Raw genomic sequence first — 70,391 nt, 5'->3', positions numbered from 1 at the left:
TTTTGTGGACTTTGGCAACTCTGTTAGCCTCCGGGCCTCTGTTATATGATCTGCCAGATAGGGTTCTTTGTGCACGTTCCTTCTGGGTACTGGGGTCACGACACCCGCTCCCGGGTGAAGGGAGGAGGACAGTGAGCAAATCAGCAGCGAAGAAGGAGACGTCTCAAGGTAAGTGTGAGTAAAGAATAGAACAGGAGAAAGGGCATAGGGGTTGAGTGACCACTCTTTGTTAGGACGTCATGACATTTGTGCTGACAGCTAAAGCCTGAGAAAGGGCCTTGTGAAGATCTGGGGGAGAACCCATTCCTGGCTGAGGGCCGAGCAAGTGCAAAGGGCCTGAGGCATGAATGACCTTGGAGGTTAATGAGAAGTTCAAATAAATGAGTCAAACCTGGTTATAGGTCAGGCTCTGGGGATGGGTGGGGGCTGGTAGGGGGAGGGATGGACGGATGGACGCTATTCCCCCTGTCCCAGCTTAGCCCACAGGCCCCAGAAGGAGGCCCTATGTGTCAGTTAACAGCCTCTGGTTTCTTTCCCAAATCCAACCTCACGTGGGGAGGCTGATTCCCCAAGAGAGCCAGCTGCTTGGTGTCTGTCTGGATTTGCCATTAGGACAGGAATACTCCTAATTTAATTTCTCCTTTGTGTCTCTCTGAGTGACTAACTCCATGAGTCGTCTCCTAAGAAGAACGTGCCGGAGATGAAAAACAGCAGATTTTAATGAAAATCGAGAGCTGCATACAGACCTTTGGCAGCCTCCAACGCTGGGGCGCTGACCCCTTCTGGCCCAGGGCCGTGCACACAGATGGTGCTCAATGTATGCTCACTAGGCCGTGCGTGACCTCACCGGTCAGGATGCTCTGTTTCTAGTCCCCCTTTGGCTCTCCTGCTGCAAAGGCACACTAGAGGAGGGCGGGCCAGCTGGGGAGGTGGCAGGACAGAGGTCGCTCATCAGAGGGAGTCAGGCCAGGCATCCAGCCAACTCAGTAGTGGCTGTGTGCATTTCCTGGAGCGGCACCTGACATCTGCCACCCCAGCCCGGATTTTCTGGAGCACCTACAATATCCCGGATACTGCGTCTACCCACTCGGCCCACACGGATTGTGGTTGCTGCCTCTACGCGACCCCAGGACACTTCCCACGTCCCTTCCTTAGGATCAGCGGTGACAGGGCTCCTAGGAGACAAGCCCCAACCAGAATGGTCTTGGGGGCACCAATGGTCGATCCGTCCATTCTCCCACTCTTGACCCCTTGGGACTCCCTGGGCCAGAGGAGCAAAGACTGGAAATTTCCTCCCCAGGAGTTCAGCCTGCCTGCTCTTCTCATTCTCCGGTTCTCATCCTCACGGGACCCCAGGAACCCCAGGGCAACCAGGGCTGCAGCCCGCGGCTCCAAAGGGTAGTCAGTTCAGCTGCTGCTTCCTGCTCGGAGATGTTTCCAGTGGCCCGACCAGCCGCCCCCAGCTTTCTTTCATCTTTCATCTGTTTGTTCCAAGAAAAAAATGCATCATAGTGAGTGGGGGTGGGGAGGGTCCCAGCTCTGCGGGGGGGGGGGGGGGGGGGGGGGGGGGAGGGGGGGGTGGTAAGGGTGGGCCAGGCAGGCGGCTGGGTTCCTGTGGCTCTGTCACTCTGCTGTCTCATCCGGTCATGAGTCCTGCAGGGGCCAGGCAGGCTCAGAACTATGGCCCTGGGAGCGCCCCGCCCCCGGTCACACTCTCCTTCTGTTTCCTCCCCTGCTCTGCTCCCCTACAGGCTGCGGAGGGAAGCAGGTTAGGGGTTCCACCTCACCCTCAGGCCTCTTCAAGCAGAACTCTAAGCTACCTCTACAGGGACTTTTGGAATACATTTCTGTGTGATTTGGGATAGTTGGGTAATTTTCCAGAAATATATTAACTGGGTCTGCTGCCTGCCTTTTACATAAATATTGTTTTCCCATTGTAATAATTAAAATAATATTTACCATGTATTCGATATTTTCTGTATTCCAGGCATCGCGACTCTGGGAGGGAGGCGCTGTAATTGTCCTCATTTTCCAAGTGAATAAATAGAAGTTCAAAGGAATACTTTGTGCAAGGTCATTGTAAGTGATGTTGCCAGATCTGCCTGTCTCTGGCAGCCAGAGAGCATCCGGTGCCCAGAGCCATTCCCGACCTGCTTTCTTTCTCTCCCAAAGAGAATGGAAAGCTAAAACACTCATCTCGTCAGACTTCCTTGCAGCTAGAAGTGACCAAGTGACCAGTTTTGGCCACCGACGTGTAAGCGAAAAGAACCAGGAAGAAGCTCTTGGAGCAAATTCAGCCTTTCAAATTTTGCCCTTTAATTCTGTCTGGAGTCCAGGTATGATACCTGGAGGCGTAGCAGCCATCTTGTAACCATGAGGTCAAATCCCCATGCCAAGGATGGCAGAGTAGGAGTGTAGAAATAATCTGGATTTCTGATGACATCCATGGGTAGCCCTCCCCAGGATCCTTGTTTCATGATGCAAAGACATTTCTTACTTATTTCATCCACCATTTATTGGATTTGTAGCTTCTTATGAGCAAATAAAAATAATTGACCCCTGGCCTCCACAGCCCATGGTGTTGCACACTTTTGAGGCTGCTCATCAAGGGGGCATTGGGCTGGGCCCTGGAAAACAGCATTAGAACGAACTTCAATCTGTCAGAAGCCAAGAATTCTGACTTTAAAACACCACCAGAGTGTCCAGAGAGTTTTAGGGGTAGAAATTTCCATTTTTTCAGTGGCTCAACCGCGTCATGACTGGGACAAAGATTTTGAGGTCTCTGCAGAGAAGCTGCTCCCCGCAGGAGAGCTGGGAATCTGGTGTTGATCTCAGTTTATACCCTGCTGGGCCGCTGCCACCACTGCCCCCTCCCCCTCCGAGGAGACTGGAGTCCAGCCCCAGCCAGCTCTGGGGGAAATCCAAGAAGCTCGGGGTCTGCTTTCTGTGTCCCTATCAGTGCTATTCATCTGGAGGGGGCACCCACTGGATGGCTGTGCAGGCCTTGGGCAAGTCACTTCATTCACCTGCGCCTCAGTTTTCTCATCTGTAGAAGGGGGATGAGAGTAGATCACCGTGAGGATTCAATGGGTTCACACACAGCAGCTGGATCACGGTGAGCGCTGCGAGGGGCTGGCTGTGGGGGGCATTACTACTGCCCCCCACCCTCCAACTCTGCTTGCACCTTCCCGCCCTCCTCTGGAACCAGGCATGGATGTGTCATTTGCCTTGGCCAATGAAATGGGAGCAGCAGGGTCATGTGACCTTCCATGTGAAACCCCGTGAAAGCTAGTGTGACTCTCCAGGAACCCTTTTCCCTGGGAAGGTCATGCTGACGGGGAGACTGAAGACCACAGAACTTGTATCCGTCAGGACAACATATAGAGGAAGGTTGTCTGGGGAGTCACCCGGACCAGCCACAGAACTTATGTGAGCAAGAAATTAACATCAACTGGGTTAAAGCCATGAGATTTGGGAGTGTTTATTACTGCCATAGAGCCTCGCTTAACCTGACTAATATGCTCTTCCAGGTAAACTACTCAGTAAACTGGTAACAAGAGCCAGGATCCTTGCTGGGGTGATTGCTACCATTGCAAACGACACTCTGTTCTAGGCTTTTTGTTCCTAGGGTAGAAAATGAATACCATGTTTCCCCAAGAGGGAGCATCAAGGGCATTCTGGAAGGAAGACGTTGGCTTTTATCCACTCATGAGGGCTGTCCCAGGCACACAAAAGGCAGTGGCTCTGGGGCACCTGGGTGGCTCAGTTGGTTAAACATCCAACTCTTGATTTCAGCTCAGGTCATGATCTCACAGTTCGTGAGATTGAGCCCCATGGGGGTTCTGCACTGGAGCCTGCTTGGGAGCCTCTCTCTCTCTCCCCCTGCCCCCTGCCCTCTGCCTCTCTCTCTCTCTCTCTCTCTTAAAAAAATAAAAATAAAAAGGCAGTGGCTGTGTGAGGGCTGATCCTCAAGATGCAAACAGGCTTTGCTAAGGGCTAGCCTGGCTTGGAAGGCACTGCTTGGGGAAGCTGTTTGGGCAGATGTCCGGCTCAGGGCAGAGATGGGGCCCCTGTGCCCAGGGGATGGAGCAGGAAGGATGTTCTGTCTGGACCAAGGAAGTCAGGGAAGGCGGAGGACAGAGGCACGGGCCCGTGGGTAATTTGCTCCCTCAATACAGAAACAGGCAGTGGTTCTGTGCATTTGCTGCACTCTCACCACGCAGAGTGCAGGGGCTAATACCCTGGCAGAGGGTATTAGAGGCAGTGGGCCAAAAAGCCCCTGCAACAAGGGGTCGCATGACAAGAGAACCTTTCATGAGGCAGCTTGGACGAAGCCACTGCGCACTCTGCGTGCGGTGATCCGGATGAGCACGATGGGACAGGAAGGACGAGCGTCATTAATCAGCCATCAGAAGGTGAGGGAACCCAGGTTCGGGGAGACCGTGGCCTCTAAAAGGATCTGGGACTTGTTGGGATGAGCACTGGGTGTTGTATGTAAGTGATGAACCACGGGAATCTACCCCCAAAAAGCAAGAGCACACTTTACACCCTGTATGTTAGCCAATCTGACAATAAATTATATTAAAAAAATAAAATAAGAAAAGGACCTGGGACAATGATTTAAGCACGAGCCCGAGACCCCGGTGCAGACCCCAGAGCTCCGAGCCAAGCTCAGACCCAGGAAGCAGAAAGAAACTCAGAATATGGGATTGAGCAGAGCCAGTCCAGGCTCCTTGGTCCCCTGTCTGCAGGGGACAAATTGGTTCCTGTGGAGGGTCACCCTCCCCCCCACCCCACTCCCCCGCTTGCCTGACACTCCTTCCACAGACTGTCAGCAGAAGGCAGGCGACACTTCCCTTGGTACCTTTGCATTAAAATATTGTCTGCATATGGTGGGGAAATTAATGTCCCTTTTCCTTTTTTGTGTTTTAATGACTTAATATACAACAAAAGGAGAATTTTTCTCCTGGGAGGTTTCAACAGATGTTGCTATTTCAGTACAGGCTGTTCCTCTCTTCCAGCTGCCTATCCCAAATAAGGCATATTATCCAAATAATCTGGAAGCTCGGTGGTGACGCTCCCGTGTCAGAACACAATCAGGATGCGGCCCAGCCAGGCAGTGGGGTCTGTTGGATCCAGTTTGGGCTGTTTCGTGATGGGGGTGGGATTCACGTTGCCGTCAGGTGTGGCTGGTTTTCTCCCAAATTGAAATGATAGTATGAACAACAGCAATGCTGGCTCATAACCAGCCTCTCGGGGACTCTTTGTCTGCCTGAAGAAAGCCCCAAACAGCCTTCCTGGCTCCTGTTCCCCCCCCCCCCACCCCGTTCCCACCTGCAGCCTCCCCCGGCTCATCTCTGTTCAGACATCAGTGTTTGCGGTCACTTCCCCTGAGCTCTCCCCGAGCTGTATTAGCGGGTCTCTGCCGCAGAGAGGAAATCTCACTGTAGACGGGCTAAGAGCATGGGCTCTGAAGCCAGCCCACCTAGGTTTCCGGTCCTGTGTTGGGTGACCTCGGGGGACCATGTGCTGCTGACCCTGGAGAGACTGGCCCATCCCAGGGCTAAGCCAATTCCTGGGGCCTCTCAAGTGCTCACCTTGTGTCTTTTACATGCATACCAACCAGTCTGGAGCTCATACCCTCAGCCTCCTTGTCTATCAGGCTCTCACCTTCTGGGCCACTACCCCCTGCCCTCATTACCCCACAGCCAGGTACCAGACAACTAGCGATAGTCCTACGCCCCGGAGCCTTCTGAACTTATTCAAACTAGCCAGTCCTAAGCCTGCCTTCCTCTGGAAGCCACAATAAAGTCTTTTGCCCATGTTTCTCCCTAACTGCCTCTGCCTTCTGACCAATGATAGTGATTTCCCGTGTAACCTGCATAGTGTGGCATAGGTGTGGCGTGGCCTCTTGGGAACTATGAGAAACAAACTATCTTTCCTTTTTTTAATTTTTTTAACGTTTATTTATTTTTGAGAGAGAGAGAGAGAGAGAACGTGAGCAGGGGAGAAGCAGAAAGGGAGGGAGACACAGAATCCGAAGCAGGCTCCAGGCTCTGAGCTGTCAGCACAGAGCCTGACACGGGGCTCGAACCCACAAACCAGGAGATCGTGACCTGAGCCGAAGTTGGACGCTCAACCGACTGAGCCACCTGGAAGCCCCAACAACCTATCTTTTCAATGGCAATTGTCTCCTGATCTGGTGGCCTCAACACCCCTGAATGCTAATGTACAACCTACATTTTTAAAAAGTTCCTTAACCATCTGGACCTTAATTTCCTCATCTTTATTTTTTTTTAATTTACTTATTTTGTGTGAGAGAGAAAGAGAAAAGTAAGTGCGAGCAGGAGAGGCAGAGAGAGAGAGAGAGAAAATCCCAGCACGGAGCCCGACAGGGGGGCTCAATATCACAAACTGTGAGGTCATGACCTGAGCCAAAATCATAAGTCAGACGCTCAACCTACTGACTTTGACTCAGGTCATGATCTCATGGTTCGTGAGTTCAAGCCTTGGACTGGGCTCGCTGCTTTCAGCACAGAGCCTGCTTCGGACCCTGTGTCCCCCTCTTTCTCTGCCCCTCCCCAGCTCCTTCTTTCTCTCAAAATAAATAAACTAATAAAAAATGTTTAAAAAAAATAAAATGGAGATAAATTTTTTTTTTTTTTTATTGTAGGGTTGTAATTAGTGGAGATAAAAATAGTATTTGCCTCCTAGGGTTGTAATTAGGATCAAATGAGTTAACAACTGTAATTGCTGAACACACGGTCCGGCATCCAGTAAGTGTCCGTTAAATGTTGGTGAGGGTGATTACAACAAACAGCGTGATTACTATGGGATTGCTGTAGAAAGAACATGATTCTGGGGTCCGAACTCTGACACTCCCAAGGGGGATGACTGGGTTATTCGACTTCTGGGGGACTTCAGTTTTCTCACAGAGAAAATGGAGATTTAAAGTATCAATTGCATGGGGTCACCTGAGTGGCTCAGTCAGCTGAGCATGCAAGTCTTGGTTTCAGCTCAGGTCACGATCTCACGGTCGGTAAGGTCCAGCCCTAAGTCGGGCTCTGTGCCGAGTATGGATTCTGCGTGGGATTCTCTCTCTCCCTCTCTCTGCCCCTCCCCTGCTCACACGCTTCCTCTCTCTCTCTCTCAAAATAAAATCTTTTTACAAAATATCAATTGCATGATATTGCTGAGATAAATCACCTAAGGTGTGCTGAATGCTGGCACCTAGATCACTCCTAAAAGAGAGAGCTATCCTGGGAACAGGATATATTTTTGACAAACATGAAAGACTAGGTTTTAAGTCCAAACTATTGATTGAGAGTTTATTTTGATCCCAGCCTACAAGAATAGTCGGTCTCTCTTTAGTCTCCAGTCCTGACTTTGCCACTTGGGGTTTCCTGAGGTGTGTGGTAACCCAACCCTCACAGCACCCGCTGGTTATAAAAAGCTCTCACCTTTGAGAAGAGTGACTCAGGGTTCCTGTGCTGGACGCCCTGGGCCCGGGTTCACGTCCTGCCTCCACCACACTTACTAATGGTGCCACCTGGCCAAAGTGACTTTATCTCAATGTGCCTTGGTTTGCTCATCTGTAAAATGGGCTCTGGTGGTGCCGGGCTGGTCCATCCGTGCAAAGTGCTCAGCATGGTGCCGGGCTGTTGCAACATGGGGCCCCACATTTCTCTGGCCTTCTTGCTCAGACCTACGCTCGGGGAACCCAGGGAGCAAAGGAGATGCTCCAGGTCCTGCTTCGTGCTCGAAAACGGAGGAGCTGGGGGTGTTTAGCCTAGAAGTGGGAAGGCGCAAACATAGACACACAGCTATTGAGCACCTACTGTGTTACTAAGCGCTCTCCTGGATGCTAGGGATTCAGCAGGGAGCGAGATGAACCCAGTTTCCGCTCTGATGGAGATGACATTCTAGCCGGGGAGAAAGACGATAAAGAAAGAAGGAGAACCTACAGAAAAACTTCGCATAAGGACGTGAGCTATGGCGAAGAGAAAACCAGGTTCTGAGAGGAACCCGGAAGGGTCAATCTGGGAGAGTGAGATCGGGGAGGAGGGTGGCCCGTGAGCCGAGGCTGGGACCCCGGACAGCCCACATGAGGGGTCTGCGTTCTGTTCCAAGCTGTCCTGGGATCACTGCAGGATCACGCTGGCCTTCCCTGCCGGGGCCTCCTCCAGCCAGAGGGAGAGGCCAGAAAGCCCCAGGAGAGCAGGAGAAGCCCCTCAGAGCTGTTTTAATTGAAAGATCGCTTCTTCCCTGTGTTCTCTGTAGGCAGTGGGGCTTTGAATTAAACATGAGTGGTGATTTATTTATCAAGTCTTTGAAAAAGTCTCTGTGATTCGGTGCACTCTTCTCCAGTTAACCCTTCCGGCCTCTGACCAGGGCGGCCGAGAGCACCACATGCTAAAGTCTCTGCAGGACATGTGTGCTGGTGGCAGGGAGGGGGGACTATGCAGACTCACGTGGAGAGGGGGTGGGATGAGCCTGCAGAGGGAAGGGGCCTACTCCCCACTCTGTTTGCCCATCCAACTACCCCCACCTCCCTCGGCTTCCAGAACGTGACTCTGAAGACTATCCGCCCCCTTCCCTAGTTGATGGATCACCGCTTCTGATTCCTCACTCCCCAATAACAGAAATACACCCCCACGCCCTTGCCATGGCTTGGTGGCAGGCAGAGTGGTCCTCCCCACCCACTGACCTGGCCAACGGGAAGCCAACGGACGTGAGGAACTCAGGCTAAAATGCACTTGCCTTCCTGTGCTTCTATTCGGCCACGACAAGGACGCACCCTGGGTACCGGCTGGGCCACAGGACGAGATATGAGATAGATGGAGCAGAGCTGCCCCGTTGATCGGAATATCCTTGAATGTGAGAATAAGCGATTGTTGTTTGAAGCCACTGAATGTCACGTTACCAGCATGATAATGACAATAGCTGACCAGTGCACACCCAGGCTCTGTTGGAAGGCATCACCAGATCAGATAGCTGGAGGAAGGATGTCAGGGCATCACTGCCCCATCACCAATGGGCCTGCCACCCCTCTGCTTCCTTGTGGTTCTAGAAGCTACAGTTCCTGCTGAGCAGCCCCAAACACTCCCTGGACTCTGCTACCTCCTCTCCTTGACCTTGCCCATCAGGCCTTGGAGGTGGTAATGACTTTCCACTCTTGGGAGTCTCTGGGTGTATCACCATTTTTTGTTGGTTCTTCCATTTTGCCCCTAACTCTGTCAACAGACCCTCCATTCAAGTCTCTTTAGAAATCCCTGGTGAGTAAACCCGTGTTCATCACATTATCGATAATAGCTAAAATGTAGACGCAAGCCGGGTATCCATCGACAGGTGAATGGATAAACAAAATGCGGTCTATACTTACCATCGAATATTATGCAGCCTTTAAAAAGGAAGAAAATTCTAGGGGTGCCTGGATGGCTCAGTTGGTTGAGTGTCCGACTTTGGCTCAGGTCATGGTCTCACGATTCATGAGTTTGAGCCCTGCATCGGGCTCTCTGCTGTCAGCCCAGAGCCCGCTTTGGATCCTCTGCCCTCCTCTCTCCCTGTCCCTCCCCCACTGGTGCTCCCTATCTCAAAATTAAATAAACATTTTTTTTTTAAAAAAAGGAAGAAAATTCTGACACATGCTACCACATGGATGAACCTTGAAGACATTATGTTATGAAATAAGCCAGGCACAAACATGCATATACTGTATCATTGCACTTATATGAGGGACCTAGGAGAGTCAGATGATAGAATGTTTAGAGGAAGTAGAATGGTAGTTACCAGGGGCTGGAGGAGGGGGCTGGGGAGTTAGCGTTTAATGGGGACAGAGCTTCAGTTTGGGAAGATGACTCTGGCTTCACCCGCCCCCACGGGCAGCCCCTGGACACACTGGCAGCTTTGCCTCTGGTGCCTGGGAAGGAGCCAAGCCCGTGGTCAGAGAAGCCCAGGCAATCCGGGGACTTAACACCCTCAGAATCAGCATCAGCTGTGGAGGAAAGGAACATGGATGAGAAGTAGCTAAATCGTCTCTTGGTGGGACAATCGTGAGTCCCAGTTCCCACGGGAGCCCGCTCATTAACACGCCCCTCACTGATTCCCTGTCCGCCTTGCTCTCCCTGCTCCTTAATCCGTGCCTACCTGGTGCGTCTCCCCAGTCACCACCTGCACCTGAGTCCTTGTTCCGGGTCCGCTCCTGGGGAACCAAAGCTAAGACATATACAGGACAGGGACAGAAGAGCTTTTGAAGCTTCTGGGTGGCCATTTGGCACCTCGGCCCAGACAGTACTCTCTGCAGGGAGAAGGGAGGTGGTGGGAGGGAAATCCTGAGAATCCAGAGCGGCTGGGCTCTGGTGGGCAAGTGAGCCTGCTCTCTGACCCTGGGGTCTGACGTGCCAGCCAAGCAAAGGATAAATTTGCCTGGTGCTGGTGCCCACCAAGACAACGGATCGCTGGCCCCTGTGGATGACGGGGTCGGGCCTGCCAGGGAACTGGGTGGGGGCCATAGCAGTCCTGCAGCTCGGGAAGCCGGTCCTTCTGAAAGTCCTTGCTGCTGTGCTGACTGCCTCACCCAGTCTGGACTATCAGCTCTGGGAGCACAGGAATGTGGTCTGGCCGACTCACCGCCCGGAAGGGTGGTGGGAGCCCACGACACATCGGTGGGAGAGCAGACGCTCTTCGGCCAATGGCAGCCCTTTGCTCCTCTTTCTCCTGCACAGGAAGCTCAAGAGAAAAGGACTATGGGAGTTGGTGGGAGGTCCTGACTGAGCTTGCTGCCCTGCGTGAGGTGATGAACTCCGAGGGCCTCCGGGCTCTGCCAGGGTCTCCCGTCCAGTTACCTGCAGGCATCTCTGTGCTCCTCCTCCACTGAAAAACACCTCCCACTGGGCCCAGCGTTGATCCAGGAGGGCCAGATGGCTCCAAGAAGCAGCAAGGCACGGCTGGACAACTTGATTAGCTTGCCTAATGAACTCTGAATTCACTCTGTCTTTCTCCCACGACACCTGTATTTTCTTCCTAAAATTGTGATTGATTCCTCATATTTGGGGGCGTAGGTGTAACGGGAAAGAGTGTTTTGCCCATGGCGGACGAGGAGCCAAACTGTGGGAGGTGGAGAGAGGCCGAGGTGGGTGAGGGGATGACTCTGTGTTTCTCTAGCCAAGAGGTCGGTGGATGGCCTCTTCACAAGACCTGGCCGTAAATCCTAGTGGAGGGAAGCAAGCTTTAGCAAATGAAAGGTTGCCAGGCTTAGCAAATAAAAACACAAAATACCCCACCATGCTTAATTTCAGATAAATGGCAAATAACTTGGTATCATTAAGTATATCCCATGCAGTATTTGGGATATACTTATACTACCAAATTATTTGCCGTTTATCTGAAGTTCTGATTTTACTGGGCATCCTGTATTTAACTGTTAACCCTAAGAGTACGGCGTATTGTGCCCCCCTGGTGCCAAAAGCTAGACTGTAGCCCAGACATACCCCCGCCCCCAAAGCTGGCCGGGGCAAAGATTCCCCTCTGCAGCAAGACCTACAACAGTCTTCCTGTCATTCCTTCTTTCCATCCACGACATCCTGTGATGCAAGGGGCGGGGCTCATCCTCCCTGGTGAATTCCACAGATCACGTCCCCACCTGGGCACGGTGGGGAGCGGAAGCTGCTATTTCTAAGAGCCTACTCTGTGCCGGGCTCTCCAGGCAGACCTCTGTGGGTGAATTCAGGCCTTCATGATGCTGTTGCTCCCATTTGTCAGGTGAGGACAAAGCAAGGCTAAAAAGTAGCAGAGCAGGACTCGAACCCCGGCCCCCCGGACACAGAGGTCTCATCTAGAGGCTCCCCACAGAGAGTCACTATATGTCTCGGCTGCGGTGTGTCAGGGTAGGAGGAGGACAGAGGGGACAAAGCAGAGTGGGTCAAGGTGCAACCCTCTGGACAACCCTCTGGATGTCCCCTGGGGTGGGCTGGCCACAGAGAGGGATCTGTGTTCGTTTCCTGGGGCAAAGCGCCTCGAAACCGTGCAGCTTCAAACAACAGAAATTTATTCTCTCCCAGTTCTGCAAAATCAGGTATCTGAAGGGTCATGCTCTCTCTGCAGGCTCCAGGAGAGGACCTGTCCTCACCCCTGCCAGCTCACAGGTGGCACTCCTTGGCTAGTAACTGCATCCCTACTTCTGTGACCCCATCACCTCTTCCTCTGTGTCTCTGTGTCTCCCCCTTATGAGGACACCGGTCACTGAACGCAGGGCCCACCCGAATCCAGTATGACTTTATCTTAACTGCGAAGCCCCTATAACTGAGGTCACACTGAGGGGTCACGTGGACATGAATTTGGGGCGGAAGGTATTCAACCCAGCACACTTGGCAGGTGGTCGCCTGTCTCCCTCCTTCCCAAAGCGTGCTGGATGCCACACTGTGCATTCTCGTCCTGTCCCCAGCTGCTCCTACTCAGTTCCTCTGCTCTCCTGCCCTCTTAACCTGGGGTGTTCAGGACCCAGCGCCCCCTCGGGCAGCTGGGTGCTGTATGGCTTCATGTTGATCTCTGCGCCTCAGCTCCCACATTCCCATCCCCAGCCTGACTCTTGGTCTCTGGACTCTGACGCATGTCCCCACTGGATGCCTACAGACCCCTCCAGCTCCAGCGCCCACACCGGCCACGCCACGTCCCCAAATCGACTGCCCCTATTCTCAGGGTCAGCACACAGCACCAGCACACCCCGGGCTCTGCCCCAAACCCTCATCCTCACAGCCAACCTGCAGGGAAACCCTGGCGGCCCTACCTTGGGAGTCAGTCTGGAAGCTAAGCCCTTCTCGCCAACTCCCCTGCCACCACCCTTGGCTCAGCCACCGCCATTTCTGTCTTGAATTGCTAGACAGGCTCCCCATTCTCCTTGCCTTCTCCCTGGGTTCCCACGGCCTGTCCCTGCAGAGCCAGGAGGCTCCATGGTCTCATCTGTGTCTCAAAATATAATGGCTATTCCATTGGGCATGGCAGGGGCTCCCCACCAGAAAGTGGCAGCTTCCTCTCTCCTCCTTCATTCACTTTCCTACAGAAACTTTCATGAGAACCTACCGGGTGCTGGCACGGGGCTGGGCTCGGGGATACAGAACCAGGCGGGGAGACACAGTCCAGCTTCTCCTGGAGCCCTCGGCCCTATGGGAGACGGCAGGTGAACAAGCCATCCTAAATGCAAGGTAATGGGCACAGCACCATCTGTGCCCTGCAGAAGGCAAAGCAGGGTAGGGGTCAGGGAAGGAGAGATGGGGCCCTGGAGACGGGGGCTTCTCTGGGGGCCGTGTCATTTGAGTAGGTTCCTGGGTGATGGGAGGGAGGCGGCATGTGGAGAGAATCTCATTCCAGACTGCATCTTCCAAGCACTTGGGCGATTGTTGAATTCATCTCTGGGCCCCAAGAAGGGTGAATGAGGCTTCGGGAATACAGGTGAGTAGCAAGGTGCTCAGGAGAACGCACGAAAGTGACTGGTGCCTGGAATAGACTCATATCAGAAGAAACCCTAAGAAGCCAAGCAGAGCTGCTCCCAAGACTTCACAGTGCATGTGGACACAGTGTGCGTGGGACAAGCAGCTTTAGAGGGAAGCTCCAGGGACAAGAGTGCCCAGGGTGTCCACGCCACTGCAGCCTGCCTGTCTGCTCCGTGGCGTGTCACCTGGATCTGGCCGTAACTGACGGAGGCTGTCCCGGCCCTCTCTGTGCCTGGTGCCCGCCAGTCTCCCCTTGAGGGATCCCCTCCTGCCCCTCCTGCTGGCGCTGTAAGTCTGGTCACCGAGTCTCTTTGCCTGGCCCAGGGAACGTGTCTCAGCTGACACCTGGAGCCTTAGTTCTCAGCCTGTTATCTTTCCCACATTCCCTTCTCCAACCTAAGTCATTGTAAGTGCTGCATAACAACTGTATCGCCTCCTGTACACCAGGGCACTGGGTGGGCCCTTTCCAGGGGTGGTAGCCTACCTCCAAGATGGCGCCCCGCTATCTCCACCTCCTGAACACAGAGCCTTGAGTAGCCCCACCTGCCCCTGTATCACATCAGGGCTTTTGGAGCCGTGTAGCACACAGCAGAAGTGATGGCACATCCCCCGAGATTAGGTTACGACAGACACCACTGTGGTCAGATCTGCTTCATCGCGAGCAGCCCTTTGGAGAGGCCCACGTGGTGAGGACCTGGGGTCTGCCAACAGCCATCTTGAAGTGGCCCCTGCGGCCCAGTCAAGTCTTCAGAGACCACAGCCCCAGCCAGCGTCTTAATCACAAGCCCTAGATTCTGAGCCAGAACCACCCAGCTAAGCCACTCCTGGATTCCCAGCCCACAGAACTGGCGAGACAATAAAGGTCTGCCTGGCTTCAGACCTTCCGCTTTGGAGTAATTCGTTACACAGTAACAGATAACTGATACACGCATTTTTAGCTCCTTCAGTTCTTGGAACAACCCAGTGCTGTGCATTGTTTCTCTTCCATCACACAGGCAGGAAACTGCAAGTCGGAGACGTGGAGTCCCCGGCCCCAAGTCACCCAGGGGAGAGGCTGTGCAAAGAAACTTGGGCATTTGCATCTATTAGAACCAGACCTCTGGGCCTCCCATCCACTGACAACCACACTTTCCTACTCAGAAAACATGTCCTCCTCTGAAGGCTTCACTCCTCCAAATAAGCCCTGGAGGGCTAATTGCCCTTCTTTTATAGATGAGCAAACTAAGGGCTCAGAGAACCAAGATTTTCCCCAGGCTCACACCTGGGATGGAGGGTGCCCGATCAGAACTCAGGCCCCGGTCCGCAGTCCCCTGGCGTCACTGGAAGCTGGGTCCCCGCTGCCCAGAGGAGGCACCTCTTCAGAGCAGAAACCATGCCCGGGTGTCCGCATAAGGGGGCCTGTGTGGCCTCAAGCTCTTCTTCCCCCACCAGGGGCTGTGGGGCCCTGGTGCCACCCTGGAGCCCCGCCTCCACTGCTCTCAACCCCTCCGCCGGCAAGGGCCTTGCAGTCTGGAGTGATGGGAGCACTGTCACCTGCAGGACTGAGCTTTCAAGAAGCAGCTGTTTACTCTGGGTCTTGAATTTTAAAGAGGTTTAAAGTCCGACTTGGACCCTTAGCTCCTCGGATGCCTGTAACCATGGCAGCACCTCGCTGAGCAATAGCAAATATTTGCTGAAGGAGAGAGAAAGAGCCAGGTAGGAAGGAGAAGAGACCTGAGGATATGGGAATGAGGCTTTGCTGTGGGTGCCCGCAGCTGGCTGGGGGCTGTCCCCAGGTCCCCAGGGGGAGGGGGCACTCAGATGCCTCTAGTAATACCCAGGGGTACATGCCCCACCTCATGCCCCTATTCCCCAAGTCTCTGGGTGAAATATGCCTGCAGGACAGCATGTCCAAGGCCAGATCCTGGGTGGGCATCCTCTGTGTCAGTAAGCCCCTTCTTTTGCTTGGGTCTCATTTTCCTCATCTGTGAAATGGGAACAACCTGCCTGCCTTTTCAGGGATGTCACGTGGCTTAAATGAATTCCAGCCCCCTGGAACATCCCCATGAGGGATTATTGTAAATATCCCCCCAGCTGGGTTCCAGGACAAAGAGATGTCGAGATCTCTGGAACACATTCCAGATAGCCCAGAGAGGGGAAGTGGCTTACTCAAGGCCACACAGCAAGTGCAGCAGAGCCCAGAACCCAGCCACCCGGCCCTCCTGTCATCTCAGGGCACGAGGCCCCCCTGACCAACTGTCACCAGCTGAATGGCTGTGAATGATGGCATCAGTGTGCTGCCCTGTGGATGTGCTCAGGGCTTAGCCACATTCTGGGTCAGGGCTCGGGGTGTGCCAGGCACGTGGACAGTTTCTGCCAGGGAGGGGCTCAGTGTTCCTGCAGAAACCTGAAGAAGGGACCCGGGGCTCTCCCTGCGGGCCGTCCCTGTCACCTCGGGTTGCAGGTTAACGGGTCCAGGTACACACCTTGATTTGTAAGTCAGCCAAAGGCTGCATCTATTTTTAAATTACATCCTAGGGAGTAAAAAAGATTACATCCTATTACCAAGAGAATAATACGTGTAGACCAAGCATGCAGGGTATACTACTAAGAGGCCTGAGATTGAGTCTTGGCTTTTCTGGAAGTCTGGTGCCTCAGTTTCCCCACAGGTAAACAGCCCCTACCCTCGCCCACCTGGGAGTGAGTCTGATTCTTCTCAGAAGACACTGTTCTCAAAGTCTCCTTGCAGCCATCTACACTCTGCCTCCTCTCTCTGCCGGAACACAAATATATGTATTTATTCCTTTTTTCCTATTTCTTGCACCGGAGACTCTTAAAATAGAACAGGAGGTGGGCTGTAAGGAGAGGTCCCAGGCAAAAGTTCCTCTCTGAGGGCCGAGAGGCAGCTGGGTGGGGATACCTGAGCTCAGCCCTCCACCCCCCCTGCCCCCCCCCCCAACACACACACAGCGCAGACAAGGGCCGGGATCAGGACGGTGTGATCCTCCTGGGCACAGACTCTGTCTGCCACACCTGGATTCCTCCGCTCTGCCAGAGGCCCCGCTTCTAATGGGCTGCTTGGGAACCAGTTGAAGTCTTGCCCTGGGTGACAATGAAGACCCAGTCCGCGGTTCTGGTCCTGCAGAACAGCTCCCCTCGGGGAAGGGCATGGGCATGGCCACATCTCCCAGCGACACCGGCCAGCTCACGACAGGCTGGGGCTGCTGGGCCTCATGAGCATGTGCCCAAAAGAAGGTCATTAGAAGGCTCTTCCCAGTCAGGCCTGCCACCCTCCCGGGGCAGACAACTCAGTCATCCCACTGTGTCTGGACAGAGGGGCAGACAACGTCAGAGACGGTAGATAGACCACACTCCTCCCCAGACTACTGAGCATTTGTGGGGCAGGGCTCCTGGAAGCCAGGCCCAGAATTGACAGAGATGTTAAAATAAAGAGACAAGGACATTAAAACAATTATTGTAAGTGTTCATTCAATATGTTTAAATTTTTTTCTGGGGTGCCTGGGTGGCTCAGTGGGTTGAGGGTCAGACTCCTGATTTGGGGTCAGGTCATGAACTCACAGTTTGTGAGTCCCAAGGAGGGCTCTGCACTGAGCGCAGAGCCTGCTTGCAATACTCTCCCTCTCTCTGCCCCTCCCCTGCCCTCACGAGCATACACACACACACACACACACACACACACACACACACACACACACACAAGTATGCACTCTCTCTCTCTCTTTCTCAAAAATAAAAAGTTTTTCTGCTCTGTATGCCCAAAAAGTTATGTGAGGCATTATGAAATAATAAAATATATACACATTGGTTTCTGACCCCAGTTCCTGAAACTGAACTCCTAAATGCTTTGTCAATTTCCTGGGTGATAGAGCATCTTTTATTTTAATGAGGCAATTCTTGGTGGGTTCCTGGATGAAACTGGTCACAGAAAGACCAAGCCATGATTAGATGCTTGGAAATTTCATCGCTCTACCCTGGAGAGGGGAGATGGGCTGGAAATGGAGTTAATAGTCATACCTATGTGATGAAAACTCCATAAAAATCCCCAAAGTGTGAGGTTTGGAGATGAACACATCCGCGTGTCGGGAAGGTCATCGATCCAACTCCATGGGACAGAAATTCCTAAACTTGGGATTCTTCCCCTGTGTGTCTCTCCACCTGGAAGCTTATCTGTTATCCTTTACTATTTCCTTTATAATAAACCAACACATGGAAGTATTTCCCTGCATTCTTGGAGCCATTCTGGCAAATTACCAAACCCAAGGAGCAGGTCATGGGAACCCAATTTACAGCCAGGCGGCCAGAAGTACAGTTGACAACATGGGATTTGTGATTGGTGTGTGTTTTAGGCCTGTCGCCTCGCTTCTGGTAGCTTCAGGTGCTCCCTGGCTTACAGATGGCCTTCTCTCTGTGTCCTCGCGTTGTCTTCCCCCTGTGCTTGTCTGTCTCTGCACCCAAGTTTCCTCTTTTTATAAGGATACCAGTCATATTGGATTGGGGCCCATTCCAATGACCTCACTTCAAGTCCATCTTCTGCAAAGACCCTATTTCCAGATCAGGTCATACTCACAGATCCTGGGGGTTAGGGCTTCGACATATTTTGGTGGGGAGATGCATTTCCAACCATAACATTTGTTTAAATGTGAAGACGTTCCTACCTTTCAGCCCAGCAACTGCACTCCTAGGCATTAGCCCTGGAGAAAATTCTTGCAGGTTGCACCAGTAGATATCTGCCATCCAAGAAAGTTCATCGGCTAAGGAACAAATAGATGAATGAGGTTTGGACATCCAAGAAAGACTACACAGTGGTGAAATTTAATAAATTACAGCTACACACACCATCCTGGAGAAATAGCGAAAGTGTCATATTAAGTTATTTTTTTAAAAAAATCATGTCATAGATGAGTCCATAGTCTGATCATGCAGAAAAGATCTGTGTGGTCAAAACTCCCACCTCCTTCAAATCTTTGCTCAAACACCATCTTCTCAATAAAGCCTACTTAATTGACCTACCTTTTAAAAAATGTTTATTTATTTATGGGGGTGGGGGGGAGAGAAGAGAAGAGAAGAGAAGAGAAGAGAAGAGAAGAGAAGAGAAGAGAAGAGAAGAGAAGAGAAGAGAGAGAATCCCAAGCAGGCTCCATGTTGTCAGCACGGAGCCTGATGCAGGGCTTGAACCCATAAACAGAGAGACCATGACCTGAGCCAAAATCAAGAGTCAGATGCTTAACCGACTGAACCACCCAGGTGCCCCCCATCAACCTACCTTGCTGAGAAATCCCCACAACCACACTCCTATTCACCCCACTCCACTCTACTAGTCCTTTTCCCAGAGCACTCACCAACTCCTAACAAATTCTATAATCTGTTCATGCAAGCATCTAGGAGTTACTGTTGATTTCCTCTCACCAGAATGTTAGATCCACAAGGGCAGGATTTTTTTCTCTTTCATTCATTGGCATCTACCAAGTATCTAGAAGAGTATCCGGCACAAAGCAGACCCTGAACAAATATTCCTTAAACCGAGTGGCTGGTACACTAATGTTCACTTAGGATTATTTTTAAACTGCACACATGTATTACACCTAGACTGTTGTATATAGGATGTCTCTAAATAGTCTTGGAAGAAAATAGACGTGGTATTTCTTGCAAGACCTGAATCTCAAGTGGAGATATAGACCCTTCATGATCTATGCCATTCCCTTGAGCACAGAAAGCCAGGATATGACTGCATTATTCCCTCAGGACGTGCTCTCTGGGGCATGATAATGAGTGACAAAGAAATGTGAGTCTATCCACAAGCTGCAGTCTTCTGTGCTTTATTTCTGCTTGAACAGGGTTTTAAAATGTGCTCGTGGATATTTGCACTGACAACTGCAGAGAGCAGGGCTGCTTTGTAGAGAGAAGTAAAACCACCTGGTAAATTTGCCCGGTGCTTCCCTGAGAAAACAATAGGCCAGCAGCCTGTCAAGGCCAAAGTCCCATAACCAAACACACGTAATCCTGGCCTTGACAAGCTTCCCTATCCTACTGAAATCCCTAGTAACACTCAAGTGGCTTCTGTATGACTGCCCAAAGCCAACCCCAGGCAGAGTCACCTGGCTGCTCTATGAGCCATTGAGGTCAAGGTCAATGGTTGGGTGGGTTCAGCTTGCCGCTGAATATGGAGCAAGGGGTCATTAACAGACAAGTCCCTATGGAAACTGCCCATACCCCAGCATTGGCCATCTATAAGCTTTCAGAGACAATGATTTGCTTACTTGGCTTAATCGGTTTGACTGTGTCTCACAACAGACTGTGAGAGGAGGTCCAACCTTCTAAATACTGTCCCAAATAGGATCCATAAATGCATGTCGAATTAGAGTGGCTTGTACATGAGTACGGCTCCTACCAGGGAGGAGGAGCCTGTCGTCCACTGAAGGATGAGCTCAAATGCTTCTTTACATTTACTCTCAAAAAGTGCAGAGGGTGGGCAATCACCCTGGTAGGAGCCGTGTTTTTAACCCCAATTTTAATCTCCACATCGGACCTCTTGCAAAATCCAATTGCCCACTGGACAGTTCCACCGAAATGAGTTGAAGGCATCTCAAATCTATGTTCAAAACCAGAACTCTTGAGTCTCCTCCCTGTCAAACCTGCTTTTTTGCTCTCCCCCATCTCCCCATCTCAAGAAATGGCATCTACCACCTGTTCAGGTCCAAAACCTCATGTTTTTCTTTTTAAAATTGAGATCTAATTTGCATGCCATAAAATTCACTCATAAAATGTACAATTCAGTAGATATTAAAATATTCAGACGTTTGCAACCATCACCACAATCAATTTGGGAACATTTTAAGTTTATTTATTTTGAGAGAGAGCACCCATGTGAATAAGTGGGGGAGGGGCAGACAGGGAGGGAGTGAGAATCCCAAGCAGGCTCCACACTGTCAGGGCAGAGCCCAATGCGGGGCTCAATCTCATGAAGCATGAGATCATGAGCTGAACCAAAATCTAGAGTCAGATGTTCAACCAATAGAGCCATCCAGGTGCCCCAATTTGGGAACATTTTTATCACCCTGGAAAGAAACTCTATACCCGTTAGCAGTCACTTCCCATTTCCCTCTATCCCCACACCTACACCCAGCCCCCATCAACCACTAATCTACTTTCTGTCTCTATAAATTTGCCTGGTCTGGAAATTTTATATCAATGACATAAGATGTGGTCCTTTGGGACTGGTTTCTTTCACTCACAGCAGCATAGTGTCTTCAAGATTTATCCATATTAGAGTGTATATCACGATATCATTCCTTTGTATTAAAGAATAGTATTCCATCATATGTATGTATCACAATTTTTTAATCCATTCATCAGTAGCTAGGCATTTGGGTTGTTTCTACTTTTTGGCTATTATGAATAACACTGCGGTGAACATTTGTGTACTCATTTTGTGTGGGTATATGTTATCAGTTCTCTTGGGTATATAGTTAGGAGTGGAATTGTTGGGTCATACGGTAACTGTTTAATTTTTTGAGGAACTGACAAAACGCTTTCTCCAAAGGTGTATGCACCATTTTACATTCCCACCAGCAATGTACAAAGGTTCCAGTTTCTCTGCATTTTCTCCAACATGTGTTATTTACTTATTTTTTAATTGCAGCTGTCCCCAGCGGATGTGACATAGTATCTCATTGTGGTTTCAATTTGCCATTTCCCTAATGACTGATGATATTAAGTATTTTTGCATGTGGTATTGGTCATTTGTATATCTTGTTTGGAGCAGGACCTAGTCAAATCTTTTGCTCACTTTTATATGTATTATTTGTCAATTTTTGTTACTGGGTTGTTAAGAGTTTTTTACATATTCTGGATACTAGGCTTTTTAAAATCAGATATATAGCTGCAAATATTTTCTATCATTCTCTGGGTAGCCTTTTCACATTAACAGTGTTCTTTAAAACAAAAAATTTTACTTTTGATGAAATTCAATTTATTAATTTTTCCTTTGGTTGCTTGTTTTTGGTATCACATCTAAGAAATCAGTACCTAATCCAAGGTCACAAATATTTACACCTATGTTTTCTTCTGTGAGCTTATAGTTCTAAATCTTCTCTTTTCACACTTATTTTTGAGAGAGCACAAGTGGGGGAGGGGCAGAGAGCGTATAAGACACAGAATCTGAAGCAGATCCCAGGCTCTGAGCTGTCAGCACAGAGCCCGACGTGGGGCTCTAACTCACAAACCACCAGATCATGACCTGAGCCAAAGGTGTACGCCCAACCGACTGAGCCACCCAGGCACCCCTATAGTTCTAATTCTTAAATGTAGGGTCTTTCATCTATTTTGAATTAATTTTTATATTATGGTGTGAGGCAGAAATCCAGCTTCCTTTTTACCCCCATGTGGATATCTAGCTATCCCAGCAGGATTTGTTGAAAAGACTCTTCTTCCCCCACTGACTGGTCGTGGCATTTCTGTCAAAAATCAACTGACCATAAAAGTATAGGTTTATTTCTGGGCTCTGAAACCCTTCCATTAAACCATACATCTGTCCCTAAGCCAGGACCATACAGTCTTGTTACTATAGCTTTGTAGTCAGTTTTGAAATCAAGTAGGAGTCTTCCAACTTTTGTTCTTTCTTTTCAATATTGTTTTGGCTATTCTGGGTCTCTTGCATTTTTTTTAACGTTTATGTATTTTTGAGAGAGAGAGAGAGAGACAGAGTGTGAGCGGGGACAGAGAGAGAGACAGGGAGAAACAGAGTCAGAAGCAGGCTCCAGGCTCTGAGCTGTCAGCACAGAGCCCGGCTCAGGGCTCAAACTCACGAACCATGAGATCATGACCTGAGTTGAAGTTGGACGCTTAACTGACTGAGACACTTGGGATTGGGATTGGGATTGGGATTGGCCTGCCAATTTCTGGAAAAAGTCAAGTTGGTTTTTAATAGGGATGGTGTTAAATCTGCAGATCCAGTTGGCGGGTACTGTCATTGCAAGGAAATCCTCTGACTCCATTTTTTGATGTCTGCCTTTCCTTCCTTCTTCCTCTCTGCCCCACACCTGGGCAAACTGATGAGAGAGCCCAGGTGCTCTCTCCCTTGGTGCAGGTGAGAAGTTCAAACTATACATGGACACCTCACACCAGTCCCACCCTCTAACCATTGTAAAAACCCCAAGCCAGTGTCCTTTCCCTGTCCTCAAGCCAACTGCACACCAGCTTGGGAATCACTGTTACGGATTTAACTGACTTGCATCAGAAGTTTAGGTAAGTGGCATTTTAGACAGGAACTTGGGGTTGGTTCTCTCCTTAAAGTGGCCCTGGGTCATATGCCTTGGCCCACACTTATCTGTGTGTCGCAGACTGAATCCTGTATCTTGATGCAATTATAGCAGATCATTGTCCTGCTCTCACTGCAAGACCCCTAAACCTCGGTTAAATTCCTAATAACTGTTTGGTAAACTGAAGGCCATCCCATCTTGGGCATTGCCAAAAGATGGCTATTGTCTCTCGGTATCCTCAACATTAAAACAAGCCTAATCTCTTCTAGGACTTTCTTGGGTTCTGGAAGCAGTGCAATCTGCATTTACAGACTTTATTAAGCTCACTTGTGCTGTTACTTGCAAATCGCCCACCTCAAGTGGGGCCCCCACAACAAAAGGCTCTAGAATCTGTCCAAATTGCAATGCAACGAGCATTCCCAACAGTGCCCCCAGAGGGTGCTTCACTACAGAGGCTTCAGCAATCCCCTCTCACGCCTCCCAGAGCCTGTGGACCACTCTAAGTTACTCATGGGCTTCTAATACAAGAGATTCCTTGGCCTCATGCTACATGCCATTAGAGCAGCAATTGCTGGTTGCATACTATGTGATTCTGGAAACAGTCGCTGTCACAGGCCCTGGCCTGAGGCCTCCCATGCCCAGCTGTCCATATGTCTTGGGCCATGAAAGCCAACATCCCAGCAACAAGCTCAGCACAGTCACCAAGGTCTTTTTGCTACATAACAGAGCTAATCTTGGACCCTCTGGCATAGCTCATCTGCAGCAGAGGGTGGCCTTCCTTGTCCTCAGTCCCCTGCCAGATGCCTTGGTGCTGGAGGACGTCACCCTGCTCCCAGACCCCTTGGCCACCTGAGGAGCCCCTTGCCATCAGCTAAGGAAACAGCAAAGGGAGTCCTCACATTTTTCAGATGGTATTACCACCATGACACCTGCTAGTGTTCCTCGGGGAGTTAATGTTTTTTATCCCTCACCCAGGATGTTCCTGAAGGATAGTAGGACCCAAGGGTCAGCACAACTGGCCAAACTTCAGAGAGTAATCTTAGCACTAGCGGCCCTGGCCAACAACTGACCCATCTGTACATCTTTAGATTCTTGAACCAGGTTGCCCCTTTGGGGGTAAAGAACTCTGGGAATGTCCTGTCCCACAGATACCCAAAATATAAATCAAGATCACACGAGTCTCTCTACTTATGAAAGCCACAATGCAAGACCTCACCAAGATACTGGTCTCCTACACAGTTCTACATATTATTGACAGGGGTCGAGATACTCACCGTACCTCTCAAGATACACAATTCTGGGCCCCCAAACAGGCATTCGACAGGACTCTTACCTCCAGAATTCTTACCAGCCTCAAGCTACAGACCTCACAACGACTTACACAAGTTCAAATCTAATTAAATGCAACATGGTGCATTTCAGGCATCGAACATCTGAGGTGCGCTGTAATCACGTGTCTGTCTACACTTTTTGATGCTTGACTGCTGACAGCGCTTAAGCCTCACTTCTCCCTCTTTCCCCACATCTGGACAAGTAACAGGAGAGCCTAAATTCCTCTTCCTTTGACACCAGTGAGGTGTGTGAACTACACGGAAGAATCATCGCTCTGGCCCTACCCACTAGCCACCATAAAAAAACCAAACCAGTTTTTTTCTCTGTTCTCTCAAGCCATTTTCGGACCCATGTGGGTACCACCATGATCTCCCCCATTCGGTTATTAGTCTCATGATCTAATAAACCTTTTCGTGCCCTCTCAGGGGTATGTGAGTGTCATCGGACTTGACATCTGAACCAAATTTTTCCCACCACGTGTCCACAATGGCAATCTTGACAATATTAGTTCTTCTGATCTATAAACACAGATACGTTTTCACGTATTTAGATTCTCTTTGATTTCCCTCTATAATTTTCTTTTTTTTTTTAATTTTTTTTTTTTTTCAACGTTTTTTATTTATTTTTGGGACAGAGAGAGACAAAGCATGAACGGGGCAGGGGCAGAGAGAGAGGGAGACACAGAATCGGAAACAGGCTCCAGGCTCCGAGCCATCAGCCCAGAGCCTGACGCGGGGCTCGAACTCACGGACCGCGAGATCGTGACCTGGCTGAAGTCGGACGCTCAACCGACTGCGCCACCCAGGCGCCCCCCTCTATAATTTTCTATCAAAAAAAAAAAGAAAAAAAATAATCGTGTTCTGTAGTTTTTCAGTGTACAGATGGTCCCTGACTCACAAGTTTTCAACTTCACAATGACATGAAAGCAACACACGTTCAGTAGAAACGGTTTCGAGTTTTGATATTTGATTCTTCCTGGGCGAGCGATAAGCAGTACACGATACTCGTGATGCTGGGTGGCTGGGCGAGCCACGGCTCCCGGTCAACCACGCCATCGCGGGGGTAATCACGGCAGGGGCAGGGCCTCCAGGGTCTCAGGACTGCTTGACTCCCAGCTCTGCCCTTAACCAGCCGTGTGACCCAAGTCACCGTTCAACTGTTCCACGTAGTCACCTACGATCGGGATTCACTTTCAGGGGGTTGTTAGGAGGGGTAAGTGAGACATCTGGTGAGCACACACAGAGTGGGTGGTGAGCAGGGGTCATGCCTGGGACGGGTTGCTCAGGGACCTCTAGGTAAGCTCGATTCCTGGTTGAGAGAACGGGGGGCCGGCTGGAGGCGGGGAGGCAGGGCAGAGCCCGTGGGGCGTCCGCAGTCCGCGCCTGGCACCGAGGAGGGAAGGGGTCAGTGCTGCACCTCGGCGCCCCCAGGTCCGACAGACACACAGGCCCCGGACGTGCCGACCGTGGCAAAGCCCCACCCCCACCCTCAGCCCCAGACCTGGAGCAAACAGACACGGAGGCATCTTCCAGTGCACTTTAATCAGAATTCCATCATCCGAAGAGTTCTCATAGCATACAATGTTGGGATGGGCATGTCAGCTTGGTCCTACAAATGGAATTTCCACAATTCGCACTTGAAACATGTATGAAAAATAAAATATATAATATTTAACTTTATAAATTTCCCCCACTTTACCACTTTGTCTTTAAAATAAATTACTATCCTCTGTCCAATAAATTAAGCAGCCTGGAGTCACTAAGCAACTATCGGCCGAATGACTTCCTTTTCCTGAAGAAGTTCTGGGGGAAATCCTTGAGACAGTCCACAGCTTACAGCAATCAACGTGAATGAAAACTAGCACATTCCTCACAGTGGGGCGAAACATCAAAAATGGGAGCCTGCTAATAATGGCTGTTCTTTTCTGTTAGGAAAAAAAATGAAATCCCCCTGACCACACCGGATGGTTGTAGAAGCTGCAACTGAACGTTTGGCACCAGAGGAGTGAAGAGGCTTTTCAGAGAAGCCATTCCCAGCGATGATCCCATCAAAGCATCGGTCGGTCGGAGGGAGAGGTGACAGAGGGGGATGGAAGGCTGCCGCGGCCCTTCTCCAGAACGCCCTTCTGAGTTCCAGCTCCCAGCCCCCTCTAGAGGCAGTGATGCCCCCTCCACCTTGGAGAAGGCAGGGCATTGTCTGGGCAGCCTGCCTTCCTCAAGCTCAAGGGTTCCTTACAGCGGAAAGAACACCAAGAGAAAGCCCTTCCGTGGGTGGTGGGGGCTGCTTTGCTGCGTGCTCAGCCGACAGCAGGATACACTCGATACATAAGGGACACAGATACTCGGGTGGGATGGCCACACGGCCTCAAAAGGGGACAGACAGAAGGCGCATGTGAGACACCACGGATCCGGGAGGGTGGGCAAGGCTGTGATTCACTAGTAACTGTAGGGGCTCTGAACAGGGCCCCGAAGACCTTGATCCCCCCCACCCCCAGCAGGAAGTCAGGTATCTTCCCACCTGCAACTCAGGGCCTCTTCCCTACTCGACACAACAAAATCTTGGGAAGGAACAAAGAATCCAGTGACAGGTGCTGCCACAGAGCCTCAGTCTTAGAGATTCCCTGGGAACAAGCTTTGGGGGCCCCAGGCCACTGTGGCAGGGGCTCTATACACAGTTTAATTGGGGGAGCAGGTGGCCTTGCACTTCCGACAGGAGACACCAGCCCCAGACCCCTAGACAGAGGAGAAGGTAGCTACAAGTCAAGGAGACGCTCCTCACAGGTCTCCACGGGCCACTTTGAAGCCCCTCCAAACACATCAACGTTGTTGTCCACCCAGGGTATGATGTTGCCTGGCATGTTTGTGGAGCAGTTGGCGATGTTGACAATTTCTTGTGCGCGAAGGACGCGGTCCCATATGTTGAACTGGCTGAGCTCCCCCACAAATGCCTGTGTGGCATCGAACCTGCCCCCAACAGTGTCCTGGGAAGGGGGGGAACAGAACCACATTGGCACAGGTTCAGAAAGCAAACGTGCCCGCTAAATCTCCAGGGATGTAATGGCCTTGGGAAGGGGTGCAGAGTGAGGAGGGAGAGGGGGAGACTGAAGCATTTTCCTGACTCCCCCAACTCTGACCTCACTCACTCCCTGACCTGATTCCTGCACGTTCCAGACCTCTAGGACATGCCAAACTACCCCGAGGCCACAGTGGAAAGACACTGGCCCAAAGTCCCAAAGCTAACACTAGACCCGGGTCTCCAGACTCCCAGCCCTTCCCAGAGGGGAAGTCACAGGGTAGTGAGGCAGGGAGTGGGCCAAGGATGGGCCCAGACTCAAAGCTCTCAAAGGAACTGGTCTCTACTCCCTGGCTTTCAGGAAACCTCAAACACAGACCCAAACGTCAACTCTTATCTGCCCAAGAGCAGACAAGCAACTTAGATTTCCTCTGTCTCAGGGAGTAAGGACAGCCTCTGAGGTCACGTTCCCACCCCTAGCTCCCCCGAGGGGCTGAGCATCACACAGGCATGCCCCACGACACTGAGCCAGCAGCTCCCGGAAGATGCCATATCAGCCCCGGGCACCCTGAATCAGTGCTGTGCCCAGAAGAGGTCAAACGTCTAGAGAGAGAACCCATGGTCACTCCATGGCAGCATGAGCTCAGGGACACTCCTGCCCACCTACGGTGGACTCCATTCTGGAATCTATCTGGACCCACCATACCACAACCGGGTCCCCCCGCCCCCGGCCCCTCAGGCCACAAGACAGAATGGACCCAAGTGGCCATCACACCACAGTGACCAGGTGTGGCAGGCTGACAGCTGGGCAGGCTGCGGGGGTAGGGGGCAGCCTGCAGGCGCGGCCTTGTGACGCGTGGCTGGCCAGCACACCCCATCCTGCATCCCCTGCACCTACCTGTTCTTGCCCAAGGATCAGCACCCCCCCTGGTTTGATAGGGTGCCAGGGGGCCAGGTTCTCCCCCGTGCCGAGTTTCTCTCCATCCTGGAAAGCTTCCCACATGCCATCCCGTGTTGTCCAAGTGATACAGATGTGGTGCCACTTGCCGTCACTGACGAACAGGGGCAGCTGTGCAACCTGTAGGCAGCAACATGCAGGTAAGGGCCCCCCATGGGGTTCCCAGGAGTCTGACGCGCACAGGGACCAGAGATCGTGCTGCTCCCAGCTGGTTACCCCTTCTCTGCTATGTGGGAAACAGGGCCTTGGTCTGTGTGTGTGCGAAACACAGACACTCAAGAGGAAAGAGACAGCCTGGGGACATGCCCCTGCCCCCAGGGTGGCCCTGCTTGCAACTGGACACCCTCAGTCCCGGCTTGGCTGAGAATCTGGGACATTGTGCAGACCAAGCAGATGTGAAGAATCAGCCCCCGCCTGGCCACACTTGGCCCGAATGCCTCGTGCTGAAGAACCTGAAGGAATCTTTGGAAAACAATCAGACTAGGCATCTACACTCGAGGCAGGGTCTCAAATTCTATCACGGCACTCGGGGACTGTGTGTGTCCTCCTGTGCAGAAAACCAAAGGCCTACAATTACGTGGGAGAGGGTGCTGGGGTGGGGGGGGGGGGGAGGTTGCACATTCAGACCCCCATACAGAACCAGGGGAAGGGCATTTCTGACCCACGTGGTCGCCTGTGAGCATCCTGTGAGCACCACAGACCAGCCCAACCAGGAACTGTCCTGTTGTTACTGCTGGTATCCTAGCAACCTGGCGCTTCCTCCTGGGAATTGGCTGTTTACATGCCACCGAACCCAAAAGGAAAACAAGGTTCTGGGCCCTCCTGTGTCCAAGAGCGTTATTTAGAACAATTAATCCCTGGCTCAGGAACATGGTCACCGTGAGACAGAGTCTGGCAGGGAGATTCCACGCCATTTCCCACTTACACAAACCCCACCCAGGGCAGTTCAGTAATAAAAGCAGAGTAAGGGGCCAGGGTAGAGGCAGCAGGGAGCCGGAGAGGCCATTCAAGTGCTCAGCTCCAGCAAGGATGTGAGGACACATTTTTGGCTATGTTGAGTCTGCCTTCAGAATGGAAGTTTAAGTGGGGCTCCTAGAGGTCTCACAGATGCCCAGAGCCAAGTTCTCGAGGAGATCATGCTCTTGAACGATGAGACCAGCCCGTCTATTAAAAAAGGATATTTACTCTACAAAAGGCAATACTATAGGGGCAGAGAACAGATCAATGGTTGCCATGGGCTGGGGTAGGGGCAGAAGCTAACTACGCAGGGGAATGAGGAAATTGTGTGTGTGTGTGGGGGGGGGGGGGGGGGGAGTGATGGAACACTTTCATATTTTACTTGCGGTCACACAACTGCATGCATTTGTCGAAAGTGGTCGAACTGTATGCTAAAAACTCTCGGTCTTACTGTATGTAAATCATATCTCAATAAACCACCCCCAAAAGATATGCTGAGAAGTATCCTCCACAGAGAAAGACACACACACACTTCCCCTCCCCTAATCAGCATGGCCCTGGAGAACAGCCCTCACTGACTGGCCCAAGGGCCAGTGACGATTCAGGCTGGCCCACAGAGACCTCAGCTCTGTTCCTTCGATGACCTCTGGCCTGGACCCTGAGATGCTTCTAGGCCAGACTCCCACCTTGGATCTCCACCAGCCATAGCCGCCCGCCCCTGCTGCCCTAGGCCAGGCTGAGTCTGCGCAGAGCTGTCACCATTTGGAGGAGGACAGCCCTACAGCAGCTGGCTGTCAGACTCTGCAGCACCCTGACCGTTGCCGTGATGGGAGAAGGTGGCGGTCTAAGCAGGCCTCACCTTGTCGTTGATGAGCAGCTCAATGGGGTTGTTACCCCACTCTATCAGCACAATCTCATTGGCCTGCCCAGGCACCGCGTAAGAAAACGGGGTGCCGATGCCCGGCAAGGCGCTAGATCGCAGCCACAGGCAGATGGTGAAGGCATACAGTTCAGGCAGCGTCTTCTTGATCTTGCCGTACAGGTAGTTTGTGCGGAGGGGGAGGGACACTTTGAACGCATCAGGAGACTTGAACGCACTGTTGCCTAGGGGGGTGGAGAAGAGAGGCCGCGGGGCGTTAGCCTGCTCCCCGCTGGTGCAGCTCAGAGCGACTGCTCTCCTGGACCCCCACTTCCCCCAGACTGTTCCCTTGAGCCCCAGAGCACCTGCTACTGGGAAGCCGCTGTTCAAAGTTCTACAACCCAGGAGTAAACAAGAACCTCCCTGCTCCTAAAAGCTGGAGGAAGGAGGAAAGCTGGATTTAATTTTCTGGTTAGAGGCGCCTGGGTGGCTCAGTTGGTTGAGCGTCTGACTTTGGCCCAGGTCATGATCTCACAGTTCATGGATTCAAACCCCACATCGGGCTCTGTGCTGAGAGCTCGGAGCCTGGAACCTCCTTCAGATTCTGTCTCCCACTCTCTCTGCCCCTCCCCCACTCGTGCTTTATCTCTGTCTCTCTTGCAAAAACAAACATTTAACAAAAATAATTTTCTGATTAAATTAAGCCAGAAAACCCTTCCTCAGCTATTTTCTTGAAATCCCGGCTCCTTCAGCAAGGGCGGGGTTGGAACCCTGATGGACTTGGAGGCAGGAAGTCTTAACAGGGACCTGGGCACTCAGTGGACACTTGTCAAGTCCCTGTCACTTCTCACCCTAAAGAATCACTGCCACCCAGGCAAAGGAGTCCACGGCCATGTTTGGACACTATAACTTAATTTAGAAGTGGCTTTTTGGACTAAATCCCTGACATGGACCACCTTGCTCATGATTTGCCCTTTCCTCAAGAGAAGACTGCATCTGTTGACCATTTCCTGCGGTTTGGAACCAGTGGGAGGCAGAGAAATACAGAGGTTTACCTCCCCGCTGAGGTTAGGCACACCTCGCCAGAGCCTGGAGACTTTGGGGCCCACCTGGGACTGATGAGGACCCCCTGACTGTCCCCATGTAAATGGGGTTTCCAAAATCTTTGAAAGCAACTGGTACTCTTCACGGGGTCTAAGTAATTTCCAACAGTTTTGATTTAATCCCAAAATTAACAACAGAAATAAATACATGGAAGGCAAGACCCGGTCTCTGGTTATCACAGATTCTGAAGTTTGTGGGGTACCACCCAACCCTGTGAGTTGTCAGGGCAAAAGCTTCCCTCTTATTTGGGCACTAGATGCTGCCAGGGAAGGAGCCCGAACACCCTTCGCTCATTTGACAAGTATTTATTAGACATCCGCGAGGGGCCAGAAGGACTCCGTCACCATGAGAAACAGCCAGGATCTCTGGACCCAAAACCGATGGAGCCAAACTGCCTGTGTCTCTGGTGGATGAATCAGCCCCTTCTGTAGAACGCAAGCCAGAATGGATGAGCCCTTCTCCACTACAATGCCCCCAATTCATTTGTGTTCATAGTATATAACGCATAAGAAGCTCTTTGGTGCCATGGTGTGAACCATAGAACCAAGGAAGACCTGAACAGAAAGGCAACAGGGCTCAGCATCGCCCTTTCAACCTCTCCGGAACAGGCGGCAGAGAAACACTAGACTCTGGGTCTCATGGGTACTATTTACTCGGATCGGCTGATTGTGCAGTCTTGCCTCATCCGTCCTGACCTCCCAGGCCTCGGGGCTGCTAAGCACCTGGTGAGGGCTGGCCAGACCTGGTCACCCGGGGAAGGCGAGGGGGCCCCCGGCAGGGCATAGGCCGGGGCTCACCCCATGTTAGGCTGAAGCAAAATCAAGAGACTACAAAGCCCCAACTCCTGATTTTGCAGGTTGTGCAGCTGAGACACCGAGGCTCAGAGGAGCGAGATGACTTACCCCTCAGTCACACAGCTAATGAATGACAGAGCAGGGAGTGGCAGTCCTCCCTCAACCACGTGCAGCCCCTAGTATTTAGTCTGCAAACGGCCCTGTTCTTCACGAAGGCATGGTTATCTAATAAAGAGAAATGGCTTCTATCCCGGCAGGTGGGCAGGCTTGCTGATTTAATAAGGCTCAGGGTCGGTAATATCGTTAGCCAGGTGACAACAGATAGGTTTAATTAGACCTGGGAGAGCCGAGGGGCAGAGGAGGGGGCCCACACCCTGAAAGCTGGTGCCCTCTGTATCAAACAGCTTGGAGGTTCAGAGGAAACTTAGTTAAAACCAATTAAGGCATTAAAAGGCCTGACCAATAAATCAGAGGCTGCAGGTGGCAGACAAGTGAAAACGGGTGGGGGCAGTGGGGGCCAAAGAGAGAAGTGTTCTTCCCAGTGGCAAGGTTTACCCAGACTCTGAGGCGGGCTGTGCCTGGCTGGCTGGCCCCCACTCTGGAGGCCCCTGCAGACGAGCAGATCCCACAACAAAGAAAATGAGCATCCGTGGGTCCAGGGGCCACTCAGGGTTGGACGCTCACCACTGGGCTCTGGGGAGCCTGCTGCTCAACAGGGCTAGAGCCCACACACTACTCTAGGCTACAGCCTCCAAGCCTCTCATCTGCGGGGGTCACCACCAAGTTCAACCCCAGCTCTGCAATCTGCTGGACACGTGGATGCAGGCATCTGATTCGGTCTCTCATCCATCACTAATACCTACCTCACAGGGTTGTTGCAAGGGTCACAGAATGTGGAAGTCACAGCCTAGTGTCTGGCCCAGAACAGGCACTTAATGGGCAGGAGATGATGGACCGAGGGCCAGAGACGTCCTAAGCCCCCTACTTTGCACATGCTTGAGGTCCATTTCCTCGGGGCTCAGCAGGATGCTCTGAAGAACATGTTATATTTTCCACTCACGGTCTATCTGGGGACTGGGAGTTTATGTACCCCTTTAGACTGACCACAAACAGGACAGATACAAACTCAAAGTTACCCAGGAGACAAACTGGTCAGCAAATGACCACTTTCCTCGAAAGACTCATCCCCGAACTGGGTGGAGCACGCAGAAGAGCACAGAAGAATTCTAGAGTCTAGGTCCTGGGGGCCCTACAGGAAGGCCAGTCAGGGGCCCTGGCCTGCAGAACTGGGCTCCAGCTAGGACATGGCCCTCCTTTCTGTGCCAGAAGAGCTCCGAGGGCTTCTGCAGAACTTACGTACTGAGAGTGTGGGTGCTGGAACGAGGCTGGGGATGGGAGGGACGGTGACAAAGCGGCAGCTCCTGTGTGGCCAAGGCCCAGGCCCCACCTCGGTCCCCTCCCCCACCAACACACCTCTGGCTGAAAGCTTTGGAGCATTTTTCTCACTGGTGTCACGGGTGTAAGAGAAGTCCCATCTCACCGGTGTGACGTGTCCAACACACTGCCTGGCACTACTCCACACTAACTCGGCAGCCTTCTATCGACCTACATCCTTGTAGCAACTTGGCCACCGTGCCTGGCAAGCTACACAGCGTATCCGTGCATAATGCCAGTGGGCCAGGGTTGGGGCTGATTCCTGGCAGGACCATCCTCAATCACATTTATTATTTGCTCAGCCAGCCACAGGCCATCCCCACGCAGTGCCCCATCACTGCAGACACTCTGGGTCCAACTGCAAGGGATGGAAACCAGGCCGCTCCCAGGAGCCATCGGCGCCTTCAGTCTCCACCAAGTCGGAAGACGTGTCAACAAGGCTGTGAAGCCGGACAACCTTCAGGCAGAAACCCTAAACCCCTGTGCACCAGGAGAGACGCCTCAAGTTGAAAGAGACCCCGTTTCATTTGAGAAACGGAGAAGGCAAAGTGGAGCGCTGCTGGAATGGTAAAGAATCCCGTGGTTTTCCGCACATAGGACGGGCAGGTTCGGGGACGATGTGGGAGGAGCAGCCGCAGAACCAAGCGCAGAAAGAGTCAGCAGGCAGAGGGGTCTGGAAGCCACCACTCCCTCAAGGGCCCTAGTGGCCTGATGTGTAAATGGGGAAGACCGCTGCGGGGCCAGCCTCTCTGCCCCCGCTTGGAGCCCAGCCGCCCTTACCCTGCAGCCAAACACCAAGGCGGTAGGGTGGAGGGCTGGGAGGGACGTCAGCCAGAGGGCGACAGAGGAGCCGGCCAAGAACTCACCTCGCTCCAGCTCAGTCACCCTCAGCAGCAGAGCGTTCAGCGCGCTCTCAGTCTTCTGCCGGTGAGCGGAGGTCTCATTGTGAAGCAGGGACTTCTCGTCCTCCAGCTCGGCCACCTTGCGCAGCAGCTGACTCTCCAGCTCCCCCAGTCGCCGCTGGAGGACCTCTCGGAAGTCGCCGGGCAGCACCGCGGTGGACACGTTCACTCGGAGCTGGTGCTTCCAGTTGGGGAGAGGGACGCGTGAAGAAGTATTAAGGCCATTTAGACAGAAATTGTGAAATGCAGCTCTAAAAGCCCAACCACACAGGGAGAAGCTTCCCAAACGGGAGTGTTAAACTGTGCCAAGGGGCTCACTTCACTGATGCTTTTTTTCTTCTTTTGTATGGAAAGGATTTCAAAGTCAAACAAGAATTACCTTGCTGCAATATCTGAAACTTAGGAATTTCATTTTTCTCTCTCAGAAAGCTGGTTTTCTCCTCTTGCTAAAAAGTCAAAATTTTAATCACTATCCACCATTCTTGGGTTAAGACTGCAACAGAGGGGCGCCTGGGTGGCGCAGTCGGTTAAGCGTCCGACTTCAGCCAGGTCACGATCTCACGGTTCGTGAGTTCGAGCCCCACGTCAGGCTCTGGGCTGATGGCTCGGAGCCTGGAGCCTGTTTCTGATTCTGTGTCTCCCTCTCTCTCTGTCCCTCCCCCATTCATGCTCTGTCTCTCTCTGTCCCAAAAATAAATAAACGTTGAAAAAAAAAAAAAACTGCAACAGAGCTACGACTTAAAAAAAATTGCTTATCAAATGGTACTCAAAGCTGATGAGCCTTCATCTAGAAATGAAAACCGCTTCCAAATTCCCGTGTGGCAAAAAGGTGAATAACCATGCTTGCCAGAGATGTTACTGGAAAATGAGAGCTCTAAAACATGACACTTCTGAATTCCAGGAATCTCTCCTTTTAATGCTGTTTCTAAATCCTCACTTCCTCTTTATTCTACTCCTCTACCATCATGTTGGCTCTGGAGGCACACTGCCACTGCCTAGCCATGAATCCTTGGCAAGCTATGTACCCTCTCTCTAAAGCATTCCGAATTGTAAAATGCAGTCAGTAGGATCTGCCTCAAAGGACTGTTGTAAGGGTTAAAATTAGACAGCACGACTGGTGCATATTTAGTGACTAGAAACGTTCGCTGTTGTTAACCACCATGAATCAGGGAACATACAGATGCTGAAAATACTGTATTTAGCCATCATGCCGCGGGAAATCCTCAAATAATTTTGCAATAATTACCACCTGTAATTGAAACCTAGTTTCCCTAATAAGTATTCTGGTAAACGTTTCCAACAGAAACATCCACGCTTCTTAAATAGGATTCTAAAGTGAAGATGAAGTTACATGAGAATTTCTTTCAAAGTTCCAAACTGCATACGCCTTCCAAGAAAGCACGGAGTAAGGCTCCTTCTCCTTTGGAAGGGCACCTCAGAAGGTCGCAATTTGTGGACAGTGTCTTTGAAGTTAACGGGGTTTCCTCCAAGGCGCGAACTGGTGTGGCCCGTGACCCGCCCGCGATCGCCCCCGGCAAGACCCTCGGGTCTCCGCCCGCTCGGGTCCAGCACGAGCTGATTTATAAAAGGAGAACACGGGACGCCCAGGGCAGCTGACCTCACGCGGCAGCCTCGTAGCACCGGGCACAGCTTCTGGGAGCGCGTCCGACTCCGAGGGACTCGGAGATCTACAAGAGGTTAGAGGTTCGCTCGCTGGAACCTCAGGAAGTGACTGTCCACCCGGCGGACAGTCCCGGAGCGCGGGGAGGGAGTTAACCCCTTCCTTCCAGCAGGAAGCGGGGTGGGGGCGGACTGAGAGCCACCCAAGTAAGTTGGCGAGCAGGACCGAGAAGCCCTCCCCTGACCCCAAGCGCAGCTCGCCCCGCGTCCGGGCCCGCCCAGGCTGGCAGGCAGGACCCTGCGCCCCGCCTCTGCCCCTCTCCTCGGATCCTCCCCCGACCAGAACCCCCGCACCCGGCTACCTCGAGGCTCTCCAGGCGGTCCTTGAGGGTCTGCAGCGAGCGGCTGAGCTGCTCCACGACGTGGCCGGGGTCCCGCGGTAGATCGCCCATGGTGTCCTTGCCCGCGGCCGCCCGGCCCGGCGCCTTGCCGCCCGCCAGCCCCTCGCAGCGCGCCAGCTTGCCCGTGAGCTCGCGGATGGCCTCGCGCTGCGCGCCCAGCGTCTCCTTCTGCTGCACGACGGTCTCGCGCAGCTGCAGCACCGCGGTCCGCAGCTCCTCCTCGGGGCTCAGCGCGCCGCCCTGCATGGGCATCGCGGGCAGCGGGCAGCCGGCGCGCGCCGCCTCCGGGGGCAGCGCGGTGCACACGAATCGGCTGCCGGGCGCCGGGCCGTCCTGGGCGCCGGCGGCCACGGCGAGCGCCACGCCGGCGGCCAGCAGCGCCAGCATCCCGCCGCCGCAACGCTCACTCCAGCATCTGCGGGCGAGCGGGAGGGCGCCGTCGGGGCGCGCGGCGGAGGCGCCTCCGCGGCGGGCTGCGGCCGGGCACGCCGCTCGAGGGCAAGTAGAGCGCGGGAGCCGGTGGAACCGTCCGCCTAACACACCACGCTCGCTCCGCCCGGCGCAGCGCTCTGCTCTTACCCGGCCCGCGCGCCCTTTCTTAAGCTGGGGGGGAGGGGGGGGAGAAGGCCCCGGCGCGTGGGGCGCAGCGCCGCGAGCTCTGATTGGTCCGGCTGGGCGCACGTCAGCGAGGGGGCGGGGCGGGGGCGCCTTCTCGCGGCTGGCGGGCGGGCCTGTGGGCCAGAGCCGGGGGCGCGAGCGCGGGGTCCCGGGGCCCCCAGCAAGGAAGATCTGAGGAAAAAGGGGGGAAAAACACTCTCGAGTGCCTTCGCGAGCCTTGGCCGGCGTGTCCAGGCGCCCCGAGGACCCACCCGAGGACGCAGGCGTCGCGGGCTGAAGAGAAGCCGGGAGCTTCCCCGGGGCGCCTTCTGGGTTTCCGGCGCGGCGCGAGGCCTCGCTCAGCGGCCACCGCCGCCCCCGTGGGGAGGGACCCCCGCCCCCCAAGTGAGGACAGTGAGGAGGAGCCCCAGGAGGAACCCGAACCCAAGGCTGCCGTCGAGAGACCCCTCCTCCCCCGCGGGCCTCGTGGGCTTCCCGGTGCGGGCCGCCGCGCCCGCGTCACCCGAAGGCGGGAAGGAGACGCACGACGGTCGCCCCCGTGCACGTCCACCCCCCCCCCCGCCCCGGTCCCCACTCCCACCCGCCGCCTGCGGAAGACTTCTCAGGTCCGCGGGCACCGGAAACGCGCGCCGGATGCTGACTGCGCGGAGGGGGCGCCCGCACACCCTCGCGCGCGCGCGGCCCCCACCGGGGGGCCCGGCGCGGGGGCCGGAGTCACGAGGCCGCCCGCAGAGCCGTCGCGTGCGGGCCCGGCGACAGCCCAGCAGGTGGTGTGACCTTACTCAGCGAGGCCTGGGCTCCTTGGCTTCGTCGGAGCGCGGCCACGGAGATGGCACCGCGTAGTATACCGGGGCCCCACCCTTGCGAGCGGGCTGCCCGTAGATCCACTTTCCCAATTTGACGCCGCTGTCCGCTCGTTCTTGGAGAGCACAGCTTTGGACAGAAACCCCAAAAGGCAGGAGCAAATTTGTTTGAAAATCTTGGCTGTGGCGTGCAAACAAGTTCAGAGGGATTTTTGAGGCACAGCTACAGACTGAGCTGGTTTACTGCACATTATAAATGGAAGCTTTTTTTTTCCTCCGTGTTTTTAAGAAATCCTGTTGCAAGGTCATTAATCACATTATCCATTATACCAGAAACAAATGGATTTGTCACTTGTGCACAGAAGCTGAGGTTGATGCTGAAAACAAATTGTATCAAAATAAATGAAATTATTATGATAATATAAAACAGACCGCAGTGATTAATCTCCAGAAACCAAATTTTGACCTGCTTTGCACTTCAAACAATAGCTTCTGTTATGTAAATAGTCGTGGGGTTTTCAAGGACAATGTTACTAAATTACGAGGAAAGTTCTATTCGTGGAAATCTCTTCATGGATAAACATTAGAGCCAGAAAATCTGTTCTCCACAACACCCAAAGCAGAGGACAATGGAAGTGATGATGGCTCAGGTAAGAATATAAGTTTGTAAGAAAGTTATGAGGTGGGGAGGAGGGAGACTGGGTAATGGGCTTATGCTGCTGCTGGTTGGGGTCACCTAGTAAGCATGACCTTGAATGGGCTCATTCCTTCTACATCCTTACCTCAGCTCCTTGAAAACCCCCAAAGTTCCAGCGAGCCCACATATACACAGGCTGCAATAATGAAGGCAGTCAGGTTGCAAAACATGTTAAAAAATGTTATGTTTTAGATGATTCCATAAAGGCACCAAATCCAGACATGTTCAGAATGATCCAGGTAAGGATTTCGCTCTTCAGTTTTCACTCCATAGGTTTGCAGATTTTTCCTGAGACCAAAGTGGATCTTAATTGGATGTCAAAATAGAGTAATATAGCCTATATTGTTCCCATACATCCATTCTTGACGCACACCGATGACATTTACGTTCGCAACTACTTGAAATGGATGCTTGTTCCTTTAATAATTAAATAAAGTCAAGTGTATTTCCAGAATCCTAATTTTCTCATGAACAAAGAAAGCAGTGTGTAAGAAGGCATAAAAATAACAAAGCATATATCCGAAAATAATTACTCTTAAAGTTCTCAAAAGAGATTCCAGTACGGGAAATTGTCAGTGAAATTGCCAAAGCCTGGAGAGAGAGACCCAGGCATTTAAGATGTTATTTCCTTTGGAGGCAGTATAATTAGAGGGCTTAGTTCACAGGGTATATGCTATTTAGGGTTTGACTTTGGCTTGCTGGTGCAGCAGAGAGTCTGCTGGCTTAGGAACGGGGGAACTGAGTCCTCATGCCCACTCTGTCACTAGCTGAGTGGTTTGGGGCAAGTCATTCCTCTTCCCTGGACCTCAGTTTGCTGTGTATCAGGTAAGGAGCTTAGACTAGACTCTTCCAAAGACCCTTCCGGGGTCTGATAGTTTGGAAAAGAATCACTGTTCGGTGTGACGAACGTTCCGGAGCCTTGTCCTTTCTGTTTGTGTTACGAACCACCTGTAGCCCAGGAGGAGTATGGGAAGGCGGGGTGTTTGCGTATCCGGCGGATAAACCTTCACACAAAGATGTGCCGTAGCTGTGGTTGAGACCTGCTCTCGGCAACGTGAAAGCTTGCCCTTGGTTTACTCACGGCACAATACTGTCTACCTGCAGGATCCCACACATGTGACTCATGCTGTCCATAAGGATGGTTATGCGAGTGGCTGAGACCAGGGCCCACAGATTTTCCTCCACTTGAAAAGTCGTGCCGATCCTGCCGCAGTGAATCAGCTCCACCTAATCTCTTCGTGTAACTGATGCTGCAGCATAGTAACCACCCACTCATTCACTATGTCTCCTGGCTCCCAGGTCAGCTGAGAGCCCAGTATGGACTTAAACCGTGTGCTGGAAATCCTGATGAGCTCATTCCGCCTCCATTTTATTGCCCCATCTGTTTGCTTCCCTTGTTCTTCTCACATGCATTTTTATCTTGGTCTTCTGGGAAATGTGCTAATTTCCACCACGGTGTCAGAGGATCCCATCTTATACTTTTCTTACATTTCCTCTTCTCTTTCTCGGTGCCACTTGGGAAGTCAGGAATGGGGGTGTGAGCTCAATAACAGAATCCAAGGACAGCTTTCTGTGAACATGACTCAGGAACTGTCCTCCCTACTGAATTTCAGTTGGGAGGGGAACTAAGAGTGTGTGTGATGTTTTGGGATGTTTTTGTTTTGTTTAATTTTTTTTCGATCGGACTCAGTGCAGATACAACAGAATTTGGAGGCTCCAGTGAATTGTAACAAATACTCTTTTATGCCTCAAATGCTAAGACCTTTTCAAGAGTGAATTTTTCACTAGACTGAACTGTATGGTAAAGTAGAACATGCTTGAGCTTTGGAGTCTTGTTTCAGCTCTTGTTTCGATCCTAGTTTTATAACTTGCCATTTGACCTTGAGAGGATAGCTTAACCTCCCTGAGCCTCATTTTTCTTATCTCTAACACCAAAGCTAAATTTACTGCAAAGTCTTATTGTCAGGCTTGAGTAAGATAATGTACATGAACATGTTGGGCATATAACAGGTGCACAAAAGATGCTAACTGTCCTTTTTTTTCTCCTTTTCTCCACTGAATTTGGAGCTGAGTTATATGTTCTTTCAAAAACAAACTTAAAATTTTTCCCCTTTATTTTCCACAATATCCATTTGGAATTAAAACAAGAATTCTTGAGAAAGAACAGGCCAACCTCTCTGGAGGAAAGAAAGGCAAGGGATGAGAACTCCAGGAAAATTTACTGGTGTCTCAACAAGAGAAAGTTATCCTATCCTCGTCTGTGTGTGTGTGTGTGTGTGTGTGTGTGTGTGTGTGTGTGTTAAAGCATTGTTTTTTAACTTTAATCGCAAGATTCAATCGAACTACTTCACACCTACACTAACTTCGAATATATTACGAAACTATGTGCTTGAACCCAACTAAAAGTTTTATAGTACTTAACATTTCAGTGATTCTGAGTTTATATTGCTATAGGATCCTGATAGATTAAAAGCCCCCAGATAAAGCAAATGTTCTTTCTTCAGTGCATCTGGGTTCTTCTTGAATAACATATTTCTGGTTTGATTTTGTGATATGAGACATTGAGTTTCAGAAAATGTACAAGAATATGATCATACGTGGCTGGAAAGCCATGATTTGGGGATTGATTGTTAATACTACCCAATAGACTTCAACAAACAAAAAAGGCTTTTGGGGGCACCCCCTGATTTTAGGCAATAGGACAAGTTGCTGGATAAACTAGAGACACTATCTTAGCTTAGTTTTTAGAAGTAAAGGACTGGGGATGGGAGGAGGCTGGAGGAAGGTTTCCTTGAAGCAGATACTTGAAGAATACGGTCTGAATTATTTTGTATTAGGAAACACTTAGAGCCTCACTTTTACACAAGTTACAAGTATTGAAATTGGCATATACCCAATAAAAATCGGTAGCTCAGGATCTCCGTAGAGTTTAGGTCCATAGTTAGCTTACTTGAATCTTTGGAAATGGTAGTCAGGAGAGATTTTATAGAATTTTGAAGACTGAGAAACAGCTCAAGAGAGGTTAAGAGGTCATACAGCAGCTTAACAGCAAGGCCAAGCTGGAACTCAGGGTCTCTGGTTCCCAGTCAAGGGCTCTTTTCTCTGTCCCACTCCCTAACTTACTCATTAACCCTTTAAAATGCTTGGCTTCTTCAAAAGCGGCTTTCTTAAAAATCAGTAATTTGCCACACCAGATCCAAAGACCACTTTTTGTAATTCTCCTAGAACTCATTACAGCATTCAACATTGTTAGCTAAGTCTTTTTTATTATTATTATTAAAACTTTTCCACAACAAGCAAGCAAACAAACAAAACTTTTCCATTGTTAGTTTCTATAATAGCGTATTCTTCTGGCTTTCTTCCTTGCTTTCAGAGCATTTTTTTTTTTTTTCTGTTTGTTCCCTGGGTCTTTTTTCCTAGCCTACCCCTTCAGTAAATGTGTCCAAAGTTGAGTTGTCTTATCTCTCTCCTTTCTCTCACAGTGCTCTCTACCTTAACAAGGTTTATGCTTTTAGCAACGATCTCTACATTAGTGACTCTGCCCCTGATCTACACAGAGCTCGGGAACATCATAAACCAATTGCATGCTGGACATGTCAGTGATATACCACCTCCACTTCTAACGCAACATGTTCTCAACGAAATTCATTGTTCTCTTCTTCATTTCTCTTTCCTTCCTCCTGTATTCCCTGCGGCGATGTGTTAACGCTTTCCAAGTCCTCCAAATTGAACACTTTGGAGTTATCAGTGTCTCCTCTCCCGCCCTCCAGGTTCATTCAAATTCTCATCAGTTTCTGAGTTCCAGTTGTATTTTTACAATCTGTCAACTCTCCATTCACTGCCACAACCTCATTACTTCTGTTCTAAACTATACAACTGCTTCCTAACTGGATTCTCTAACTCCACTGCCTCCATTTCAGCATACATGCTGTTCCCAGGTCAGTTTCCTGAAATACAGCCCCGAAGGCATATAATTCCTCAGAAACCTCCCGTGTGTCCCGATGCAAATTTGTAAACTCTTTGGTCTCCATTATGTGACCCCCAGTTTCCTATTTAACCCCATTTTATAAAATATTCCTTGATCACTTCCCTGTAATCAAAGGAAACTATTTGATGCTTTTCACACATGATCCATACTTTCCTTCCTTCAGATTTGGAGCCCGCGTTGTTTCCTATGTCTGGAATGACCTTTCTGCCAATTCTAGAGCCACATAAGCCATTCATCCGTCACAGCTCTCCACACACCTTGCCTTCTTCCCAAAGTTTACCCTGATTTTGCTCAGTCCAAAGTGACACTGTAAAGGACAGTAGTTTATCTTTGCATTCTCTATTTTCCTTACTACTTTCAGCTTGTAATATAACTATCTTCTCCACTGGACTACAAGCTCCGTAAGGGCAACATCTAGGTCTGATGTACATTCTCCTTTCAATGAGTATCTCGTTGGATGTGCACAATAGTGGTAGTACTTTGAGAGAAAAACAGAAGATTTTGTTCAATGTATGATTTATTTGGTGGTTTGGCAGGAGGAAAGTCACTATGTTAGATTGGCAAGGGACTTTTTCATGGAAAAGTTGGGAATTAGCCCTTTAAAAAGATAGTGGAAGGTATACTTGATAGGAATGTTGAATATCCGAAGGAGCAGGCAAGAGAAGAAAAAGTTGAAGTCCTTGGAGGAAAACAAGATATGCAGTTAGCAATGTCTGACTTTTAGTCCTCTGTTCCAAATCTGTTCTTTGTTTCCAAGGATACCTTAGGATAAATTTATCTCATTTCCAGTAGATGTCACTCACCTAGTCTGCATAAGGAAAGACAGGGTCATTATTTTGGCCAGGTGACCATAGTAAGCTACTTGCAAGAATGAACAAAGTGTAAGTAGTAACAATGTTCAGTTTTAATTGAGCAAAGGAAAGTGGGAATTTGTGTCTGAAATGTCTACACATTCCAGACTTTCTGAAATTCTCCCAGATGGATACCCAGATGGAAGTGTTACAGAAATGGTGGAGGAAGGGTTAGCATTTTTTCCTGCTTGTTCTATAACACCACTTGGCAGGGGTTAAGGTGAAATTTAAAAGAATGAACCTCTCTCCCAGCACTATCAGAGGTTCCGAGCCCTCAGAGCAGTTGGTAATAGAGGGTTAGAGCCAAAACAAGTTCTCCATAATAGGAGATGTTTATTCTCAACATATTAGGTTCGGAGTTTCCTTGAGCTCTGAGCTGAAATACTCTTTCATCTCAGCTGAATTACTTATTCCCCATGGAATCTTGATGTTCATACCTGGAACAGCCTCTCTCTGGCTGAATGAAAGGTGCAAAGAGAGTACATGTTTTAGATTGCTAATCAGAGAGGAATTGCACTGCTCCCAGCCTCCATCAGGGAATATGTTCATCTATGTTCCAGATGTCCCATTGCCTTCTCCACTCAGCCCTGGACCACATGAAGCGAATTAAACCCTTCATGTACGTGGCTGCTTTTGTTGAAGAGGTGGCAGCTTCCAACCAGACTCTTTCTGTTTCTGCTTTGTGATTCAGTCTAGCTAATGAACAGCCCATCTGAGTGGAAGGGGGAAAAGGACATTTCTCTTAAATGCAAGCAACCTAAATAAATACGTTCTCCTATTAAGATTTTCCTTCTTCTTCACCAAGAGCCAGTTAAATGATCCTTGTTCCACTGCCCAACCCATGTGCATCCCGGTTGGAATTCATTACAAAATATTTTAAAACTCTTAAAATGAAGGAAAAAATCTTTGGTGGAAAGAGACACTGTGTTATGATTGGTTTTTTTAAGTCTAGCTTCCTGAAAACTACATAAGGTAGTAAAAGGGTTATGAGAACAAAGGCATAATGCTGTATTGCAGCCTTGAGTCTTTGGGTTTGACAGATAAGGTCAATTTAATGCCAAAAGGAAAAGAAAAAAAAAAAAGAACCTCTCGTGGCATATGAAAGCAAAAAGAATCAGAGTCAATGTGTAGCACTTTAGGTCAAAGCTTAGGCTCCAGTCTCTTTATTGTGTTTCATATTTTTCTTTGCTATTTTGGCACTAAAAAGAATCCTCTCACTTTCCAAACGCTGTAACAAAATAAATATGCATTGAGTATGCTACTTGAGACTGCAGCTAATGTTTTGATGTTTAGTGTTTATTTTTAAACAAATAAGCAGTATCATGAGTCCTGGTTTGAAAAGCACCTAAGCCACGTAGTATAAAGAATGTATGTGTTTGCTAGGTGTCATGGCGGGTGGGTAGTAAGGTAGGGACATTGCCATTTCCTTTGCAGTTGAGATCAATGTAAATCCTCCAATTGCTACATAAATGTAATTCACAGTGCTTTGAGTCTTGCTGAAGATCATGCTCACAGAGTAAACTGGTCAGGGAGTATTATCTCAACTGGATAATGATAAGGGATAAATACTTTGTTTTTATTAACTTCTGTGTCTCTGGCTTAGAATAGTGCCTGGCACGTTGTAAAAGCTCAATATTCGTTGTGAAAGGTGTGTTGTGGTAGAGGGGCTGTATGCTTCCCAAAACATCATTCCCATGAATAGGCGGTATACTGATTTAGAGTAAAAGATGCATTCCTAACTTCTTGATCTAGAAGGTTTATTGATAGCTTAATTTGCTTCTGAAAACTACAGGAAAGACTACTACTATGTTGCAATTGTAATTATACATTGGAGATGTGTAAGTCCAGGAAAAGCAATAGAGACAGAAGCCCTCCTAATTTTGACTGCCTCTTGGGGAATTAGAGAATGGAATAACAGCCTCACTCCGGAGAATAAAAACCTTAAAAGGGCATCCTTTGAGGAGAAGGAGCAGAAAACAGAGAACAGGCCTGAAAAGGCTTTTCCACTAGGATACATAAGCCTCAACTATTCTCTCTACATCATTGCAATTAACACTCCTTATGGAGCCTCAGTCACCATCTAAGCCACACAGACACACATGTAACGGACGTTGTAAATGGAACTTTGGAAATACAAAGCAAAAGAATGAGAACATTTACCTCCAGCACTGCTTATATCCTGGTTGCCATAATTCTCAAGCTATAAGCACGACGCCTGGGGAATCTTTGAGTTGGCCTGGATTGAACAGGAGTTATTTCTGTGATGCCTCCTACTCGTGTGGGCCACTGTTGACAACCGGGAGGTACAAAGGGCTTGTTAGTTTTCCCAGGCCCAAATTAAAAGTGACCCCACTGAAGTTTTGTTGACTCATCAATCATCCTTATAAGCACATGCCTTTGGAAGTCTATTTTGGCAAATCTAAAACAGAAATGCTTTGTTGGGAGCTAACGCATTGACCTGTTTCATGATTAGTATCTGAGCTGATGGATTGGAATAGAATGATACTGAAACTCAATTTCACAACATGCCTGACAGTTGGGAGAAATGAAAGCAACTGGGAAAGTAAGTGGCAGAATGAGGGGGAGGTCCTGCCCAGCGAAATTGCACATCTTTTCCAGAACCTATGGAAGGCCTAGGAATATGGTTTAAGAATTTCTGGCTGTGAAATAAGAACTTAGAGTCATGTCAAGTAGTTTAATGATCTAAAAGCTCAGCTTGAGCTCTCTTACATAATGACAGTTTTTGTTCCAGACAGAACATCCAATCCTCGAACACAACTAATATTAAATAAGGAATTCACTGTAGAGATGGACCGTGTTCTTAAGGTCACTGTCCCATCCATTGGATGAAGATAAATTATGTCATCAAATTCTCAGTCACTGGGAACATCCTTATCTTTAGGGATCTAGGCCAATAATAAATCAGTTCCCTGGACAGGCAAGTGTGGCTTCAGTATTCTGCTTATTTCTTTCAGTTCCTGATTTGCCTAGTAATTTCACACAACCTTGTCAGACTCTTTGGTGTTTTTAAGGAATTTTTAAAAATTCAGCTTTTAGTTGTTTTCAAAGAGAGGATCGGTCCAAATAACCAAGTTCCCTAACTGTTGAGCTCAGATTGCTCAAACTCGTTACGCTAAGAAGGGAGAAGATGAATGGATACTAGACACATGTGAAGATATGAGAATGAATGCAGTCCTTTCTTTCCCCTTTCCTCTCAACAGAATTCACCCAGGATCAAAAACTATGTAAGTTGATGAGAACTTCAAGTGTCACCTAGAACAACTCCCAGATCTCACAGTTGAGAATATTGAGATCCAAAAAGATAAAGGGGCGAATGTCAAGTTGCATAGTTAACTTTGGTGCAGTTCAAACAAGGAGCTTCTGACTTCTCACCCAGCACATTACCCATCTCGCCTTGATTATCTCTTTCTCCATCTCATTTGCTATGATAAATCAAAGACCAGTTGTATTACCTTCTCTGTGTCCCATCCATCTATGGGCTACAGTTATTTATTTTTTAGGTAATCTAAAATAAGCCAATGAGGTCATTGGAGTTTGAAGGAGAAGATAGAGAAAGAGAACAGAAAAAATGCTTGCAGAAATAACGTTCTAAAATTTTCCAAAATTGATGAAAACTGTAAACTCACAGATTTAGGAAGCTCAGTGAACCCCAAGCACAATAAACATAAATGAAACTACACTAAGGCACATCATAATTAAATTTCTTAAAACCACTGATAAAGAGAAAAATCTTACAAGCAGTCAGAACATCTTTAAATTACTGAAAGAAAATCTGTGAATGTAGAATTTCATAACCCAGTGAAAATATCTTTCAAAAACAAAAGCAAAATATGACATTTCGGACATACAGGAAAGAGAAAGAAAAGAAAAAAGAAAAGAAAAGAAAAGGAAAGAAAAGGAAAGAAAAGAAAAGAAAAGAAAAGAAAAGAAAAGAAAAGAAAAGAAAGAAAAATTGTCACCAGAACATCCATGGTGTGAGAAATATTAAAGGTAATTTTCAGGCATAAGAAAAACTATACCAAGTGGTAGTAATATGGGTCTGTGAAGGATTAATAAACACCAGAAATAATAACTATGGAGACTCTATGATTATCTACACTGAAAATCCTATGGAATCTGCAAAAAAAAAGCTACTAGAACTAATAAGATTTCAGGATTCAAGATCAACAGACACAAATCTGTGGCATTTTTATATACTAGCAACAATTAGAAATTGAAATTTAAAAATATATGATAGCAACGAAACTATGAAATGCTTAGAAATATATATATTGTGGCACCTGGGTGGCTCAGTTGGTTAAGTTTGGCTCAGGTCATAATCTCAACGTTCGTGAGTTTGAGCCCTGCATCAGGCTCCATGCTGACAGTGTGGAGCCTGCTTCGGATTTTCTCTCTCTCCCTCTCTCTCTGCCTTTCCCCCACTTGCTCTCTTTCTCTCTCAAAAATAAATAAACTTAAAAAAAGAAATAAATGTCAAAAGATGTGCAAGACTAGTACATTAAAAATACAAAATACTGCTGAGAAAAATTAAAATGTAAATAAATGGAGAGATACGCTGCGTTTGTGGATTAGAAGACTCACCATTGTCACTTCTTCCAAAATTGACCTATAGATTCGGTGCAATCCTAATAAAAACTCTACCATGCTATTTTATAGAAATTGATAGTCTACTTCTAAATTTCATATGGAAATTCAAAGGACTTAGAATGGCCAAAACACTTTTGAAAAAAAAGAACAAATTTGGAGGATTTACATTATGTGATTTTAAGTCTTGTTTTAAAGCTGCAATTATGAGGATAATGTGGTTTTGGAGGAATAATAAGCAAATAGATCAATGGAACAGATTAGAGAGTCCAGAAATAGACCCCACATATATAGTCAATTGATTTTTGACAAAGGTGTAAAAGTACAGTGGAGAAAGGAACATCTTTTAGAATTAAAAAAAAAATTTTTTTTAATGTTTATTTAGTTATGAGAGAGAGACACAGTGTGAGCAGGGGAGAGGCAGAGAGAGAGGGAAACACAGAATCTAAAGCAGACTCTAGGCTCTTAGCTGTCAGCACAGAGCCTGATGCGGAGCTTGAGCTCACGAACCAGGAGATGATGACCTGAGCCGAAGTCGGACGCTTACCGACTGAGCCACCCAGGTGCCCCAAGGAACATTTTGTAAAAAATATTTTGTATCTATGCCAAAAACAAATGAAGTTTGACTTATATCTCACGTGATATTAAAAAGTAATCCAAAATGGATCATAGATCTAAATATAAAGCCTAAAGCTATAAAACTTCTAGAAGAAACAAAGGAGACGGGACGCCTGGGTGGCTCAGTCGGGGAGGCATCCGACTTCGGCTAAGGTCATGACCTCACGGTTCGTGGGTTTGAGTCCTATGTTGGGCTTTGTGCTGACAGCTCAGAGCCTGGAGCCTGCTTTGGATTCTGTGTCTCCCTCTCTCTCTGCCCCTCCCCTGCTCGCGCTCTGTGTCTCGAAAAATGAATAAACATTAAAAAATTAAAAAAAGAAACATAGGGGAGAATCTTTGTGACCTTGGAATAGGCAAAGATTTCTTAGCCAACAATCGCTTCTCGGCCTTTTGGCTAAGATCAAGTGAAGATTTCTTAGCCAACAGAACAATCCATTTCTAAGAGTAATACATTGGATTTCACAAAAATTAGGAACTTGTGCTCTTTGAAAGACACTGTTAAATTTTTTTAAATGCCATAGAATTGGAGAAAATATTTTCAAATTACAGGGCTGACCAAGTCCTTGTATCCAGAATTCATAAAAAGTCTTAAAACTTAATCATAAGAAAAGAGACAACCTAATAAATAAGTGGCAAAGGATTTGAACAGATGCTTCACCAAAGATGATATACAGATGGGTAATGAGCACATGAAAAGATACACAACATCATTAGTCATTGAATAAATGCAAATTTAAACCACAGGATGCCTGTACACACCCACTAACATGTCTAAAATAAAAAGTCTGACCACACCAAGTGTTGGCCAGGGTGATCTCTCATATAACCCTAACCCTAACTGTAGGAGTAGAAAATGGTACAGCTACTATGGGAAAGTTTGACAGTTTCTTAAAAAGTTAAACATACACCTAACTTATGAACCATCCCCTCTACTTCAAGGTATTTACCAAAGAGAAAGGAAGCTGTGTTCATACAAAGACTTGTACATGAATGTTTATTGCAGCTTTATTCATAATAGTCAGAAAGTGGAAATAATCCAAATGTTCATCAATAAGTGGTTGAATAAATCAATTGTGGTAAATACTCAGCAACAAGATAGAACGAGCCACCAATATGTGTAACAATATGGGTGAATCTGAAAATAATTATGCTGACTGATAGGGGCCAGAGAAAGAAGAGTAGTACTCATGACTCCATTTGTATAAAATTCTACAAAATGCAAAATTAAAACAGATCAGCAGGGGGAATAGGAGAGTGGAGAGGGACTGAGAAGGATTACAGATGGCCAAAAAGAAACTTGGGAAGGTGGATGTATTCATTATCTTGATTGTGGTAATGGTTTCATGGGTGTATACATATATAAAAACTTATAAATTGTACAGTTCAAATATGTGTTTATTTCATGTAAATTATACCTCAATAAATCTTAATAAAAATAGGAAAAAATATGCCAATGATCGAGTATACACGTGATGCAACACAAAAGTACACATGAGACCACGTACATGAGGACATACTTTTGTACATATGGGAATACGTACATCTAAATAATGCAGGCATGGGATGTAAATATACATGTAGGTTAACAGATATGCCTAAGAAGCCATAAATGTACATTTGAGATAACATACCACATGTTATGTTGTTTGTAATGGCGTAGATCGGAAATGTAATGTGATTTTAATAGAGGAAAACCCAAGAATAAATTTTCACCCAATGAGCATTAATTTCCTTCCTCCCTCCTGAACTTAAGAGTCCTAGCTCATTACATGAGTGACCTGTTTCCTGCTGTGAAGTACCTTCTCTTGTTACTCACTTTGACCTCAGTAAGGAAAACACGTTGACCTCAAGCCTTCCGTGGCTCTCAGACACAGAAGCTGGCAATCTAGTGCCTGGCTCACACAGCACACCATTTGTTCTGGGACATTGCAGGTTAAGCCGAGAGGATTTCTCTCTGAAACAAAATACTTTCAGTAAAGCTGGCAAAGAAGAAGCTTAGAGAAGCACATTGGATAAAGATACAGAATTTTTTTTTAAAGAAAATTATTCTTTGTTTTCTGCAAGAGGCCAAGGCCAGGACTTGAGTTAGTACAAATCCACAAGGAAGAATAGATGAGCAATTCTCAATTCATTTGGACCTTGACTGATTTTTTTTTCAAGGTTAAGTAAAACTGATCTTTAGAGAATGTTTCTGTCATAATATAGAATAAACCAGTTACATACACTTGTAAAAGTAATAGAAGTCTTTTACAATATTCACTTTCTCTCTCTCTCTCTTCCTCTCTCATTCTCTCTCTCTCTCTCTCTCACACACACACACACACACACACACACACACTCTCTCTCTCTCTCTCTCTCTCTCTCTCTCTTTCTCCACCCTCCCCCCCCCCCCCCCAGTTTAGTAAATCTGTGAGAGAATACCTCTGGGCGACATTTCCTCATCTGTAAAATGAAGAGTCGCATTATCTCTGAGGCCCATGAGAGAGCATTCAGCTTGCAAATGCTATGAGATATAGTGCACAGTTGATCACTGTGGTTCTTGCAAAGCCAAATCTAGGTAGTATTTTAAGACAGACTAAAAACTTCCCCAGTATTGTGCTATCTGATGTCAGAAAGTTAAAGAATTTAAAAATCTAGCAAAGCGATCTGTTTTTAAGATCCGAGTGACCTCAGAGAGCTAATCTTTCTGATTTTAAAAAGAGATTAAATCAGTTAAGGGCTCAGTCAGTTAAGTGTCCGACTTTGGCTCAGGTCATGATCTCACACTTCATGAGTTCAAGCCTCATGGCGGGCTCTGTGCTGACAGCTCAGAGCCTGGAGCCTGCTTCGGATTCTGTGACTCCCTCTCTCTCTGCCCTTCCCCTCCCCTGCTCATGCTTTGTCTCTGTCTCTCAAAAAATAAATGTTAAAAAAAAATTTTTTTTAAGGGATTAAAATAACATCTGCATAAATGAGTGTCAACCCTTGCTGCACATTAGAATTGCCTGGGATTTAATTAGTCCATGGGTGGGGCAGTGAGGTGTTTTGTTGTTTCTGTGGCTGCTCACATTCTTCTGTACTCCAGGACAAGTCTAATCTCCAGCTAGGGATGAGAACACTTTTTTTTTTTTTTAACGTTCATTCATCTTTGAGAGACAGAGAGAGACAGAGCACAAGCAGGGAAGGGACAGAGAGAGGGAGACACAGAATCCAAAGCAGGCTCCAGGCTCTGAGCTGTCAGCTCAGAGCCTGACGTGGGGCCTGAACTCACGAACTGCGAGATCATGACCTGAGATGAAGTCGGACGCTCAACCGACTGAGCCACCCAGGCGCCCCAAGAACACTTCTTTTATTCTATACCAAATATACGGATAGAAGCAGGTACTTTGGGTACTTGAATATTTGGATCTTTCTGACTTTGTTTGGGCCCAGCCTAAATCTGAGACAACATCTGGGACTTAGGGCTATTTCTTCCCTGAAACCCCAGACCCTCCCACCCCTGGATGGGTCACACAGGCCACTGTGTAAATTTAAAAAGGTCAGTTCAGGGTGGCCTGGGTGGCTCAGTCATTTGAGCGCCCACTTTCGGCTCAGGTCACAATCTCTCGGTTGGTGAGTTTGAGCCCCACATCAGGCTATCTGCTGTCAGCACAGAGCCTGCTTTAGACCCTCTGTCTCCTTTTCTCTCTGCCCCTCCCCTGCTTGCACTCTCTTTCTCTGTCTCTCAAAAGTAAATAAACATGTTTAAAAAATAAATAAATAGGGGTGCCCGGGTGGCTTGGTTTGTTGGGCGCCCAGCTCCTGGTTTCGGGCCAAGTCATGACCTCACAATTCATGAGTTTGAGCCCCACATGGGGCTTTGCGTTGATGGTGGGGAACCTGCTTGGGATTCACACTCTCCCCTCTCTCTCTCTGCCCCTACCCCAGTTGCTCTCTCTCAGAATACATAAATAAGCTTAAATGAGTTAAATAAATAAGGTCAGGGGGCGCCTGGGTGGCGCAGTCGGTTAAGCGTCCGACTTCAGCCAGGTCACGATCTCGCGGTCCGTGAGTTCGAGCCCCGCGTCAGGCTCTGGGCTGATGGCTCGGAGCCTGGAGCCTGTTTCCGATTCTGTGTCTCCCTCTCTCTCTGCCCCTCTCCCGTTCATGCTCTGCCTCTCTCTGTCCCAAAAAAAAAAAAAAAAAAAAAAAAAAAAAATTTAAATAAATAAGGTCAGTTCGTGCAAAGCAAATAGATTTTCAACATTAAAAAATTTTTTACAAGTAATACTTGTTCTTTGTAGTAATTCAAATAATTCAGGAGTAAATAAATTTAAAAAGTAATAGTGTCCCTCCCTCTCCCCCCATCCCCACCTCCCTAAGACAATTACCATGAGGTAACATTAGGAGTTGAGAGTATATCCATCCATACCATGTATTAAAATACACGTACAGGCACATACAAATATAGAAATCATATATCGTGGTTTTGTGCTTTTTATTTCTTTCTTTGTTAATATAGAATCTAGTTTTGGGGTTGTTTTTTTTTCACCCTGCAATGTGCTTTATTCACTTAATCTATATCATGAGACTTCAGTTAAGCCTGGTGGATTAAATACCCTCCTGCAACCTCACTTAAAATGGCAGCCAAGGGACTAAAAAGGACATGCGCTGCAAGGAGAAACAGCACCGCAAAGGAGGAGAGAACAATAAAATCCAGGGACTGGAAAGCAAATGGAGGAGCTAAAACTGTCTTAGGAAACCAGAGGAGTGAAAACTGGAGATGGAAGAAAGACCCCAAATTACTGCTTTCCACTACAAAATCTCAGGCTGTGGAGAGAGGGGCCCAGGGACTTCTGGAGATGCTGGAGACCGGAGGAAGGCCTGCTCGAGAGCTCCTGGATCCTCAGGTCCCCTCCCACGCTCTGAGCACCCACGCAGTCCCTGCTCCCCGACAGAAGCCCAGAGGAGTAGTCCCCAAGCGTGAGCAGGCATCAGAATTCCCTGGAGGTTGCTGGGCCCCCACTCCCAGAGGTTTTTTTGTTTTGTTTTTGGTTTCTTTTTGAGAGAGAGAGAGAGAGAGAGCGAGAACACGAGTGGGAGAGGGGCAGAGAGAGAAGGACAGGGAATCAGAGGCAGGCTCTAGGGTCTGGGCTGTCAGCACAGAGCCTGACGCAGGGCTTGAACCCTTGAACCGTGAGATCATGACCTGAGCTGAAGTCAGACGCTCAACTGACTGAGCCACCCAGATGCCCACCCCCCCAACCAGAGTTTCTGATGCAGCAAGTCAGGATGGGGCCTGGGAATTGGCACTTCTAACAAATTTCTAGGTGTTGCTGATGCTGGACACTAAGCATTGAGAACCACTGGACCAGAGACTTCCTCTCTGATTCCAGACCTGCGCGCACAGGGCAAAGTCAAGGGTGCAACCACTCTGCAGAACACCAGGTTGTGTGAGTACCTACATGCTGACTGGGAGACCCTCAGCCCCTTCTTCCAGGCGGGTCTCAGGATGTCAGCAGTCAGATGCCAAGGTAAGAGATGGAAAGTTTCTTTTCTGAGGGATCTGATTACTCTGGGGGGAAAATATATCCTATATTGGTAGTTGAGGACCCCCCCCCGCCTCGGGCCCCCACAGGGATTCCTTCCCCTGTACAACAGAATCATCTGGGGAGTTTTAAAAAATACGAATGACGAGGCGGGGGGTGCCTGGGTGGCTCAGTCAGTTAAGTGAGGTTGTGATCTCACATCTCAAGAGTTCCAGCCCTGTGTTGGGCTTTGTGCTGACACCTCAGAGCCTGGAGCCTGCTTCAGATTCTGTATCTCCCTTTCTCTCTGCCTCTCCCCTGCTCATGCTCATGCTCTGTCTCTCTCTCAAAAATAAATAAACATTAAAAAAAATTTTTTTAATATGAATGACAAGATTCCAGCCAATTAAATCAGATACTCCAGGGGTGGGCTTTGGCATTTGTATTGGTTTTAAAGGCCGCTAAGTGATGAAAACACAGGAGCAGGGGTGATCACCACACAATAAACTTATAACTACACACACAGAAATACTTTTGAGTGCTTCACTCTTAAGTATGAATCGGCAGTCACCAAATGTTTGAGGAAGGTCTACTATGAAACTCAGAGACCAAAACAACAGAAGAAGAAGAAAAAAAAAAAACAAACTCAGAAGAAATAAGTAATGCAAAAAGCAGAAGAAAACTCCAACAAAAGCTATAAGTGATATCTTCAGAGATAAAAGAAGACATTACATTCATGAAAAAAAGAACAGAATGTTACAAAAAGAATGTTCAGAGGGGGGAAAAAGGGCCTCTTGCAAACTAAAAATATTCTGCTGGAAATATAACTTTCAATAAGAGGTGTGGAGCTTTAGTGGGGGAAACATCCCTTACACAGAACAGAAAAAGGGAGATGGAAATAGGAAGGGTAAGAAAACTAAAACATTAATCTGAGGGACCCAATACCTGAATAAAAGACATTCCAGAAAGAGGGAACAAAGAAAATTGAGGAGGATTATTAAAGTAATAATTCAAAAGAATGGCCCCCAAAGTAGATGGGTGATTACTTAGAGCTGGTGGGAGCAAATAGGGGATGATGACGAGTGGGTACAAGGTTTGTCTTGGAGGTGATGGAAATGTCCCAAAATTAGATTACGGTGATAGCTGCACAACTCTGTAAATATACTAAAAACTAATGGGGCGCCTGGGTGGCTCAGTCGGTTAAGCGGCCGACTTCGGCTCAGGTCGCGATCTCACGGTCCATGAGTTCGAGCCCCGCGTCGGGCTCTGTGCTGATGGCTCAGAGCCTGGAGCCTGCTTCCGATTCTGTGTCTCCCTCTCTCTCTGACCCTCCCCCATTCATGCTGTGTCTCTCTCTGTCTCAAAAATAAATAAACGTTAAAAAAAATTAAAAAAAAAAAACTATTGAATTGACTCCTTTCTTTAAGTGGGCAAATTTTATGGAATGTAGATTATATGTCAGTAAATCTGTTTTTCTAAATGTCCCCCAGAAATCCCAGTGCTCAGATTGAGGGGACAACCAAGAGCCCACTGCAAAGATAGACCTACACTAAGGCACGTAATCGTGTACTTTCAAAATACCGGAGACGAAGAGAAATCCCTAAAAGCAAAGCTCCCGAGGAAACAATTCACAAAGAAAGGATCAGGAATTAGAATGGCATCCTATTTCTCAGTAGCGACACTTAACTCTACAAGGCAGTACAGCATCGCCTTCAGATTTCTGAGAAAAACATCATCACCAGCTTGGAACTCGACCTAGCGTAAGGATAAAGAATGGTTGAAATCCATTGGCTAATGCCCAAATGAATGAGGACGCTCAAACTTTATTCTGAAACTCCATAATGCTATACATCTCATTTTGTTAAGGCAAAAGCGTGACTCATGGTCCCGTTGAAGCTGACGTGCAGACGCTGCTGGTCTGCTAGCTGGAGAGACCAGCCAGTGGCCCACCTCCACTTCTCAGGGAGGGTCTGTTGTTTTCCATCTCCGTGAATCCAGGGCCTCTCGTAATGTGAAAGATAGTTGGGGTTAAATTGTGAACACGATCCTGAAAAAAGAAAGCCCACAGCCAGCGGTGGCATAGAGTTTAAGAATCTGGCTTTAGATTAAATAGCCTGGGTTCAAATCCTGTTGGCATCACTACCTTCTTGTGACTTGGGGCCAGTTACCTCATTAACCACTGTGATTTCATTTCCTCTCCTGTAAAATGGGACTGATGCTATCTGCTCCTGGGATTGTTGTGAGGCTTTGGGGAAATGCTGTCTGTCAAGTAGAGGGCATTGTGCCTGGTACAGAGCGATACTCGTTAATTAGTAGTAGTAGTAATAGTAAGACTAGTATTGGTAGTGATAGCAATAAAAAGAGCAGGTCTAATAACGTGATGTAATTGAACAGTTTGGATTTGATAGCACATAAGTGCCAAAGACTTGTACATGCTCAGAGTTCAGTTTGGCCCTTATTATACCAATATTCTTTCAAACCAAAACAAACTGTATGTGTTTTTTCGCCCATACTGAGATAGATTTTTCATTCTACTCGTGTTCTTCTGGGAAAAGGCCTAATAGCCTGTATCTCTATCTGTAACTATTTCTCAAACACAGCTTCAAGGTTTGAAAGCCTTCCCTTCCCTTTTTCTCATTGTTAACATCATACTTCCGGCATCTGGAAAAGATTCAAGCACACAGTTTATACAAGGTGTGATTTGTCGATAGCAGGCATATATATTAAGAGAGGAGCAGAGAGGGAGCATGAGTTAGGAGATGACCGTATACAGTCATAGCAATTCCTGGCTTTGGGGTTTGTCCTTTACTGCATCGCAACACTGAAAACCTCTCAGGCAAAATACCAGGTTAATGTTGTGGAAGCAATTCAGATACAAACGTCTGTCGTCAAGAGGTAACAAAAACACCCCAAAAAAGAGCGAGCGCATCTAAGCATGTGGTTTTCTGTTTGCTTAGCATCTGGCACCCTGGTGTAAGAAGAGAGGATTCCAGGTCAGCCAGAGCAGAGGCACATTCTGAGACGGCTGTGGCAGGGTGTAGCTGTTGTCCTGGGATGGGGATCAGTGAGGGTCTGAGAGGCTGGGAATGGCCACAGACAGGAGCGGTGATATCCCTCCCTTTGGATAGATTTCTGTACCTTTGCTCCACAGAGGGGGCGAAATGCTTTCCCCTGGGGTCTGTGCATGGGCTTGTCCACCATCCATTCATGGCCTCTCAGGAAACATACCGGGCACACTCCCAGCATCAAGAGATTATTCTACACTTGATCTTAGCCAAAAGGCCGAGAAGCGATAAGAGATTATTCTTAAAAGACACATACAACAGAAACTGCTTAAAGGAACACACACACACACACACACACACACACACACACACACACACACTGACCTTCTAACTCACAGGCAGCACTTTAAAACATATGCAGAGAGGGACACCTGGGTGGCTCAGTCTGGTAAGCGTCTGACTTTGGCTCAGGTCATAATTTCACGGCTTGTGGGTTTCAGCCCCTTACTGGACTCTGTGCTGACAGCTCAGAGCCTGGAGCCTGCTTCGGATTCTGTGTCTCCCTCTGTCTCTACCCCTCCCCCACTCACGCTCCCCACCCCCCAAAAATAAATGAACGTTAAAAAAATTTTTTGAACACATGCAGAGATTTCTTAGGTGCTTTGTCATCTGATATCCATAACAACCCTGTGTGGGGTATTACATTTTCTTTCTTACCAGTGAAGAAGCCAGAGAGGTAAATGGCCAGCCAAGATTGCATTATTACATATATTCAGTTACTTAATCCTTGTAACAATCCAGCTTTACAGAGAAGGAAACTGGGGCACAAAACGATAAATGGCTGTCTAGAGAGGCTGTGTTACATTCAGGAGAGGTTCTGTGCTCTAAAGGACTGTACTTTGAGTTTCTTTTTTTTTTTTCTACTAAAAGCCAAGGTGCTTTGCCAATTATTTATGTCTTTTTCTTAACTGAAGGACTTGTTAACAACCACCAGTGAGATGCCTACTGTGGATGCAACCCTGACTGTGTGGGGCATCATGAGGAACAGATCCAGTGAGAGAAGGGCGATCCTTTGGGTCCATGCCTCCCACTTTGTTGGAGAAGTGAGGCAGTGATGTCTCTATCCAGCCCTTCTCCAAGTGAGGGATATGCCCATTTTTGCCTCCGTTACTTCTTGGAAGTGGAGTCTGTATATCTGCTTCCTGCCACAGAAAGTATTTTTACATTCCTTATGTTGATGTCATGTACCAGGATGCCTCTGATTCCAGTGTTTCAGCCTCCACACATTAGTCTGTGTTCATATCCTGTATTATTTTGGAGACTTCAGCCTGTGCCATTTGGCCTAAACCTTCTAAGCCAGGGTCCTAACCTGTCCGGTGCCTCTGTCTTTCTGCAGGAATCACTTTGACTCCCTGACTGCTTAGTTGGCTTTCTTTGAGATTCCCTCCAGATCTCTGGCCTTCCCGCTCCCGCCCCGGGTTCCCACATCCAGAATGGCACCAAGCTCTTCTGTAAAGGTCAGTGTTGAATCCCGTTTTCACTGGGTGAGTTCACCTTCCTCACCTGCTTGATAGATACCACCGGCTTTTGTGCTCAGAGAGAATCTGCACTAAGAACTACTTCCGTTCTCTTTCTGAGCCTGTTTGACCAAAAGTGGTAATAATTACCTTCAGTGGTTGATTTCCGTCTTTTCTTTCTGTTGAATGGTCAGACTATGCCTCTTTCTGCTCCCCTCTCCAGCCACCATATATTCATTCGTTTAGGAGACTGTGCACCAGGCACCCTGCAAGGAGCTAGAAATACGACAGTGAATAAGATAGCCACGGTCATTGTTGTTTCAGGGAGACTGAATAGCAAACAATTAAAACATAGGACGAACAGCATGGTTGCAGGAGAAGTACAGGAAGTATGAGAAACACAGAGGAGAAAACACCTTCCTTACACTGGGGGATCAGGGAAGGCTTCTCAGAGGAGCTGAGTGGTAAGGAGTGAAGGATAAGGAGGAATGAGCAAGTCGGAGGTGCTTGAGGGAGTGGTCACGGGAAGAGAGGAGACGAGCGCAGAAAGAGTACCCTCCAGACACCCCTCACTTGCCCCACCCCGGACATGCACGCACACGTGCACATGCCTGGCACGGCGATGAAATTAAATGGTCTTCCTGTGGTCAGAAGCAAGACATTCAAGAGAGGTGTTGAAAAATGAGACCACAAAGATAAGCAGAGGTCAGACCATGCAAAATTTTATGAGCCATGTTAAGGCAACTGAATGTTAGTCTCAGGGCATCCGGAGACCACGATAGGGTTTTAGGCAGGTCAGCCATCGTGTGATTGGATTTGCGTTTTGGAGAGATCCCTGGCTGCAGGTGGAGGGGCCCAGGGAGGAAGGAGGTGATGAGGCAACGTCATCTGCATGAACAAAAGAAGGGTGTGCCACGTGTGTACCTCCAACGTATGCACCTCTTGGCGCCCCCTGGGCCAGGCCACTTGTCCCTCAGCTGCTTGGGCAGGCGACCATCCCTGTTCTCAGCTGAGTCCCTCCCTGGGAACTGTCCATGGCCCACTGCTCACCAGGGCAGCCACATCCAATGATTGGACAATGGGACAGTTTCAGGGTTCAGGCCTTGTTGTCTCCAGGCAGGGCGGTCCGGCTCCAGAGCTCCTGTGGAACATGCTGAGGCCTCTGTTTCAACCATATTGTGGCTCAGCTCCTTCCTCCTGCGTCCCTCCACACAGAGTGGTAAAACTGGAAGACTTCCATGAAGGAGAGTGGGGCTGGGATTGGGGGAGGAGTCCCGGCAAAGCCAGTGTCTCCAGCCCTTGAGAGGTTAAGGGCCTAAACTAATATTATAATGAAATGAATGTTCCCAATGAGGTGAGATGCTTTTTAATGAGTTCCGCTGACACCTTGGCGAAAGACTATGGAAAGCAGAGTGGGGGGCGGGGGAGGGGGGGCGCCTGGGTGGCCAGTCAGTTGAGTGTCCAACTCTTGATCTCGGCTCGGGTCTTGATCCCGGGGCCATGAGTTTGAGCCCCACGCAGGGCATGAAGCCTCCAGTCCCCCAGAAAGCATTGCATTCTCAACCCCAGCAAGTCTGCTGGGCCCACTCAGGACCTGCGTTGGGAAGGAGGCACCCTGAGGATGGAGATGGGGTCATTCTGGGAGATGCAGTTGAGAATCTTGAAGCCCCAGATCTCTTGAAACCTCGAGACCCTGCCGTGGTGCCCTCCCTCCCCCAGCTAGAAGAGGACTGGAAGACCATGCAGGTATTGTTGCCTCTCGAGGCAATGAATGTGTACCCCTCTCGGGATGTGCCCCTGCCTCCCCTCCCTACACCAGACCAAAACCAGGGGTCGAGTCTTAACACAGTCCAGCTGGGGAAGAGCAATGTCTGCTGATAACTGAAGGTGACTGTCCTCAGGAGAAGGTACATAGGGACTGGATTTCAGGGCCCTGGACCACCCAGGGAGAGGGGCCCAAGATTGCACACGAGATGTTGATGTGGAAGTGCTTCTATATCCATGCACTGCATTTGACCCCTGGGGAAGGCGACAACGTGCCGCGAGGGCTGATCTCAGAAGCTTGGAGAAAGCAATGTTGCACATCAAGTGAGGCAGAAATGTCTGCAGGGCTGAGGTGGGTGAGGAGGAAAGGGTCCGAAGGGGACACTCCTCAGTTCGCTTCCCGCACGCAGAAACTCTGCTGAGGCCAACAGCTTCAAGTGGCTGGGAAGGTGTGCTCATTTGAATAGCTCCTGATGAATTGGCCTCCACTCTCCCCTTTTTTTGTTTTTTTGGAAAGTTTTTAATTTACAAGAAACTCTATCTCAGTTCGCTTGAGGAAAATGCCTTTTGTGGCTCATGATCATTCTGAATACGAAGTATTTACTTAGGAAATTTTCTTTCCTGAGAGAACTTAGTAAGCAGATTGTTCCATTTTTCTTTTTCAGAGAAAGCTCTCTGCCATATCTTTCTTGAGAACAAATTTGCTTAATTCTTATCTTCCTGGCTGGTGAAAAGGTTTACCCTGGATAGCATCGCTGCTTGGTTTTCATTATTCTATTTTCCTGGCTGGGCCGTGTAATTTCTCTCCTTGTAATTTTCCTTGGTGTGCTGTGTGAATCACATACTAAACTTCTGTTGAGTCATTTCCTATTAGTTAGGCTTTTGGGTAACATTTAATTTTACCAATGGCATTTTATTTTTTTTTTAATTTTTTAATGTTAACTCCACCATAGTTAACGTACAGTGTTATATTAGTTTCAGGTATACAATATAGCAATTTAACAATTCTGTATATTCCTCAGTGCTCATCGTGATAAGTGTCCTCTTATACACTTAATCCCCGTCACGTATTTCACTCACCCACCTCCCCTCTCTGGTAACCACCAGTTTGTCCTCCAGAGTTAAGAGTCTATTTCTTGGTTGGTCTCTCTCTCTCTCTCTCTTTTCCTTTGCTCATTTATTTTGTTTGTTAAATTCCACATATGAGCAAAACCATATGGTATTTGTCTTTCTCTGATTTATTTCACCCAACATTGTACTCTCTATATCCATCCATGTTGTTGCAAATGGCAAGGTTTCATTCCTTTTTATGGCTGAATAATATTCCATTGCATGCGTGCGTGCGTGCGTGCGTGTGTGTGTGTGTAGAGAGAGAGACACCACATCTTCATTCACTCATCTGCCAACGGTGTTGTAGGCTACGTCAAACAGTAATAACACCTATACAACAACCCCACAATGTTAACAGACGGTTAAAGATCAATTACTCTGCATCAGGCGCTCTTCTCAGGGCTTTCCATGAGCAGCTCATTACTTCCTCACAGCAGCCTCTTCTGTAGAACCACCATCCCCCAGACAAGGAAGCTCAATGGTTAAGGAACCTCTCGTGATAAAAGGTGGACAAATTGGGAAGCTCGTCTCCAGGTTCTAGATACAGAAACTGAGCCACAGAGGCCATGAGGTCTGTCTGGGAACCCTGTCCACAATGGGCGGCTCAGCCTTCCCCAGGCAGTCCCGGTCAGGTGGGGCTTGGTGTGCATACATCCAAAGGTTTGGGACTTAGAAGTCTAGCAATTTCCATTGCTGAGCCCCCAACACATAATGAGGCAGGCTTTATGAGGTCACCAGCCATAGGTGGAAATTTAGGTAACTTGGGTTCTAGCCCTGCCCAGGAACAAGTAACTTTTCCCCCCTGGGACTCGGTCGGTCTCTGCATCCATAAAAAGAGGGCATAGACCAGATCAGGAATTGCACATTAGTGGCCTGTGGGACCCTTGAAGCCCACAGATGTGTTTTATTTAGGCTGCATGTTCCGTTTCATTTCGATTTGGTTTTTCATTGTATTAAATTTGCATTCCTTTAAGATGGCCAGTTGAGACACTGGCCCCACAACTCCTTATTGTCTTAAGCCTGATTTACATGTTTACACACTCACCTGGCACATATCTCAGCAGGCTGTTGAGATTGCAGATCTGGGATGAAATTATCTCTGAGGCACATGCCAATTGTGTTTATTTCCCCCCAAGAACTCCCTAAGGAGATTCGAGAGCCTAGGAGGGCAGAGTAAGCGAGGCAACCAGAGTGGTTTGCTGGCCCTGCGTGTTCTTAGTGTCCTGGGATCATAGACACTTGGCTGGCCTTGCCCACTACTTTAGCCCACCCCACAGAGCCAAGGAGGGTGCAGCACTGATGGGTTTTCGCAGGGAAGGAGGAAGCGGGTGCCACGTTCCGCTCGCATTCACAGACTGGGAGGGATGGTCGGCACGCCCACGAGGGGAGGGAAACATCAGCAGCCAGCAGAAACAAGGACCTGTACTTTTTGGCAGGGTCTACCATTGCAGTTACCCACACTGGGGCAAGTGGGACTTGCCTGTGGCTGCAAACCTATTCCCCTGGGAGCAGATCAACCTTGACTGCGCTAAGCGTCTACCTTGACAGATCCAGCTCACTGCTCTCTTTCGTTGTCTGTGGTTGTCATAGTTACAAGGCTTCACTGCCCCTGATTCCCCCTCTTTGTGATGAAGGGGCTCAAACTTACTTCTTACTGGGACCAAGAAGCCAGCTGCTAGGTGCATACATGGAGTTCACCCTGGGATTGCGCGGCCAGTGCCAGTTTGGCTCCCAAATGTCCCAGACAGTAAGGAGGGCCCAGTTCCTTCGACATGTGTGAATGACCTTGACTTTCTTCCTTGTGGTTCCCCTTCACTTACTTATTCCATGCCCAGCTCTGTGACTGACACAATCAGGGCTGGTATTATCCCTCAAACAATATGACATTTCAAAACACCCAGGCATCAGGTGGACCGAGATAATGTCAGGGAAGCTCAATAGGGTTCCTCTCAGGCCCTAATGAGAAACACAAAGGAGCAAATTATGGAGACTTTCTATGGAGCCTTCTGGTGAGTGCAGGAAGGGGGTGGGGAAAAAATCCATTCAGTAATAAGAGCCTTTTTGAGAGGAACTAGTGTTATCCGTCGGCTCTTGAATCCAGATTGAGTTTTGTAGGTGAGAGAACTCTCTTCTCTCTTGGTAGATTTCTTCGTGTGAGCTTAGGGAAAACATTGCAAGCCGAAGAGAGAATTAGATCAGCAAATGACAGTGTGTCTGTGTACCCCTGGCAGAGAAGTCCGTAAATGAATTTCTTTCCTTTGTTTTGGCTCTCAGCAAGAATACTCTGTTTAAATTAATGTTTTTAACAGGATTATTTAAGCTGTAGCATTTTACAAGGGATTCTTAAGGTCAGAACTTTTTATAATTGTTCATTTTCACAGAACTCCTCTGAGGTAAAGTAGGATTAAAATTGTGTAATAGGGGAAGCTGAGTGCTTAAAGATGCAATGCATAAGCTGATTTGTAAAAAGACACTATATGTTGTCACATTATTGTGACATAAAACACTTAGGAAGTCAAGGCTACTTGAGAAATTATTTTTTTCTTGCAAACCTTATAGCATTGAGCATTATGCCTCATACATATATAGTAGGCACTCAGTGGATGTTAAGTCGAATTGAGTTTATCAAATATTTATTAAGTCTTCTACATTTAATTATATAGTTTTGCTAGAGTAGGAATCCCACTCTAATAGCTTTATTCCAATTCAGGTTTTGCAAGGTAGACTTAATTTGCTTAATTTATCCTAAATAGATAAAAAATTATGAAATACTTTATCGTTAACATAATCATCGTGAAGTAGACCTAGGCTGAACGTTTTCCCTATGCAGTGCAGCTCATATGTAGTTTAAAGTTAAGCTGGCAGAATCCTTAAAAAGATTTTTAAAATAGTCTTCCCCTTGATTATCAAACAGCATTAGTCTTATCCTTTGGAGTCCCAGTCATCTTAGAGCTCAAAATAAGTTTGTGAGCACTGCAAAGCAAAAGGAAAAGAAAAGAAAAGAAAAAAGAAAAGGAAAGGAAAGAAAAGAATAGAAAAGAGAAAAGAAAAGGAAAGGAAAAGAGAAAAGGAAAGGAAAGAGGAAAGGAAAGGAAAAGAAAAGAAAAGGGAAGGAAAGGAAAGGGAAAGAAAAGAGACTCACCATCTAGCCAGCTGTGTGGAGAAGGAAATCCATTCCCACCTGTCTGCATTTGATTGAACCTCCGTGAACTGCCAGTGCCACACTCCCTGGAAGAAACAGATTAAAGACCCACAGGAGACGTCTGACAGATCTTCTTAGACAGGTGCTTTTCACACCTCTACCGTTTATCCAAGGCTCACTTCACAAAGACTTGGAGGTAGCCCTACCCTTCCTAAAGCACATGAAGTAAACCCAGAGCTAAAGATAAGATGTTCAAGGTTCAAACTCAGAACGGTGTGAATGACAGACAGAAGGGAAAGAGCAGGCCTCCTTTTACTAAAATCCCATATATTTGACATTTCCAAGATTCGGTGGAAGTCATCATGGGTCACTCACTCATTTGTTCATTTATTCACTCAGCCCGTTTGGATGGAGTGACCACTGTGTGCAAGGCACCATGCTAGGAGCATATGGGTGATCTCTGGCAGGACTGTTGAGATGACTCTCCACCCTACAAGTTTACGAGCGGCCCTGTAGATGTGATTACTGTGTGGATCCATCTCATTGTTAACACCCAGGTATTTGGGAGTAAGAGTCCTTGATCCAGTTTTCCCAGTCAACCCACATACTTTAGGTAATGGTGAATGTATATAATACGTTAGGTAAAATCTCCCATAGACCAAAAGTATCTGTGATTCAAACTTAAAAAAAAAAAAAAAATCTAAAAATTCCAGAAATAAACTGTTAGGGATTGAATTGTGTCCCCCCAAATTCATTTGCTGAAGCCCTAACCCCCAAATGTGACCATTTGGAGATTGGGCCTTGAGGGAGGTAATTAAGGTTAAATGAGGTCATAAGGGTAGGACCTTCATCTGATGGGACTGATATCTTTATAAGAAGAGGAAGAGACACCATAGATCTTTCTCTTTCCACATGGGCACAGAAAATAGGGCATGTGGGGACACAGGAAGAAGGTGACAGTCTACAAGCAAGGAAGGAAAGGCCTCAACCAGAAACTAGCTCTAAGCTAACTCTAACTAGCTCTAACCAGAAACTAAGCACCTTGATCTTAGACTCAGCTTCTGGAACTGTCAGAAAACAATTTTATGTCATTTAAGCCACTTAGTTTGTACTGTTTTGTTATGGTAGCTAGAGCAGACTAATACAGAAACATTGCAAAAATCCCCTCAACTGTTTTCACAGGCTCGTGGCACTTAATACATTACAAAGTACACGGAGTAGGCAATAGGCATTTGCCAAGTGAGTGGTAAAGAGACAACTCAGGGGACACCTGGTCCATGAGGTCATGCAGTGGGCTGGGAGATGGGACCAGTTACCAGGTGATGACCTCTCCTCTATCTGGAAACTGCAGTTGCTCAGCTAATTTAGGGCCTCTCTACTTTATGGGAAGACTCTGCAAAGGTTGGATGATGACCCTAAAACAGCTTGAACTTGAAAATAAAAATGAGAACACTTGATCTTTTTTTCCACATGCTCTTCCCTGACCTACTTCCTTCTTTAGCTGAAGAGTAAAGGCAGGATGACAAGCCAAGTTCACCCGCACTCTTGACCCGATGTTCATGGCAACCCCTTCTTGAAGAAGATGCATGGCCAGTTCTTTGGTTACAAATTGCAGTCCCTTTGGATATTGGGAGAAGGCCTGCACTGAGCAAAATTATAAAGAAGGATTTGCTTGTTTTCAGCGTGACTTCTTCCTAGCCCACACGTGCCAACCACTCCCAAGTTACCTGGCTGCCTCACCGCACATCTGATCTGACAAAATAATCCTCAGTAAAGTCTTAGAGATTAAGATTTAGTGACTGATACTGGCCATGCTATAGGTTAGGTTTGACTGAATTTACACATAGAAGCTATTTCTTTCTTTCTAGGTTTCCTAGCTGAAATTTGAGTAACTTGCAGCAGGTTAATAATGGCACTTAAGCTAGAGAGATGGTCCCAGTGGCCAGACTTTCTGAATAAGAAGTATACAAATAATGAGCAAAAGTTTAGGATGCTTTTCCACTTAATTATGTTATTTCTATTAAAATAGAAGGTTTTATTAAAATAGTCAATTAGCTAATAGGAATCTTGCTAATAATTGTATGGTTTGCCTTTGGAAGGATGATCTATAATTTGGAGCATAATTTAAGAAAATGCACATACTTTGCTCAGTGACGATTTGCTGTCCCCACCGTCTGGTTATATTGCAAATTTGAGAAGAATGTCACAATCTAACTCAGCCAGTTGGAGGATTGTAGGAGGAAACCTACAATTTTCCATACTTTCATAGGTTTTGAACTCCCTGAAACCTGTTTTTACTATAAATTTAGCTGCCTTACCCAACCCTAATGCTTTCATTTATACTTAACACTCTCCCTGTTAATCCAGGAGGCATCTTTCCCACTCCCAGTCAACTGAACTACTTTTTATAAAAATTCAAACTGTACTTTTAATTATTTTTAGTAAAGCTAAAATGTCATAGTTAAAAATACATTTTAACAGGGGCGCCTGCCTGGCTGGCTCAGTTGTTGGATCATGTGACTCTTGATCTCACGGTTGTGGGTTCGAGCCCCACATTGGGTATAGAGATTACTTTAAAAAGTAAAACCTTTAAAAAATAAATAAAAATAAAAAATATATTTTAGCAGACTTCCAGTTAAAGATAGCAGAGTCAAGATAAGTTTTACCCTACCCTTTTTACTTAAAACCCACAAAAAAACAAGAATAACAAAACATGAGGGAGAGGAGACATAATCTTTAATGAAGTGAGGGAGCAGCTACCACCACCAGCATGGACTTTGACATTGGACTTAAATGCAGGATACACCCGAGGAAGCAAGTTACGGGTATCCTCAAGGATACAGTTCACATGCCTGTTTTGTTTTTTTTTTTTTTTTTTTTTTTTTTTTTTTTTTTTAAATTTTTTTTTTCAACGTTTTTAATTTATTTTTGGGACAGAGAGAGACAGAGCATGAACGGGGGAGGGGCAGAGAGAGAGGGAGACACAGAATCGGAAACAGGCTCCAGGCTCCGAGCCATCGGCCCAGAGCCTGACGCGGGGCTCGAACTCACGGACCGCGAGATCGTGACCTGGCTGAAGTCGGACGCTTAACCGACTGCGCCACCCAGGCGCCCCCACATGCCTGTTTTGAAAAAATAGATGGGGTTCCTGGGTGGCTCAGTCAGTTGAGCTTCCAACTCTTGATTTCAGCTCAGGTCATGATCTCATGGTTGGTGAGACCGAGCCCTGAGTGGAGCTCTGTGCTTATAGTGTGGAACCTGCTTAGGATTCTCTCCCTCTCTCTCTTCCTGTCTCAGACTTGCGTCCATGCGCACTCTCTCTCTCACTCTCTCAAAATAAACATTAATAAATGTTTAAAAAATATTAAAAATACATGTTTTTAAAGATAAAAATAAAAGGAGATCCCTCCTACTTCGTATCATATACAAGAATAAACTCCCACTGGATCGACTATCTAAAAAGCTATCAACACCTCAAGAAACAACAAATGTTGGAAAGGATTTAGAGAAAGAAAAAGGAACCCTTGTGCACTGTTGGTAGGAATGCAAACAGTGCAGCCACTGTGGAAAACAGTATGGAGATTCCTCAAAAAATTAAAAATAGAACTACCATAGGATCCAATAATTCGACTCCTGGGTATTTACCCCCCAAATTACAAAAGCACTAATTTGAAAAGATATATGCACCCCTATGTGAATTGAAGCATTATTTACAGTAACCAAATTATGGAAGCAGCCCAAATGTCCATCAATTGACAAATGGGTAAAGAAGATGTGGTGTGTGTATGTGTATTATATGATATGATTATATTATATTATATTATATATATATATATATATATATATATATATATATATAATGGAATATTACTTGACCATAAAAAAGAATGAAATCTTGCCATTTGCAACAACATGGTTGGAGCTAGAGAATATAATGCTAAGTGAAATAAGTTAGTCAGAGAAAGATAATTACCATATGATTTCATTCATATGTGGAATTTAAGAAACAAAATTAATGAACAAAGAAAAAAAGAGACAAGCCAAGAAAGAGACTGTAAAGAACAAACTGCTGGTTTACCAGAGGGAAGTAGGTGGGGCGGGGGGGGAGTGAGTGAAGGAGATTAAGGTACACTTATTATGATGAGCACTGACTAATGTATAGAAGTGCTGAATCACTATATTGTACACCTAAAACTAACAACACTGTATGTTAGCTAACTGTACTGTAATTAAAATTCAATTTTTTAAAAAAATTAAAAAGCTATATAAATCTAAATTTATGTAAATAAAATCCTACAAGGACTAAAATAAAACATGCATAAGTATCCAGTAAATTAGTAATTATATAAATAAACATGTATTAAATTGTAAACATTAAAATTAAAAAAAAAAACATGGATGGACTCCTCTTGAACCTGGATGTAGGGAAAGGCTTTTAACTGTGACTCAGAACCTCAATGCGATAAAAGAAAAATTAATAAATTCAATTACATTAAAGAAGACTTCCTCATATATATAAAGTTAAAAGGCAGCTAACAACCTTGGAAAATCATTTCAACATACATCACAGGTAATGAGTTAATATATGTATTATATAAACAACTATTTTTAAATGGGGGAATATTTAAAAACCATGAAATAAAAATGGGCGAAAGCATGAATCAACAATTCACAGAAAAAGATACAAAAATGGTCCTTATATGTATAAAGATATGCTCAACCTTATTCATGATGAGAGAAATGCCAATGAAAACTACATAGAGATACCATTTCTCATCATTGGATTGACAGAAATTAGGAAGCATTACAACACACAGTGTTGGTGTGACTGCAGGGAAATAGGCTCTCTTACAGATTACTGATGTGAGTGCAAATCATTACAACCCTCATAAAGGGAATTTGTCTAGCTAACAAAACCACATATGCTTTTACCTTTTGACCCAGCAATTCCACTTCTGAGGATTTTCTCTGGAGATACACTCCAACGATAGAAAATACTAGAAACAACCTAGTTATACACACACAGCAGAGTGATGGAATAAACTGGTACAGTCACACAATGGAGTACTATGCAACTGTAAAAAATGAAGAAGATCTCTAATCATTGATTGAGCATGATTTCTAGGATGTAGGTTAAGTGAAAAAAAAGTAAAGCATGTAAAAGCATCTACAGTATGCTATCTTTTGTGAAAAGAAGAGAGTAAATTAGGAAATCTGTATCTTTCTATCTACTCATTTGACCAAAGAGAAATACTAGAAACTAGAAACTAACGAGATTGGTTACCTACAGGATATGATTGGAAATGGAGAGAAAAGGGTAGAGGGAATGAGAGGGAGAATGACACTTTTTCAAATATAACTTTTTGTTCAATCCCTAGCTTTGGAACCACCTTAATATTTCACACAGAAAGAAAGAATTTAAAAAGGAAGAAAGCAAGGAAGGAAGGAAGAAAATCCGCAAGGATGGGGGAGGAATTTCAAAACTGAATACAAACAAAAACAAACTGAACCATAATTCAAATGAATAACGTGACCACACTGAAATGGAGGAAAAAGAGCTAACCCAATTAACTTTTGAACACAGTATTTGGACTCAATACTCTTGGGCTAAAAACAAAAACAAAACCCACTAAATAAATATTGAACTCTAATTAGTAGGCTTCATTTTCTCAGAGGCATGAGCTAGCAATTCTGAAATTACTTTCTGAATATTCTAGGATTGAGCTAATAAGTACATTTATTGTGGATAATGGATATCAGGTTTATTACCATCAGAAAAAGGAGTTACAAATATGGAAAGAGAGAATCAGAGAATGGACCCTCTAGCATTATGTTGAAATGGGCAGTATTGGTGTAAACTTGTAGGTTTTAGTCCAGTTAAATATAGAAATGGATATAGATTGTGAGGGCATGTATGTGTATGCATGCATGTATGTACATACATATGATGATTCAGATTTCTGTAAATCTCAGTTCTGTTTGCTGAGAGAAGCACTAACACCCCACCAACAATGAACACACCTCGTGCCCAGATCTTGGTTTCTAAGTACTATTCTCCACCAAGAAACCA

General features: G+C 47.6%; 1 protein-coding gene and 2 long non-coding RNA genes across 3 annotated transcripts; 2 read left to right on the top strand and 1 right to left on the bottom strand.

Moving 5' to 3' along the window:
- The first annotated feature begins 75 nt into the window (after window positions 1-75).
- Window positions 76-2,571, top strand: LOC131501186 (uncharacterized). The gene is made up of 2 exons (XR_009256680.1): window positions 76-1,511; window positions 1,988-2,571. It is a non-coding gene; the product is annotated as an uncharacterized LOC131501186 (long non-coding RNA).
- A 23,027-nt stretch (window positions 2,572-25,598) lies between these two features.
- NPTX2 (neuronal pentraxin 2) lies at window positions 25,599-36,702 on the bottom strand. The gene is made up of 5 exons (XM_058710328.1): window positions 36,079-36,702; window positions 34,061-34,277; window positions 29,863-30,107; window positions 27,987-28,166; window positions 25,599-27,056 (listed from the first exon to the last, which is right to left on the bottom strand). Exons 1-5 carry the CDS (start codon window positions 36,502-36,504, stop codon window positions 26,829-26,831), a joined length of 1,296 nt encoding a protein of 431 aa, XP_058566311.1. The 5' UTR covers window positions 36,505-36,702; the 3' UTR covers window positions 25,599-26,828.
- Window positions 36,703-36,847: 145 nt separating this feature from the next.
- On the top strand, window positions 36,848-69,946 carry LOC131500833 (uncharacterized). The gene is made up of 3 exons (XR_009256490.1): window positions 36,848-38,188; window positions 58,185-58,305; window positions 69,700-69,946. It is a non-coding gene; the product is annotated as an uncharacterized LOC131500833 (long non-coding RNA).
- The last annotated feature ends 445 nt before the right edge of the window (window positions 69,947-70,391 follow it).

The sequence above is a fragment of the Neofelis nebulosa genome, chromosome 18 (genome assembly GCF_028018385.1).
Source record: "Neofelis nebulosa isolate mNeoNeb1 chromosome 18, mNeoNeb1.pri, whole genome shotgun sequence".
Taxonomy (NCBI): domain Eukaryota; kingdom Metazoa; phylum Chordata; class Mammalia; order Carnivora; family Felidae; genus Neofelis; species Neofelis nebulosa.
The sequence above is the reverse complement of the archived record's forward strand: the minus strand, read 5'-3'. Positions and strand labels throughout refer to the sequence as shown.

Coding starts and splice junctions, on each gene's coding strand:
- NPTX2 (XM_058710328.1), bottom strand. CDS start 36,504: ATGCTGGCGCTGCTGGCCGCCGGCGTGGCGCTCGCCGTGGCCGCCGGC. Junction 34,278..36,078: donor ACCGCCTGGAGAGCCTCGAG/GTAGCCGGGTGC, acceptor CCCAACTGGAAG/CACCAGCTCCGAGTGAACGT. Junction 28,167..29,862: donor AGCTGCTCATCAACGACAAG/GTGAGGCCTGCT, acceptor TGCTGCCTACAG/GTTGCACAGCTGCCCCTGTT.